The following is a 72089-nucleotide window of genomic DNA, read 5'->3' as shown; positions in this document are numbered from 1 at the left end:
AATGGCTGCCCTATCAAGTTCCACAGGAAAAAACTTATTTATTCCTCAAAACCTCTCATAGATAATAGTCCCAAACTGGCAACAACCCTAATGTCCTTCAACAACAGGACGGAAGAAGAAATTACATTTGATACACAGAATAGAATTCTGTACAGCAGTTGAAAAGAACAAACTTTTCATACACTCAACAGTAAGGAGAGTATTCACAGAGAAAGCGTTGAGTGAATGAAGTCAGACACAAAAGACTACATATTGGATGATTCCACTTATATGAAGATCAAAAAAAAAGCAAAATTAATCTATGATGATGGAAGTCAAAATGATTAATTTATAGAGTATGGAAAATGGTGTGAGGCAGGATGAACACTTTCTGCAGTAATGGGAATGTCTTTTTAAAAATATTTTTTGTTGTTAGCCCTGGTTGGTGTGGCTCAATGGATTGAGTGCCAGCCTAGGAACCAAATGGTTGCCGGTTTGATTCCCAAAGCATATGTCTTGGTTGCGGTCCAGGTCCCTAGTCAGGGGTGTGCAAGAGGCAACCACACATTGATGTTTCTCTCCCTCTTTCTCCCTCCCTTTCCCTCTCTCAAAAAATAAAATCCTAAAAATATATATTTTTTGTTGTATTGTCCATGAGACCTTTTTCCTTTTTGCTCAATCCTTCCATCACCTAACCTCCCCTTCCCCTTAGTTGTCATCCAGCTCTCTATCTGAGAGTCTGTATTTTCCTTGTTAGTTCAGTTTGTTCATTAGATTTCATATATGAGTAAAATCACATGGTATTTATCTTTCTCTGACTGGCTTATTTCACTTAGCATGCTGTTCTCCAGGTACATCCGTACTGTTGCAAAGGGTAAAATTTTATTTTTTATGGCTGAGTAGTATTCCACTGTGTAAATGTCCCATAGTTGTTTTAGCCACTCATATATTGATGGATGCTTGGACTGCTTCTATATCTTGGCAATTGTAAGTAACACTGCAATGAACATAGGGGGTGTTGATGTACTTTCAAATTAGGGTTTTGTGTTCCTTCAGATATATTCCCAGAATTGGGGTTGCTGTGTCAAAAGGCAGAACTATTTTTAATTTTTTGGGGTTTCTCCATACTGCCTTCCACAGTGGCTACACCAGTCTGCATTCCCACCAACCGTGCAAAAGCGTTCCCCTTTCTCCACATCCTCACCAGCACTTGTTGTTTGTTGATTTATTGATGATAGCCATTCTGACAGGTGTGAGATGATATCTCATTGTGCTTTTAATTTACATTTCTCTGATGACTAGTGACATTGAGCATCTTTTCATATGTCTATTGGCCATATGTATGCCCTCTTTAAAGAAATGTCTATTCAGGTCCTTTGCCTATTTTTAAATTGGGTTGTTTTCTTTTTTTTTTTTTTTTTTTTTGGTGTTGAGTTTTGTAAGTTCTTTATAAATTTCAGTATTAAATTTATCAGATGTATCAGCAAATATGTTCTCCTATTCTGGAGGTTGTCTTTTTATTTTGTTGATGATTTCCTTTGCTGTGCAAAACCTTTTTAGTTTGATATAATCCCATTTAGTTTTTTCTTTTGTTTCCTTTGCCTGAAGAGATGTATCCAATAAAATATTGCTATGATCAATGTCTGAGATTTTGCTGCCTGTCTTTTCTTCTAGGATTTTTATGGTTTCAGGTCTAACATTTAAGTCTTTAATCCATTTTGAATTTATTCTTGTGTGTGGTATAAGAAGGTATTCTAGTTTCATTTTCTTCATGTATCTGTCCAATTTTCCCAGCATCATTTATTGAATAAACTGTCTTTAACCCATTGTATATGCTTGCTTCCTCTGTTGAATATTAATTGACTACAAAAGTGTGGGTTTATTTCTGGGCTCTCTATTCTGTTCCATTGATCTGCCTGTTTTCATGCCAACATCAGGCTGTTTTGATTACTATGGTCTTGTATTATAGTTTGATATTAGGTAGCATGATTCCTCCAACTTTATTCTTCTTTCTCAGGATTGCTGTTCCTACATGGGGCCTTTTGTGGTTCCATATACATTTTTGAAATATTTGTTCTAGTTCTGTGAAATACGTCATTGGAACCTTCATAGGAATTGCATTGAATCCATAGATTGCTTTAGATCTATGGGTAGAATGGACATTTTAATTATGTTAATTCATAATATCCAGGAACATGGTATGTGCTTCCACTTATTTGTATCTTCTTCAATTTCTTTCTCAGTGTCTTATAATTTTCAAGGTATAGGTCTTTTACATCCTTATTTAGGTTTTTTCCTAGGTATTTTATTCTTTTTGAAGCAGCTGTAAATAGGATTGTTAATTTCCTTTTCTATTAGTTCATTATTGGCATATAAAAATGCAACTGATTTCTGAATATTTTGTACCCTGCTACTTTGCTGAATTCATTTATCAGTTCTAGTAGTTTCTTTGTGGAATCGTTGGGGTTCTCTATGTATAGTATCATGTCATCTGCAAATAGAGAGAGTTTTACTTCTTCCTTTCTAATTTGGATGCTTTTTCTTTCTTCTTCTTTGGTTGCTGTGACTAGGATTTCCAGTACTATGCTGAATAAGAGAGGTGAAAGTGGACTTCCTTGTCTTATTCATTATATTAAGTGGAATGCTTTTGCCTGTTGAGTATGATGCCTGTTGAGTATGATGCTGATAGTGGTTTTGTCATATATGGCCTTTCTTATGTTTAGATATGTTCCCTCTATTCCCACTTTGCAGAGAGTTTTTATAATAAATTGGTGCTGGATTTTATCAAAAACTTTCTCTGCATCTATTGATATAATCATATGGTTTTTATCTTTCATTTTATGTGGTAAATCACATGTATTGATTTGCAAATCTTGTACCATTCTTGCATTCCCACAATAAATCCCACTTGACCAAGCAATTTAACATTTTTGATTCATTGCTGTGTTCAGTTTGCTAATATTTTGTTGATGATTTTAGCATCTATGTTCATCGGTGATACTGACCTACGATTTTCTTTCTTTATAATGTCTTTATCTGGTTTTGGAATTAGGATAATGCTGGCCTTGTAAAATGAGTTTGGGAGTCTTCCCTCCTTTTGAATTTTATGGAATAGTTTGAGAAGGAGTGGTGTTACTTCTCCCTAGAATGTTTGTGAAATTCACCCGTGAAGCCATCTGGTCCAGGGCTTTTGTTTGTTGGGAGTTCTTTGATTACTGCTCCAGTTTCCTTAGGTGTAATCTATCTATTCAGAGTCTCTGATTCTTCCTGATTTAATTTTGGAAGATTGTATGTTTCTAGAAATTTATCCACTTCGTCCAGGTCGTCCAGTTTGTCGGCATATAATAGTTCATAATATTTTCTTACAATCCTTTGTATTTCTTTGGTGTCAGTTGTTAATTCTCCTCTTTTGTTTCTGATTTTACTTGGGTCCTTTTTCTTTTTTTCTTGATGAGTCTGGTTAAAGGTTTGTCAATCTTGTTTATCTTTTCAAAGAACCAGCTCCTGATTCATTGATCTTTTGTATTGTTTTTAAAGACTTTCATTTATTTCTGCTCTGATCTTAATTATTGCCTTCCTTCTACTCACTTTGGGCTTTGTTTGTTTTCCTTTTCAAGTTCTTTTATGTGTGAAGTTAGATTGTTTATTTGAGCCCTTCCTTCTTTCCTTCCTTCCTTCCTTCCTTCCTTCCTCTCTTTCTTTCTCTCTCTCTCTCTCTTCCTTTTTTCCTTCCTTTCTTTTCTTCTTTCTTTCTTTTCTTCTTTCTTTCTTTCTTTCTTTCTTTCTTTCTTTCTTTCTTTCTTTCTTTCTTTCTTTCTTTCTTTCTTTCTTTCTTTCTTTCTTTCTTCCTTCCTTCCTTCCTTCCTCCTTCCTTCCTTCCTTCCTTCCTTCCTTCCTTCCTTTCCTTCTTTCTTTCTCTTTCTTTCTTTCTCTCTTTCTTTCTTTCTTCTTTCCTGAGAGAGGACTATAATGCTATGAATTTCCCTCTTAGGATTGCTTTCTCAGTGTCCCACAGATTTTGGATTATTGTGTCCTCATTTTCATTTGTTTCAAGGTATCTTTTGATTTCTTCCTTGACCTCGTTGTTGACCCATTCATTGTTTAATAACATGTTATTTGGCTTCCATGTCTTTCTGTGTTTTTCAGTGTTACTCTTGAGAGTGATTTCTAGTTTCATAGCATTGTGGTCAGAGAACATGCTTGATATGATTTCAATCTTCTTAAATTTATTGAGACTTGTTTTGTGTCCTAGCATGTGGTTTATCCTAGAAAACATTCCATGTGCACTTGAAAAGTATGTATATTGTGCTGCTTTGGAGTGAAATGTTCTGAAGATATCAATTAAATCCATTTTATCTACTGTGTCATTTAAGGCTGCTGTCTCCTTGTTGATTTTCTGCCTGGAAGATCTATCCATTGAAGTAATTGGGGTGTTAAAATCCCCAAACATGACTGTATTTTTGTCAATCTCTCCTTTTATGTCCATCAAGATTTGCTTTACATATTTAGGTGCTCCTGTGTTGGGTGTGTAAATGTTTACTAGAGTTATATCCTCTTTTTGGATCGTTTCTTTTATCATTATGTAGTGTCCTTCTTTTCTTTTACTATAGCCTTTGTTTTAAAGTCTATTTTGTCAGATATACGTACTGCTAGCCCACCTTTTTTCTCTATTCCATTTGCATGAAATATCTTTTTCCAACCCTTTCCTTTTAGTCTTCGTGTATCTCTTGATCTGAGATAGGTCTCTTGGAGGCAGCTTATATATGGGTCTTGTCTTCTTATTCATTCAGCTACCCTCTGTCTTTTAGTTGGAACATTTAAGCCATTTACATTTAAGGTGATTATTGATAGATATGTATGGAGTGCCATTTTAGTGTTAGACTCTTTTCCTCTTTTTTTTCTTCTTTCTCTTTTTCTTCTTTTTCTTAAAGCAAGCACTTTAACATTTGTTGCAGTACTGGTTTGGTGTTAACAAACCCCTTTAGCTTTATCTTGTCTGGGAAGCTCCTTATTTCTCCAATTTTAAATGACGGCCTTGCTGGGTGTAGGTTCTTGCTTTTCATCATCATGAATATTTCACACTACTCCCTTCTGACCTAAAATATTTTCGATGAGTAATCATATGACATTCTAATTGGTGCTCCCTTATAGGTAAGAACCTGCTTTTCTCTTGCTTCTTTTAGTATTCTCTCCTTGTCTTTAAGTCTTGTGATTTTAATTATGATGTGTCTTGCTGTAGGCCTCTTTGGGTCCAACTTGTTTGGGACTCTCTGAGCTTCCTGGACTTGTGCGATTTTCTTTTCCTTCACAAGATTAGAGAAGTTTTTGGTCATTATTTCTTCAAATAGATCCTCAACCCCTTGCTCACTCTCTTCTTCTTCTGGTATTCCCACGAGGCAGCTGTTGTTATGCTTCATGTTGTCCAAATGTTTCTTAAGCTTTCTTCATTTTTATTTTTTATTTTTATTTTTTTATTTTTAAATTATGTTTATTCTATTACAGTTGTCTCAATTTTTCCCCTTTTGCCCCCCTTCACCCATTTCAACCCATCCCCCACTACCCCCGCTCCCACAGTCAATTCCCACTCTGTTGTCCATGTCCATGGGTCATTCATACATGTTCTTTGGCTAGTCTCTTCTCCTCCTTTCCACCATTGTCTTCCTTCCCCATCCCCTCTGGTCACTTTCAGTCTGCTCCATGTTTCCGTGCCTGTGGTTTATTTTGTTTGTTACTTTATTTTGTTGAATAGATTCCATTTATAGGTGAGAGCATATGGTATTTGTCTTTCACCGACTGGCTTATTTCACTTAGCATAATATTCTCCAGTTCCATCCATGTTGTCACAAAAGGGAGGAGTTCCTTCTTTCTTTTTTTAAAATGCAGATTGATTTTATTTATTTTTTAAATGTCAAAATCCATTATAAAATATTAAAAAATTTAAATCCATTATAAACTCTCAGCAATTAAAACGACATGATGCCAGCACAGAAATAATCAAGTAGATCAATGAAATAAAATGAGCATTCTGGACACAAACAGATATGTCTGTCTAACAATGTAATATATGATTAAATTGGTATTTCAAATCAATGGGGAAAATAAGGTTTATTCAACAAATAAGGTGCATGGACCACTATTATTTGAAATAAAACAAATATAGAGCCCTATTTCACACATTATACAAGAAATATTGTATAATATTTCTCCAATTTTAAATGACGGCCTTGCTGGGTGTAGGTTCTTGCAAGTTAAAAATCAATACGTAAGATCTAAGGCATTTTAGGAGAAAATGCAAAAAAAAATTTCTTATCCTGAAGTTAAAATATTCAAACCCAGAACCTATAAAGTAAAATATTGACAATATGACTATATTACATATTTAAGATTATACAGTAATATACATATAAAAAACTTAAATGACAAGTAATAGAATAGGAAAGTATTTGCAACACATCTAAAAAAGAGTTAATAGTTGATTTTTCTTTTTAGGGAAAAAATTCTACAAATCTTTAATCAAAAAATAGATAAAGAATACCAAGAAGTCATTTAAAGTAATAGAAATAGGCAAGAAATATACAAAAACAGGTTTAGTTTCAACAAATAATAAAGTAACAAAATATCACATCATTGTCACAATCAGATTAATAAGTATTAAAAATATTGGTAATATCAAGTATTGGTAACTCTGAAAGGAACTGGGTATTCATAGACTCTTTTTCTTCATCTTCTTAAAGCATTCCACTTTAGCATATTTTGCAGGGCTGGTTTGGTGGAGGTGTATTCTTTTAGCCTTCTTTTTTATGGGAAATTCCTTATTTTGCCTTCCATTTTAATCGAGAGCCTGGCTGGGCAGAAGAGTCTTGGTTGCAGGCCTTTGCTTTTCATGACTTGGAATATTTCTTGCCAGTCCCTTCTGGTTTGCAGTGTTTCTGTTGAGAAGTCAGATGCTAGCCATATTGAGGCTCCCTTATATGTTACTACCTCTTTCTCCCTTGCTTGCTTTAGGATTCTCTGTTTGTCTTTAACATTTGCCATTGTAATGATGATGTGTCTTGGAGTGGGCCTCATTGGGTTTCTCTTGAATGGGACCTTCTGTGCTTCCTGGACTTGTGTGACTTTTTCTCTCCTCCAATGAGGGAAGTTTTCCATTATTACTTTTTCAAACAGGTTTTCTATCCCTTCCTCCACCTCTCCTCCTTCTGGTGTCCCTATGATACGGATATTATTATGTTTCAGGTTGTCCTGCATTTCCCTGAATGCCTCTTCATTCTTTTTGAGTCTTTCTTCATTTTCTTGCTCTTTCTGGAAGCTTTTGTCTACCTTGTCCTCCAGCTCGCTGATTTGATCTTCCGCTTCACCTAGACTGCTTTTGATTCCTTCTACTGTGTTCTTCAGTTCAGAAGTTGTATTCTTCATTTCCTCTTGTGTCTTATTGATAGTTCCTATGTCCTTTTACATGCTGATATAGTTTGCAGTAAGTTCCTCTTGGTTTCCCTGTAGTTTTTTTATAATTCTCTCTGAGCTCACTGAGCTCATTAAGCTTCCTTAGAACCATTGTTTTGAACTCAGTATCTGAAAGTTTACTTGCCTCTATTTCATTTAGTTCTCTTTTTGGGGATTCCTCCTTTCCCTTTGACTCAGGGGTGTTTCTTTGTTTTCCCATTATTTGTGAGACTTTTCTTTTTTGCTTCTGCTTCTTAAATCAATCTGTCCTGATTTCCTGACTTTGTGGTGTGAATTTCGATAGTAGGAGACCGCTGTTTTTTCTTTCTGGATCTACATCTGATGATGTCAGATGTTGACCCCATCTGACCTTAAGCAGTCTGTTTGAGACTTCCAGGAATCTACTGTCTGTGGCTGTCTCCTTCAGTGGTTAATCTAGTCACTTAGCACTCAGCAGGCTGGCTTTGGCACCACAGGGTGGGGTGGAGTCCCCCCTTGGGGGGTATTGGATCCTCTCACGCTATTGCTGCTCAGGGGAGTGGTCTCCCTGAGCAAGCTGGCTGCTGCCCTATAGGAGAGGAGTCAGCACCGGGATCCTGCTGGCTACTCTGTTCATTCTCTCCCCAAAGCCTCTGTCTCCAGTCTCTCCTCGTTTCTAGACCATTCTGCGCCCCCCTTAGCCAGAGATCTACTATCTGCAGCTGCCACACTGCACTCAGCAGGCCAGTTTAGAGACACCACAGGGTGGGGCCAAGGCCCTCCTGGGAGTGGGGCTATTGGGTCCTCTCACTGTGTTGCTGCTCAGTGCAGTGGTCTGCCTAAGCAAGATGGCTGCTGTGTGGGGGATGAGTCAGCACTGGGATCCTGCCAGCTCCTCTCTCAGTTCTCTCCTCAAAGCCTCCTTCCCCAGTCTCTCCTCAGGTGTCTCTAGCCCACTCTGCCGCCACCTTTGCTGGAGACCAGGGTAAGTGGCTACAAATAAAAATTTATGCATTGGCCCTTTAAAAGGCTTCACGTCTCCAGCCACCTGTCTTTGGCAGAGAGCAACCCTGTCACTTTTCGCAGCCGGCTGTTATCTGTGTACATTTTGGGCTCTGATGCTGTAGGCTCGAGATCCACACTTATGGTTTAGACCCTGCTCTTTTCAGGGGGGATTCCACTGGCCATTTCAATATCCCTCTGGTGCTGCTACCAGTGGGTGCCCCACCCACCTTCTCAAGTCTCTACCACACTCCTTACCAGTTAGGTTGTGCTAAAGCTGATTCTTCTGTCCATCCAAGGTTCTAAGGCTCCCCTTTCGCTCTTTTTCAGTTGTTTGTTCCAGGTAGTTTCTCCACAACTTAGTTGTAATTCCAGATTGGTCCTGGAGGAGGTGAGTGTGACTTCCACTCACTCCTCTGCCATCTCGCTTTCTCCTAAGTAATTATTCTAACAAGTAACCTTGCTAAGTAGTTCAATTTCAGCCTTGGTTCTCTTTTATTTCCTGGAGAAGTGAATGGAAGTAAAATAAACCACAGGTATGGAAACATGGAGCAGACTGAAAGCAACTAAAGGGGTGGGGAAGGAGGACAATGGTGGAAAGAATGGGAAGGTACTAGACAAAGAAAATGTATGAATGACCCATGGACATGGACAACAGAGTGGGAATTGACTGTGGAGAGTGGGGGGATGAGTGGACAGGGGCAAAGGGTGAATAATTGAGACAACTGTAATAGAAGAAACATGCTTTAAAAATGAAAAGAAAAAGGAAAAAGAATAAAAAGAATAATTACTTAGATTTCTTTTGTGGGTAAAATTTCCTGGGTGGTTAACACATGTCAAAAATTGTACTATGTTCTGGGAATAAAATGATAATGAGACCCAATTAAGTCATGTCAGCTGGCGTTACAACTTCCAAATATTCTCCCCTTCTTGAAACAGAATGTGTGGTTAGAACAACTCTCTTTCCCCTGCCAGCTTATACTTACACACACTCCTACAAAGGTATGCAAACAAACTAGGATACACAAACACCTGAGCACACATATCTTCCCTTACCCACACATGCGTACACATTCATGCTCCATTCACCCCAGCATGCCCTGACATAAATATATATGTGTTTCCTATCTTAGCCTATGGAGAGACTTGCAAACCTCAGACCTAATATGGATCTTATCACATACAGCTAGGATAGCAAACATCTTAAGCTCATTTCTGGAACACTGGATGTCAGAAGCATGTATATTTATCCACCTTTTGTCAAAGTTTGACCCACTGGTCATTCTAAAGGTAAGAGAGGATTTGGTTTGCACGAAATGGTCAGAATCAGTCCAAGGTTTGCAAATTCTAATTTATTGGAGTTTCTTTCAACTCATCTAATTTTGACTAACCCTTGCTTTATGGATAGATAGTGTTCAGTAAGCAAGGTGAAATAATCTCTAGGCTTATAGAGCTCATAGTCCATGGAAGGAGACAAATCCATATACAGATAAAAAGAATATATTCAGGAGACAGGCATCATGGGTCATTGGTTCACTCAACACATATTTAATGGACACTTGCTCTGGTACCAAGTATCAGATAAGTTGTGGTGAACCAAGTATAGGGAAGGATGGGCTATTGCAAGTGATGTCGTGCATGTGTGTTTATTTGAAATATAACACAGACTAAAGATAAAGTGCATAGAGTACAATTATTTTAAGTGTACAGCTTACAAATAATTTGCCTATGTTAGACACTTTATTAACCAGTTTGGGCTGTTATAACAATACCATAAATTGGGAGGCTGTAACAACAGACATTTATTTCTCACAGGTCTGGAGGCTGGGAGACTACGATCAGGGTGCCATTTTTCTTTCTGGTTTACATACAATGTCTTCATGCCGTGTCCTCATATCTTGGAGAGAGTGAGCTCTGGTGTCTCTTCCTCTTCCTATAATAAGGCATAATACTAATCCCATGATAAGGGCCCCACTCTTATGGCCTCATCTAAACCAAATTACCTCCCAAAGGTTCCACTTCCAAATACCATCACATTGGGGATTTGGGCTTCAACATATAAATTGGGGACACAGGATTCAATCTGTAACAGACACCAATGTAATCACCAACTTATCAAGATATAAGACATTGTCATTACTGCAGAGAGTGCTCATGCCATCTCATGCCATATACTATAAGGCCATAGTAATCAAAACAGCCTGGCTGTTGCCTCAGATGAGACAGCTGTAAACAAACCAGCATGTGTTGCCCCCAAAACCAACCAGAGTGACCCAGCAGGGAAGGGGCTACAGGGGGAGGCTGCTGCTTGAGGCAACAGTAAACAGTCAGCATGCACAGTGCTGGCAGCTGAACAGCTTGTGAGCCATCCAGAAGGAACTTTCACTGAGGTTGTGCAGTGCTGAAAAGGTCAAAACACATGTGTATGATGGAGGTCAGCAAGCCACATCAGAGGCCAGACGCTCCACTCTGGGCCAAGACACCTGTGTGCCTGTGCACAACTGGGAAACGTCTGCCCTCTTCCACAAAATGGCAGCTGGAAGAGGGGCAAAGACAACTGTGACAAACATGGCCAATGTTAGCCCATTTGGTTGAATAGATGGATACCCCCACAGCATGTGGGATTTGGGGAGGGAACTTTAAAACAGAACACACACAGAAGCCTCACCCTTCCTTGCCTTGTGCCTCTGGTTGGGGAGCACTCACAAGAGTGCTCGCGGGACCACAAACAATGGGCCCACTTGAGGCTTAAGCCTCACATGGGTAGGAATCAGCTCACAAAGGTGAAGGCCTATGCTAGGATGTGTGCCTTGCTGGGTGCCCACTCTTGGGATTCTGGGTGACACACCACATGGGTCCTAGAGTGCTTCTGTTTCCTTACTCTGAGAACAGTGCACTGAGTCTAGGAACAGAACATGGAGGCATGAGCTTGGAATATTCCTTGACCCCAGAGGCACAGGCAGCCTTGGGTGCTGGGGACCCACAAGTGGAGCTTCCTCTACACGACTGTCTGGATTGATCTGGCAGTGCACCATGGACCCTGAGGGAGAGAAAAAGCTGCTGTGGGACAATGGTAACTCTGGAACCCCCATATGCCCACCCCAAAAAGAAGCCTATAAATGGAGACCCATACGTGTAGATACCATGAACTCCAAAAGGACAGATAAACAATAATAAGAAACTTTAAGACATGGATTCAGTCCTTTTGGGAACATGGAAATTTCTGTGCTTTGTAGGAAAGGTTGGCTTAAAACAGGAATGCTCTCAGCAACACCCCCCCTCCAACAGTGAATACCCTGTTAATAAAAACCTCTTTCCTTCCCCACAAATCTTCATGTGACGATTATACATGTCAGCAAGTGGCCAGACCCCAGGCTGCCCAGTTACAAGAAGAGAGCAAGTAATTGGACACCTATTTGAGGAAAAAATGACAGAAAACTTCTCTAACTTGGTGAATGAAATAAACATACAAGTCCAGGAAGTGCAGAGAGTCCCAAAGAAAATGAACACAAAGAGGCCCACACCAAGACACATCATAATTAAAATGGCAAAGGTTAAAGACAAAGAGAGAATTTTAAAAGCGGCAAGAGAAAAGCAGTCAGTTATCTGCCAGGGAGCCCCCATAAGATTGTCAGCTGATATCTCAAAGGAAAATTTGCAGGCTAGAAGGGATGGGCAAGAACTATTCAAAGTGATGAAAAACAAGGACATACAACCAAGATTACTCAGCAAGCTATCATTTAGAATTGAAGGACAGAAAAAGAGCTTTCCACACAAGAAAAAGCTAAAGGAGTTGACCACCACCAAACCAGTATTTTATGAAATGTTAAAGGGTCTTCTTTAAGAAGAAGATCAAAAATATGAACAATAATGTGGCAATATCTGTTAACAAGTAAATCTAAAAAACAAAATAATCAATCAAGCAGAACAGAAACCGAATCATAGATACAGAGAATGTTTTGATGGGTGTCAGATGGGAGGAGGGGTTGGGTGGATGGGCAAAAAAAGTGAAGGGGTTAAGAAGTACAAGTTGGTAGTTACAGAATAATCATGGGAATATAAAGTACAGCATAGGGAATCAAGTAACCAAAGAACTTATATGCATGACCCACGGACATGTACAATGGTGTGGAGATTATCTAAGGGAGTTGGGGGGGGGGGGGCTGGGTGGAAGGTGGCAAAGGGGGAAAAATTGAGACAACTGCAATAGCATAATCAAGAAAATATAATTTTTTAAAAAATGAAGGGACTGAGATGAGCCAGGACCTGCATATGGGAGAGAGGGTGGTGCCTCCACTGAGTTGGGGTCCTCAAGATTTTTGGGCTCAAAGAATCGTGTGCTGAGGCCAGTGCCGGCAGCCATGGGTTTGAGCATGCATGGAGTGCACTGTGGGGAATGCAGTACCCTTTGCCACTCGGTCCTGTGTGCCTCTCCTCCTTGGAATCGTTGGCCCTACTCCCTCTCTTTCCCGTTCATCTCTGGTGCTTCTCTGGCTGCCCCCGCCCCGCGCCCCCTGTCTTCCCAGTGCTGCACTGTAACCCCCTTCCACCGCTTCACTTCCCATGCTTTGACAAACTGCAACGTTGAAGTGGGGGCAAGGTCATTAGGGAGCAAGGACATCTTACTGTGTGGTGCAGTGCCCAGGCTAGATGGATTAAAGAAACTCAATTTAGGGAAGGCCCTAACCGGTACCTTCCAACGGAGAAGGGAGGGTCTTCGTGAGACAAATAAACCTGGACAAGTGGAATAAGGAAACTGAGACAGAAAGTTAAACTGTCAAGCAGTTTACAGCCATCTGGTAAATTACAAAATCCTATCTTCCCTAACCAAGGACACTTAAAGAGTAAATGGTTTACACTTCTCCCAACCAGAGGGTAAATCACCCTACTCCAGGAGATAGATAACAAAAATCCAATTAGTGTTATTTGTGCCAACCACACTCAAGGACTAATGGAGTCAGGGGATAAATATTATTTTGGCACATCAGCATAAAGCTGTTGAATGTTCTGTTGAGTTCTTCCCCCAAGACCTCCCCTGAACTCCCAGCATTTAAAACCCTCAAGAAGAAGGACACAGACTTCTCTCCCTGTGGGGAGCAAGTGCAAACATTTCCCATGCCCCTCCTCTTCCCTCGAGGCATGTTACATTTGCCTTTTCCTCTCCTAAGCTCCAAGGGCCTTTAAAAAGATTATTTATTATGTGAAGAGAGAGACAGACATTGGTTTGTTCCACTTATTTATGCACTCATTGGTTGATTCTTGTATGTGTCCTGACGGGGACTGAACCTGCAACCTTGGCATGTGGGGATACACTCTAACCAACTGAGCTACCAGTCCAGGGCCCCAAGGGCCTTCTTCGGCTTCTATAACTTATTTCCTGAGCCTACTGCAGCCCAGTTGGCTCACTTCTACTACCTCTATAACTTTTAAAATAAACTTTCTCTTATAACTCGAGTTCTTGGTTCTGAAATCTATCTTCGCTGAACTCAAGAAGAGAGGTCCAATTTCACTGCCTACATTGCTGGTAACACTGGGTGCTGTCCTGCCATCTGGCCAGCTTGGTCAGTTTTTGTTTGTAAACAGATATAGAAAGGCCACGTGACAGTACAACCCCAGACTAAAGTCTCAGCACCCCTTCCAGTGAGTCCTGAGCGAAAGGCAAGGTGATCTTTTCTGGGGTGAAGGTGGTGGGGGAATTTTGCTGCCGGTCGGAAAGGACAGGAGCCCACACCTTCGTTTGGAGTGTCGGCTCGGCGGCCTCAGGCTAACTGCTCAGTAGCCCATCAGCGTGGCCCCAGGAACCAGCCAGGGAGCTAGGGGGCACTGGCCGGGAGCCCAACCCGCCTGCGCCCCCTGATGCTCTGTGCTCTTGGTGGGGCTGAGCGAGGCAGGCAGGGGCCAGAAGAGAAATGCTTGGAAGGAAGCCCGGATGGTATCATCTGCTCCCGTGCAGCGTGCAGCTCCGTCATCCTCCCCGCCGCCCGCTCTAGCTATCTGGTGAACACTCAAAAACAAAGGCGTAAAGCGCTCTTATCTGGCAAACGGCCAGGAGGTCCGCCCGGAGGCGGCTGTTTCTGTCACCCAGGCTATGCGGGAGAGATGGGACTGGGAGCCCCGCGCCAGTGACTGCGAGCCCTTTAGACTCGGTGCCGCAGCGTCCGGAGGTTGTCCCCAAACCAGCGGAACCCAGAGAGGGGGTAGGGCCAGAGGTCTTCGCTCCAGTCACAGAGGGTGCCCTTGTCGACACCCGCGGAGCAGAGAGGTGCCTCCTCTAAGATGTGTGGAGCGGGAGGGCGGCAAGGCTGGTTGGGATTGAAAAGGCCACGGGGATCTCTGACACGAGAAGTCCGCGGCACTCGACAGTAGCACTGGCGTCGAGGGCATTGTCCTTCCAAGTTCCTATACCCACTCAGTGCATGCCGTGTATTTCCCGGCCCACCTCCCCGCCCTAGACAAGCTTCAGGGGAGCCTTCGCCTCCTCACGTCTTTTCTTTGTTATATGTGGTACTGGCGCTTCTAGAGAAAAGTGTATAGTTGCGATTCATGAAAACGTTTTCCGTGCGCTCTCCTGCGGCCAGGGTGCCACGGGTACTGGGAGGTCCAGCCGAGCTGGTGCTTTGCGGAGCCAGCCCCTAGCGCAGGCCCCTTTCCTGCCGCGCGTTTCCTCCCAGAGCCCCGGAGGCTCTGACTCTCTGGAGCCCCATCACTAGCTGAGCTGAACCTGGCCGGCAGGTGTTTGATTTCTGTGCGTTGGTCCTTTTTCCATCTGCACCACAGTTTTCCAAAATCACTGGGAATCTGAGTCGCCGCTATCAGCAGGAGGCCTTGGGTGGCACCAGGCCGTGAGGCGCGCTCACGGGGAGCCCACTCTGTCGAGGGGTTCCCGCCAAGGCCGGAGAGGCTGCTCGGACGGTCGGCTTACAGGGGCAGGGGGCGGTGCCGCCTGCACTCAGCAACAGCACGGTGCGAGCCTCGCCTGCCTCGGTGCCTCCGCGGGACCCTGGCTCCATGGCCCCACGCGCGCCGCACCAGCCTCCCCACCAGGCCCACCATCAGAGAAACAACTGGTGGAGGCCGAGGGCAGGCCACCACCCTGCCGCCATGCCCTCTACGACTTGACTCTGGACTTGGGCCTCCGAGAGCACGTCCTTTCCTGGACACGGGGCTGCCGCAGTGCGTAAAAAGGCCCAAGCAGCCAGTGGGTTGGTGATTCCGGCGATCCGCGCGTGCAGGGAAGTGTAAGGAATATTAAAGGTAGAGATCACCCTCTGGCATCATTCTTCACGGAGTCATGCACATCCAACAAATGCAAAACCAGACATGAAGGAACAGATCAGATGCTGGCTCACTCACTGTCTGGACGCCCACCCCTAAGTACCACCACACAGAGTGGCCGGATTTCCTGAGACATGGAGGGTCAACGCCTTTTATCTTGAATAACCCTCGCAAGCCTTTTTTGACATTAGAAATTTCCAACTCGGTGACACCCTGTGTGGCAGAAACTCACTTATTCCGTGAAAGGGTGGGGTTGGGCTCCAGAACACCTGCGAGTTTACAAACCAGAGCCTGACAATGTAACTTCGCCCCTCCCCTTCGCAGCCCTCCCCTTCCTCCTGACCCTTTCAAAGAGCCTGGGGGTGGCACTGTTTTGCCCCCTGAGGCAAGAGAACTGTGGAGGCTGCTGTGCTCTCCCCAGCAGCGCCTCCCCAGCTCAGTACCCTGCTCCACCCCCATCCCTCCACCTCCCACCCCCCATCCCCCACCCCTGGGCTGGAAGCAGACCACGGCTCCTGAAACTCGTGGTGCGACTGTTTGGGCGGCGGAGGGGCGAGTGGAATTGGCAACTTTGTGCACCTTGCACCTGGCTGCGGCTGGAAATCCCCCACCTGCAAATGACACCAAGGAACCCCGCCAATGCCTCCTGTGTATTCTGACAACCTTTGGAAGGCAGAATAAGACATACTGGCAGAAGGGAGGAGAAGATGCAGGCCAGTGAATTTGGAGGTGCTGCATTGGATATATTTTATTTTTTTTTATGGTTTTGATGCCAGTGCACTTCTTATTGCCCCCCAAAAAGCTACCAAAAGTAATAGATTGTTTTTCTAAAACTCAGCAAGGACCAGCAGAAGGACTGCTCTCCTTTCCAATGACCAGCTACACACTATACTCCATTTTTCAAATTTTCAGTCCGTTGTAAATGCCTTTTATGCATCAAATTACAGTTCACTCCAGGTTTTCATGGTTTACATTTATGGTTTTAAACACGTCACTCAGCCAGCCACACCTTTGCCCTCACGGAAGTGGCCATCCCTGGGCTACACTCATGCTGTTAAGACCTTGGTCCCTTCGCAGCAGTCCCAAATCCCATTTCGGCGTTCAGACACGGCAGGGAGGTAGTTCACAAGATGGGGGTGGTTGGCATGGGGGATGAGCATGAGTTTTAATAAGACAACAATACCTCTTCCTTTCAAATTTGCTCTAGTCAGTAATTTCTAATGAAAACCATTCTTGGTTTTTAAAAAAGATTTTATTCATTTTCAGAGAGAGGGGAAAGGAGGGAGAAAGAAAGGGAGAGAAACACTGCTGTGTGAGAGATACATCAGTTACCTCTCACAGGCCCCCAACTGGGGACCTGGCCTGCAGCGCATGCATGTGCCCTGACAACAAATTGACATGGTATCTTTCGGTCCACAGGCCAGTGCTCAATACACTGAGCCCCCTGCTCAGTGTAAGAGCCTCTCCCTGCTGCCATCTAGGTTGGTGGGGGAGTCTCCCCCGCCCCCGTGCTCCCAACAGACTGTGTACTGTTGGTAACACTCTGGCAGCTGCCAATCTGTTCTCTGTATCTATGAGTCTGTTTCTATTTTGTTTGTTAGATTCCACATATAAGTGAAATCATATGGTACATATCTTTCTCTGACTGGCTTATTTCACTTAGCATAAAACTCTTTAGGTCCATCCACGCTGTTGCAAAAGGTAATGTTTCCTTCTTTTTTATGGCCAAGTAGTACTTCATTGTGGAAATGTACCACTGCTTTTTTATCCCCTCATCTACCGACGGGCAATTGGGTGGCTTCCAAATCTGAGCTATTGTAAATAATGCTTCAATGAGTATAGGGGTGCATGTATTTTTAGAATCGGTTTCAGTTTTCTTTGACTGTATTCCCAGAAGTGGCATTGCTGGGTCATAAGGCAGTTTCTTTTTTAATTATTTGAAGAAACACCATACTGTTTTTCACAGTGGCTGCACCAGTGTGTGTTCCTACCAATAGTGCACAGGGGTTTCCTTTTCTCCACAACCTCATTAACATTTGTTGTTTGTTGGTTAATTGATGGTAGCCATTCTGACAGGTGTGAGGTATCTTACTGTGATTTTAATTTGCATTTCTCTGATGATTAGCAATTTTGAGCAATTTTCATATGTCTATGGCCATCTGTAGGTGCTCTTTGGGGAAGTGTCCTCTCAGGTCCTTTGCTCATTTTTAAAAATTGGGTTGATTGATTGTTTGATTTTGAATTGTATAAGTTCTTTTTAAATTTTGGATATTAACCCATTTTCAGATGTATCATTGGTGAATATATTCTCCCATTCATTTGGTGTATTGTCTTTTTATTTTGTCGATGGTTTCTTTTGCTGTACAAAAACTTTTTAGTTTGATATAGTTCCATTTGTTTATTTTTTTCTTTCATTTTCCTTGCCCAAAGAGATATATCGGGAAAAAAACATTGCTTCAAGAAATGTCTGAGATTTTACTGCCTATGTTTTCTTGTAGGACTTTTTCTTCTACAATTTTTATGGTTTTGAGTCTCACATTTAAGTATTTAATCCATTTTGAGTTTATTTTGTGTATGGTGTAACAAGGTGGTCTGATTTCATTTTTTTGCACATATCTGTCCAATTTTCCCAACACCATTTACTGAATAGACTCTCCTTATCCCATTGTATTTTCTTGCCTGCTTTGTCAAATATTAATTAACCATCAAGGTGTGGGTTTATTGCTGGGCTCTCTATTCTGTTTCATTGATCTATGTGTCTGTTTTTATACCAGTACCATGCTGTTTTGATTACTATGACCCTGTAGTATAGTTTGATAACAACATGATTCCTTCATCTTTGTTCTTCTTTTTGAAGATTGCTGTAGCTATTTGGGGTCTTTTGTGGTTCCCTATAGATTTTTGGACTATATCTTACAATTCTGTGAAATATGCCATTGGTATGTTGACAGGAATTGTGTTGAATCTGTAAGTTGCTTTGGATAGTATGGACATTTTAATGATGTTAATTCTTCTTATCAATGAATCCAGTATATGCTTCCTCTTATTTGTAGATTCTTTGATTTCTTTGAATTATAAAACAATTTCAGTGTCTTATGATTTTCTGAGTACAGGTCTTTTATATACTAGGTTAAATTTACTCCTAGGTGGTTTGTTTTTTTTAATTTAATTGTAAATACGATTGTTCTCTTAGTTTCCATTTCTGACGGTTCATTATTGGTTTATATAAATGCAAGTGATTTTTGGATATTCGTTTTGTATCCTGTTACTTCACTGAATTCATTTATCAGTTCTAATGTGTGTGTGTGTGTGTGTGTGTGTGTGTAATCTTTAGGGTTCATCTGCAAATTGTGACTGCTTTTTACTTCTTCCTTTTCAATTTGTATACTTTTTTATTTCTTATTCTTGTCTGATTGCTGTAGCTAAGACTTCCAGTACTATGTTGAATAAGAGTAGTGAAAGTGGATATCCTTGTCTTGTTCCCAGTCTCAACAGAAACACTATTAGCTTTGCTCATTGAGTATGATTGACAAGGGGTCCCAGCCCCATAGCAGCCCCCCATCCTAGAGTTACAGTGCCATGAAGAAAAGTTCTTATAATTTCTGACTGTGAAAACTATCAAGGATTGGACTGAGTGAAACAGAGGGCTTCTGGAGTCCCAGGTGTTCCCATGGATGGACTTACTTGCTGAGAGACTCACTTGCTCTGAGCTCCAGTGCTGGACAGCAGCTCGGAAGGTACCAGGGTCACGTGGGGAGGACATGAATCATCTGACTTTAGGGTCAAGGCTAGAGGGGCAGCTTTCTGCCAGACAGAAGTGTTGGCAGAGGCCATTGTTCTTTGCTTAGCCCTCCCTCTGCAGGTTCAAGCAAGTATCTACCATAGCTGAATCTCCATCAACGTGGTTAACACTGTTTTCCCTACTCTGGTAATTCCCTGACCCCTACTACCCAACTTTTGAGCCCATCCAAGCATCCTTCAGTGGCTTTTCCTTACAACCGCCTGACTTGGCTCATACACTGGACATTTCTAAAATCTCTTGAAGGTTTACAAACTCCAAATGAACAGAGTCTGATCACATGCCTCTATCTCTTGTTAAGTGGTCCCAATTCCAGCACTAGGGGCAACCACCCTTCACCTCTCAGCCTCTCCCAGGTACCTACCAAATCCAGGACAAGAGGCAAACATCTATAGACCACTTTGTAGCTCATACCAGGTGGTCCTAGGCAGGGCAGAGGCAGAAACTGACCTTGGTCTGCACCTTTCAAGAGGGTCTGAAACCAAAGCACCCAGCAGCCAGCTTCAGACCACACTAGAGCACCACCTAACCACCTTCACAAATGACACGCTCAAAAGGTAGACTCAACAGGCACCAGAGCCTTGCTAAAATGAATCCTGCTACATAGGCTCAGCCCCTACACAACAGCTCCTCTACTATAGTCACGGCCAGTACTCACAACTAGTCAGCCTTAGGGTGAGTCCCTCCAAATAGCAATCAAGGCTCAAATACAACAGGAGAGTACAAACATCTCAAACAGGGGACATACCTGGAGTACCCTGCTTAGGTGACCATGGAGATTGCACCACTGAATGCCACGGGTCATAAGGCCACTCTACCAAGACTGGGAGAAGGTACAGCTCTACTAATGCATAGAAACAAGCACAGGGAAGCAGCCAAAATGGGGAGACAAAGAAACATGCCCCAAGTGAAAGAACAGGAGAAATCTCCTGAAAAAGAACTAAATAAAATGGAGGAAAGCAATCTACCTGATACAGAGTTCAAAGAAAATTTCCCTGGCTGATGTGGGACAGTGGATTGAGTGCTGGCCTGTGAACCAAACAGCCGCCAGTTCAATTCCCAGTCAGAGCACATGCCTGGGTTGTGGGCCAGGTCCCCAGTTGGAGGTGCATGAGATGCAACCACACATTGATGTTTCTTTCCCTCTCTTTCTCCCTCACTTCCCCTCTCTCTGAAAATAAATAAAATCTAAAAACAAACAAACAAAAACTATGGTGCCCTGGTTGAGTAGCTCAGTTGGTTAGAGAGTTGTCCAGATACACTAACATTGCTGGTTCAATCCTGGGCCAGAGCACATCCAAGAATCAACCAATCAATGCATAAATAAGTGGAAAAACAAATCAATGTTTCTCTCTCTCTCAAAATCAATAAATTAAAAAAAAAAACCCAATGGTTTTAAGGATGCTCAAGGAACCTCATGAGAACTTCAATAGCATAAAAAAAGGACATACAAATCATAAAAAAGAGCCAGTCTGAAATGAAGAATACTTTAGAGGGTATATACAGTAGATAAGATGAAGCAGAGATTCAAATCAGCTATTTGGAAGACAAGGTAGGAGAAAACATTCAATCAGACAGCAAAAAGAAAAATGTAATCCAAAAAATGAGAATAGTTTAAGGAGCCTCTCAAACAACATCAAGCATACCAACATTCACATCATAGGGGTTTCAGAAGGAGAAGAGAGAGAGCAAGGAATTGAAAAATCTACTTGAAGTAACAATAACAGAAATCTACCTTATCCTGGTGAAGGAAATAGACATATAAGCCCAGGAAGTGCAGAGAATCCCAAACAAGATGAATGCAAAGAGGCCCACACCATGACACATCATGATTAAAATGGCAAAGTTTATAGACAAAGAGAGAATCTTAAAAGCAGCAAGAGCAAAGCTGTTATATAGTTACCTACCAGAGAGCTCACATAAGACTGTCAGCTGACTTCTCAACAGAAACTTTGCAGGCCCAAAGGGCCTTTAAAGTGATGAAAAGCAAGGGACTGCATTCAAGATTGCTCTTCCCAGCAAGGCTATTATTTAGAATTGAAAAACAGATAAAGAACTTCCCACAGATTCTGATGGCAGAGGAGTTAGAGGGATGAGGCCATGCTAGCCTCCTCCCAGGACCAATCTGGCATTTTAACTAAATTGTGGAGAAGTCATCCAAAATAAACTACTGAACAATAGCAGGAGAGAAGCCTTATAATGATGGGCAGACAGAAGAAACAGCTTCACGACAACATAACTGGTATGGAGTAAACCTATAATTATCCAAAACTGAATCAAGAAGAAGCAGAAAACCTCAATAGACCAATGACACTTACTGAAATTGAAACAGTAATCAAAAAACTCCAGCACACAAAAGCCCTGGACCAGACAGCTTCACAGGCGAATTTTACCAAACATTTAGGGAAGAGCTAACTCCTATCCTTCTCAACTATTCCAAAAAATTCAAGAAGAGGGAAGACTCCCAAACTCTTTTGATGAGGCCAGTATTATCCTAATTCCAAAACCAGGTAAAGACACAACAAAGAGAGAAAATTATAGGCCAATATCGCTGGTGAGCATAGATGCTAAAATCCTCAAGAAAATATTGGCAAACCAGATCCAGCAGTACATTAAACACATCATACACCACAATCAAGTGAGATTCATCCCAGGGATGCAAAGATGTTACAATATTCACAAATCAATCAACGTAATACACCGCATAAACAAAAGAAAAGACAAAAATCACATGATTATACCAATAACCACTGAAAGAGCATTTGATAAAGGACAGTACCCATTAATGATAAAAATGCTCAGCAAAGTGGGAGTAGAGGGAGCACACCTCAACGTAATAAAGGCCATATACAAGAAACCTAGAGCCAACATCATACTCAATGGGCAAAAACTAACAGCTTTTCCACTAAGATCAGGAACAAGACAAGGAGGTCCACTTTCACCACTACTAGTCAACATAGTATTGGCAGTCCTGGCTACAGTGACCAGACAAGGAAAAAAAAAAACCATCCAAATTGGAAAGGAGGAAGTAAAACTGTCATTATTTGCAGACAACGTGATGGTTTACATAGAAAATCCTATAGGCTCCACCAAAAAACTACTTGACCTAATAGGTGAATTTGGCAAAATAGCAGGATACAAAGTCAATATTCAGAAATTGAAGGCATTTTTTGTATACTAACAATGAAACATCAGAGACAGAAATCAGGAAAAAGAATCCCATTTGCTATAGCAACAAGAAAAATAAAGTACTTAGAAATAAACCTTACCAAGGGGGCAAAAGACCTGTACTCAGAAAACTACACAACACTGAATAAAGAAATTAAGGAAGACACAAATAAAAGAAAGCGTATACTGTATTCATGGACTGAAAGAATTAACATCATCAAAATGTTCGTGCTACCCAAAGCAATTTATATATTCAATGCAATCCTTATTAAAATACCAATGATGTATTTCACAGATATAGAACAAATGTTTCAAAAATTTATATGGAACCATAAATGACCCCGAATAGCTGCCGCAATTTTGAGAAAGAACAAAGTAGGAGGGATCACAATACCTGACATCAAGCTATATTACAAGGTCACTGTAATCAAGACAGTCTGGTACCGGCATAAGAACAGACATATAGATCAATGGAACAGAATAGAGAGCCCAGAAATAAACCTATGTCTCTATGGTCAATTAATATTTGACAAAGGGAGCAGAAGCATAAAATGGAGTAAAAATAGCCTCTTCAACAAATGGTGGTGGGAGATCTGGAATAGTACATGCAAAAAAATGATATTAGACCACCAAATTATGCTGTACACCAGAATTAACTCACAATAGATAAAAGGCTTAAACATAAGCTGTGATATCATCAGTCCTAGAGGAAAACATATGCAGTAAAATTTCAGATATCCCACACAGCAACATTTTCATTGATATACCCTCTAGGGTAAGGGAAATAAAGGAAAGGATAAACAAATGGGACTACATCAAACTAAAAAGCTTTGGCACAGCTAAAGAAAACATCAGCAAAGTGAAAAGGGAACCAACCGTATGGGAAAATATATTTGCCAACGATACCTCAGACAAGGGTCTGCTCTACAAAATACATAAAGAAGTCATTGGACTCCACTGCAGGAAGAGAAACAACCCAATTAAAAAATGGACAAAGGAGCTGAACAGACACTTCTCCAAGGAGGACCTACAGAGGGCCCAGAGACATATGAAGGGATACTCAGCATCACTAGCCTTCAGAGAAATGCAAATTAAAACCACAATGAGATACCATTTCACACCAGTCAGGATGGTCATCAGAAACAAATCAACAAATAACAAGGGCTGGAGAGGTTGTAGAGAAAAGGGAACCCTAGTGCACTATTGGTGGGAATGCAGACTGGTGCAGGCACTGTGGAAAAGAGTTTGGAATTTCCTCAAAAAGCTCAAAATGGAACTGTCTTTTGACCCAGAAATTCCACTGTTGAGATTATACCCTAAGAATCCCAAATCACCAATTCAAAAGAACCTATGAACACAATTTACAATAGTCAAGCACTGGAAGCAGCCTAAGTGCCCATCAATAAATGAGTGGATCAAAAAACTGTGGTACATTTACACAATGGAAAACTCCGCAGCAGAAAGAAAGAAAGAGCTACTATCCTTTGCGACAGTGTGGATGAAACTGGAGGGCATTATACTAAGTGAAATAAGCCAGGGGGTGAAAGACAAATACCATATGATCTCACCTATAAGTGAAACCTAATCAACAAAACAAACAGTCAAGAAGAATATAACCAGCAATGCTGAAAGAAAAAACAAACCAACAGTAATGAGAGGGGAGGACGGAGGGTGGTAATGGGGAAAAGAAGGGGAAGAGTCAACTCAAGGAACATGTGTAAAGGACCCACGGAGAAAGCCACAGGACCTGGTTCATAAGGTCCATAAGGACAGGACCTGGTTCAAATCCAAATACTTCCAATTTCCACTCTGCCTTGGAAAATTACTTAACTTCAAATTCCTTGCCTGCGACATGCAGGCAGTACAGGTTCATCCCTCAGTGGACTTATATACAGATTCCACAAGATAATACATATAAAATATGCAGCTGGTCTAACTTTATTATTATCCCCATTATCATTATCATCATTTTTACTATTAATGTATGTGCAGTTCCCTGACTGGAAACCTGCGGTCATTTAATGATTGTTGGTAAGTTATTGTTTTCATATTGTCATTTATGTCCCCATTTAATTGCATAGGGCCTTGTACATAGTAGGTGATCAATAAATACTTGTTTAATCAATGAAGGCACTGGAACCAGAGTTCTCAGATTTTCATCCTGGCTCTACCATGATGTAATCTGGGCAAGTTATTTAACTTCTTTATGCCTGTCACTGTATCTATTAAAAGTCTTGTACTCACTAGGTTGTGAGGTTAAATGAGCTGACACATAGTAAGGGCTCCCCGAATATTAGCTGTCATCAAAATCAATATTCTTAGTTGGGACTGTATTGTCACAGATGATACCAGCAGTGCCTCCTGGTGCCCACACAGTGTAAGTGCAATGCGCACACCAACTACCCTCTGGGAAGGTTCCCCGCCCAAGCTTCCAGTGCCCCCACACAGACCGGATGAGCTCCCTCTCCCTTGCACCTCTCCTCGAATCGGGTCTGGGCTGCTCACCACAGCTGACGAGTCCACTGCTGGATGTTCGGCCAGGGCGTTTTCCACCTCTGATGGCCCTATGTGGTACCTGTGGGGCCAAAGTTTCCTGCTGTGATTCTGAGTTAGAAGGGCTGGAATAACCCAGGCCCTTCAATCTCATGTTTGGGAGGGTCACAGCTTCCTCTGGTACAGAGGGCAACTGTCAGGAGAGCTGGAGGACTGTGCAAAGGCTGTGTAGTGGGACCAAAATATGAAGACCTGGGCAATGAGGAGCGTTCCTCTCCTCACTGCCTCAGCTGAGGGGTGTGTGGGTGGGGGTGGAAAGCAGGAGGATTCCTTACACTCTTGGGAGACTCAAACTTTGTCTTAAACATTTAGGGATATTCTGCCTCTTAGGCCCAGTACATCAGCATTTCATTTAGAAATTTAAAAAGTAAAATAAACTTTATTTTGCTGATGTATCCAAGAGAAGTGGTTACTTATGTCATTTTCCACCCCTAAATCACATAAGCATTTGGGACAACAGATTAGGAGCCAGGCTACCTCAGGTCAAATTGGGCTCCACCCTACACTATCTTGGAAACTTTCAGCAACTTATTTCACTGGTCAGTGTCTCAGTTTTCTCATCTGTAAAATGGGCATAATAATAGCATCTACTGGGGTTTACAAAAGACTAAGGAGAGTACTTTCACAAAGTAAGTACTCCATAAAGGTTAGCTACTATTTCTATTATTTTTGTTGTTTTTGTGACATGTGGTACGTGCCCATGAGCGGAGCATAGAGAATAATTTCTCCCAACCAACAGGGACCAATAGGGGCCAAAATAAGGTTTCCTGCCCCATTCCTATCCCCCATCTTTAAATTGCATGATGTGTTATGGTGGTTATACTTCTAGTCCTTCTTGAACTTTATTTTGATGCTGGGAGAGATGTACAGATACCCTGGGCCAGGGCTCCATAGACATGGCTCTATTCAGGAATAGGATAAGAGTCCCATCACCAATGTATGGAGGAATGGCAAGGCAAGCTAAACCCCACAAGGCATGTAAAGTGATACCTCCAGGCTCCAGGTCAGCCACACCTACCCAGAGGTATTGATGATGTCATCAGTCCTCCCTAAGAACCAGATGTAGCCCTCTTTATCAATAGTTGCTCTGTCCCCAGTGTTGTAAAAGTCCCCACACTCTGTTTCAGCTGTCTTCACTGGGTCATTCTGCAAAGAAGATAGCACTCTTGTTGAAGGCAGTGAGTTTACAGTTGTGCTGCAACCTGGGGCTCAGATCTGGGTTAACATACTGCTTCTCACTCTAGTAGGCACTTCTGTAGCTTTTGCAATCTGAGTCCATTTTCTTTACGTGCAAACATTCAATGCATGCTACTGGTCAATTAGTGCACAAAATACACTGACAATTGATACCAATATAATACAGTAGCTGAAAAGATGGGAGGTGTCAATAAACATTTGCTGAATAAATTTTCTTTCCCAAGTACTATCTTATCTCGTCCTCCAAGAAAGTCTATGGGGCTGGTATTTTTAAAATTAAATTTTTAAGATAATTGTAGATTTTCATGCAGTTATAAAAATAATAGAGAGATTCTGTGTACCCTTTATCCTGTTCCCCTAATGGTTTCATCTTGCAAAAGTCTAGTTCGATATCACAACCAGGATACTGACATTGCTACAAACCACTAATCTCACTCAGATCTCCCCAGTTTTTTACCTGTACTCATGTGTGTGTGTGTGAGTGTATTTACTACTGTGCAATTTTATCAAATGTGTAGGTTCAGGTATCAGCCGCCTCAGTCAGTCCCATCATCACCAGGATCTCTCCTGTCGCTCTTGTATATCCGCACCCACCTCCCTCCTCTTCCCTCTCCCACCTGCCTCCATATCCCTCACCCCTTCGTAGTAACTAATCGTTTCTCCAGTTTTATAATTCTGTCATTTTAAGAGTGATACTTAAGTGGAATCATACAGCATGTAGCCTTTTGCAAGTGGCTCTTTCTTTTTTCACTCAGTATAATTCTCCAGAGATTAATCCAGGCGGTTGTGTCCATCAATATGTTGATGCTATTTATTGCTGAACAGTATCTTAGGTAAGTGATGAACCACAGTTTAACTATTCACCCACAGAAGGGCATCTGGCTGTTTCTAGTTTTTAGCTGTGATGAATAAAGCTTCTATGAACGTCTGTGCACAGGCTTTGTGTGAGCTTGACATTTTCATAGCTTATTTAACAGAAGAAGAAACTGATGTTCAAAGAGGCACAGTAATTTGCTTTAAGTTGTTTGGTGGAAGGATTGGTATATGAACCACTAAGCAATGTGTTGGGATCACCCTCCTTATAGAACATGAAATGATTTTACAAGGTTCCAGGAAAAAACATTTTTAAAAAACATTGAATCACAAGATCTAGCCAAGATGGAGTTGTAGGCAGAGACACTTCACTTCCTTGCACAACTAAAAGAAGGATAACAACCCATTTAAAAACAAGAGACAACCAGAACTGCCAGAAATCAAACTGCATGGAGGTTCAACAACCAAGGACCGTTCATCCAGACTGGTAGGGGGGGTGGGTATGGGGTAGGAGTGGGCAGAGAGGACATGTGGCAAGGCAGCAGCTGGTGGATGGTCCCACATTCACAGTCTGATAAGCCAGGAGGAACAACACAGGAATGAGACAGACCACAATATCCAGGGTTTCAGCGCAGGGAAACTAAAGACTCAAAACCCCTGGCTGTAAAAATCTGTGGGGGTTGTGGTGGGAGGAGAAACTCCCAGTCTCACAGGAGAGTCCATTGGACAGGCCCACGGGATCCTAGAATTTACACAAACCTGCCACCCAGAAATCAGCAAGAGAAGGGCCCAACTCACTTGGGGGTAGCAGGGGAAGTGATGAAAAGTGGGACAAGAGCCAAGCAAATGGCTTTGTTCCCTCTCTGACCACCTGCCCACAGATAGCACAGCAAAGAGAGTTGCCCCACCCTGGCAAATACCTAAGGGTCCACCCCTTACAACATAACAGGTGCACCAAGATAAAGAAATATGGCCCAAAATGAAAGAACAGATCAAAACTCCAGAAAAAGAACTAAGTGATGAGGAAATATCCAACCTATCTGATGCAGAGTTCAAAACACTGGTAATCAGGATGCTCATAGAATTGACTGAGCTCCATCACAAAATGAAGGCTATACAAAGTGAAATAAAGGAAAATGTACAGGGAACCAACAGTAAAGGGAAGGAAACCAGGACTCAAATCAATGATTTGGAACAAAAGGAAGAAATAAACATCCAACCAGAACAGAATGAGGAAATAAGAACTCAAAAAAATGAGGAGAGGCTTAGGGACAACTTTAAACACTCCAACATCTGAATCATAGGAGTGCCAGAAGGAAAAGAAGAGCAAGAAATTGAAAACTTATTTGAACAAATAATGAAAGAGAACTTCCCCAGTCTGGTGATGGAAACAGCCTTCCAGGAAGTCCAGGAACCCCAGAGAGTCCCAAAAAATGGGACCCAAGGAGGAACACACCAGGTCACATCATAATTAAGTTACCTAAGATTAAAGATAAGGAGAGAATCTTAAAAGCAGCAAGAGGAAAAGAGACAGTTACCTACAAAAGAGTTCCCATAAGACTATCAGCTGATTTCTCAAAAGAAATCTTACAGGCAAGACGGGGCTGGAAAGAAATATTCAAAGTTATGAAAGGCAAGGACCTACATCTAAGATTCCTCTATCCAGCCAAGCTATTATTAGAATGGAAGGGCAGATAAAGTGCTTCCCAGATAAGGTCAAGTTAAAGGAGTTCATTACCAAACCCTTATTATATGAAATGTTAAAGGGACTTATCTAAGAAATAGAAAAAGATAAAAAACTATGAACAGTAAAATGACAACAAACGTACAACTATCAACAACTGAACCTAAGAAACATAAACAAAAACTAAGCAAACAACTAGAATAGGAACAGAATCACAGAAATGGAGATCACATGGAAGGTTATCAGTAGAGATGGGGAGGGGGAGTACAGGGGAAAGGTGCAGGGAAGAAGAAGCATAATTGGTAGGCACAAAATAGACAGGGGGAGGCTAAGAGTAGTATAGGAGGTGGAGAAACCAAAGAACTTGTGTGTACAACCCACAGACATGAACTAAGCAGGGGGAATACTGAAGAGTAGGAGAAGAGGTGAGAAAAAAAATTGGGACAACTGTAATAGCATAATCAATAAAGTATACTTTAAAGAAAACGTTGAATCACATTCCTTTTTGTTTATCAATAAGACTCTTCGTCATGTTTTTATAAGCTCTGGAACTACCAAGATGAAGCTAAGTTTCAAGATCAGAGCTTTTGGCAGGAGTGGGATTTAGCTAGAATTTAGGAAAATCATTTTGTTTGTAGTATAGTTATGGTTATAACTGCCTTCTGTTTTTGGCAAATGAAACTGTTTTCCACTTGCAATATCAGACCAACTTGTTCTTTCTTTTTTTAATAAACCAAATGTTTTAAAATAAAATAATAGTTACTGTGTACATCTGTCTAACTTGTCTGGGGACACCTGGAGGACTGAAGCAAAGCACTCATTTCACAGAAGTCAGAATACAGGTGGGAAAAGCAGCAGGCACTGCTCGTAGAGGCTACCAGGGAGGTTGCAAAATTAAGATGCCTGAGGCAAGAGATTATGGGTGGATATCCACAATGGACCGTCAGGGTCTGGAGAAGCTGGGGTAAAATTTCGAGTCGGGGTGAGGGAATTTGGGGATTCACGACAGCCTCGTAACACGGGGTAGTCTAGAAAGCCATGCACATGTCTGGGCAAGATGCACGCTCAGAAGAGCCCTGAGAAGACCTTAAGCTTTCATGTCAGGCTGGTGACCTCTAGACTCAGAGCAAGCCCAGCTGAATGGTGACGAGGGCCCCAGCACAGAGCCATCTACACAGTGGTTGTCCTCCTCTCCTTTTTTTGGTTGTTGATGTTTTAATTTTCATTCATATTGTTTGAGTTCCTGTCAAAACATTTGCTGAACATGAACTAAAGGATCAGAAGTTCAATGATCACACAAGACAAACAATAGTCTTTGCAAAACAAAAAACAAAAAAACCCTGGAAGTCTCAAAGCAAAGGACTACTATGACTATGGCTTTCAACAGTCAAAAAAAAAAAGCAAAAATAAAATAAAATAAAATAAAATAAAAACCCCACCAGCAATCCCAACCCTTAAGGATGTGGGAAAATCTGGGTCCAGAGTTATCAAATTATAATAGTGAAAGGTCCAGTTTTTAACTAAAAAAGTCACAGAACATACAAAGAAAACAGGAAACATTGCTCATTCAAAGAAATAAATTTAATTAACAGATAAGCAAAAAAAGTCAACAAAGAACTAAATGAAAGCAGTAAAATTATATGTGAACATCGCTTATCGGCCTTTTGCCTAAGATCAAATGTAGTATCTGTTCTTATCAGGGAATGGTGCACCAAGGAAAAAAATTATGTATGATATCAAACAAAATTAATACAAAATTAAGAAAACCATTCTATTAACTGTAGCATCAAGGAGAATAAGTACTAAGAATAAATTTAGTGAGGAAAGTGAAAGGGTTGTACACTGAAAACTGAAACTCATTGCTTAAAGAAATGAAAGAAGACAAATAAATACAAAGGCCTCCCATTCTCATTGATTGAAGACTTAATATTATTAAGATGTCAATACTACCCAAAGCTATCTACAATTTCAATGCAATACCTATGAAAATCTCAGTGGTGTGTTTTGCAGAAATAGAAAAACCTCTCCTAAGATTCATGTAAAATCTAAAGGGATCCCAAATAGTCAAAACAATCTTTTAAAAGAAGAAGAAAGTTCAAGAATTTACATTCTTGATTTCAAAATTTACTACAAAGCCACAGTAATAAAAACTGCCCTAGCTGGCATGGCTCAGCGGATTGAGTGCCGGCCTGCAAACCAAAGGGTCACCGGTTAGATTCCCAGCGAAGAGCACACGCCTGGGTTGCAAGCCAGGTCCCCAGCAGAGAGCGCTCAAGATGCAACCACACATTGATGTTTCTTCTCTTTCCCTCTCTTTCTCCCTCCGTTCCCCTCTCTAAAAATAAATAAATAAAATATTTTTAAAAAATAAAATAAAATAAAAGCAGCATAGTACTGTCATAAAAGCAGCCATATAGACAACTGGAATAAGAATAGCAAGCCCAGAAAGAAACCCTCAGGTATATCTTCAATTGATTTAAGACAAAGGTGCCAAGATCATTCAGTGGGAGAGAATGGTCTCTTCAACTGATGATACTGGTACACGTGGATGTCCATGTATTTTTGCCTTATACCATATACAAAAATTAACTCAAAATGGATCCAAAAATGAGATATAAGAACTGAGCTGATAAAATGCTTAGAACACAACACAGAGGAAAATCTTCATAACTTTGAATTTGGCAATGATTTATTAAATATAGTACCAAAAGTACACAAAACAAGAGAAAAACATTGATTAAATATTCTTTATATAAATTTTTATATACACAAAGTTTTTATATAAATGTATACATTATATGTATATGTATTTATATAAATATATATAAAGTTTTTAAATTTATATATATAAATTTTAAAACTTCATACACCAAAGGATACTATGAAGAGAATGAAAAGACAGCTCACATGGGAGAAAATATTTGTAAAGCATATATCTAATAAGAAGTTAATATTCAAAATAAAGAACTCTTACAACTCATTAACAAAACAAACAACCCAATTAAAAATGGCAAAAGGAGCCCTAACTGGGTGGCTCAGTTAGTTGAAGCATTATCCCATATACCAAAAGGTTATGGGTTTGATCCCCAGTCAGAGCACATACTTAGATTGTGGGTTTGATCCTCAGTCAAGGCACATATGGCAGGCAACTGATCTATGTTTCTCTCTCTCTCCCCCCTGCCCCACCCCCTATCTCCCCCCTTCATCTCTCTAAAATTAATGTATATATCCCCAGGTGACACTTTTTTTTAAAAAAGGACAAAAGGAACTTCCAGTCAAGATGGTAGTGTAGGTAAATGCTGTACTCACATTCTCCCACAACCACATCGATATTACAACTAAACTACAGAACAACCATCATTCAGAATGCCTGGAATCTAGCTGAACAAAAGTCCTATAACTAAGGATGTAAAGAAGCCACACTGAGAGTAGCAGGAGGGGTGGAGAGGCAAAACAGGATGGTCCCACACCCACATGTGGTAGTTAAAAATCAGGAGGGATATTTCAGCTTTGAAAATCCCCTCATGAGGAGTGACAGGTCCCAGCCCCACACCAGCACCCTACACCTCATCCCTTGGCAAGAGTTCCAGTGCCAGGAAGAGAAGTCCCCGTAACTTCTGGCTGTAAAAACCAGTGGTGATAGAGACTGAAGGAGACAGAGAGCTTCTGGTGTTGTCTTAAAGGACCCATCCATGGACTTACTTGGATTTGCTCACTCTGAGCTCCATTGCTGGGTCAGCAGCTGGAAAGGCACCACGGACACACAAGGAGGAAATGAATTGACTGGCTTCAGGGCAAAGACTAGAGGAGAAGTTTTATCCCCATACTGAAATGCTGGTAGAGTCTATTGCTCTTTTGCTGAACTCTCTTTTGCCTCCCCACAGAGCCATATCTGAGTCTCAATCAACCTGGCTAACATGATTCACCCTGCCCTGGCGATTCTCTGAGACCTCTCCCCACCCTAACTATGGGCCCACCCAAGCCACTTCCAGTAACTTTTCAATACAATGTCTTGGCTCATACTTTGAACTTTCCTAAAATCTCTCAAAAGTTCATAAACCCTAAAGAAGCAGCATCTGGCTTCTGCATACAGTGTACCTCTTGCTAAGTGGCCCCAGGCATGGCACTAGTGGCAGCTAGCCTTAGTTCACAGCTTGGCCTCTCCTGGGCACCTCCAAGCCCCCCACTTTGTGGGCAGGGCACAGGCAACTGCTGACCTTGGCCAAACTCCTAGGAGGCCCAGAGTCAGTGCAACTGTGGACAGCCTCAGACCACACAGAAGCAAAACCAACAACCTCAAAAAGCAAACTACTCAAGGGACAGACTCATCAGGCATCAGAGCTCCTCTGGAGCAAGTCTTGCTTCCTAAGGTTGGCCCTTTCACAGCAGCTCCTCCACTGCAGATGAGACCAGTCCTCACAGACATAACCCATGTAGGGGATGAACCTGGAGGACTCAGCTCAGGTACTGTGGAGACTGTGCCACTGGGCCCCACCAAACATCTATGACAGAAGACCACTCTGCTAAGACTGGGAGACATAGAAGTTCTACCTAATACATAGGGGGGAAAAATGCAGGGAGGCAGCCAAAATGAGGATACAAGGAAACGTGGCCCAAATGAAAGAAAAGAACAAAAGTCCAGAGAAAGAACAAAACAAAATTAAGACAAACAATCTACCAGATGAAGAATTCAGAATATTGGTTATAAGGATACTAAATGATATCAGTGAGAACTTTAACAAAAAGATAAGAAACATAAAAATGAAGATAGAATACATGGAAAAGAACCGGTCATAAATGGAGAATACAATAACTGAAATGAAGAATATATTACAGGGAATCAACAGTAGAATAGATGAAGCCTAGGATCAAATCAGTGTTCTGGAATATAAGGAAGTAGAAAACACCCAATCAGAACAGCAGAAAGAAAAAAGAATTTTAAAAAATGAGGGTAGTTTAAGGAGTCTCTAGGATGATTTCAAGCCAAGATTTGCATGGAATTGAAAACCTATTTGAGAAAGTGGAGAGAGCAAGGAATTGAAAACCTATTTGAGAAAATAATGACAGAAAACTTGCATAACCTGGGGAAGGAAATAGACATACAAGCCCAGGGAGCACAGAGAATCCCAAACAAAATGAACCCAAAGAGGCCCACATCAAGATACATAATAATTAAAATGGCAAAAGTTAAAAACAAAGAGAGAATCTTAGCAGCAAGAGAAAATGAGTTAGCTACCTACCAGTGAGCTCCCATAAGACTGTCAGCTGATTTCTTAACAGAAACTTTGAGGCCAGAAAGGATCGGCATAAAGTATTTAAAGTGATGAAAAGAAAGGACTTACAACCAAGACTACTGTACCCAGCAAAGCTGTCATAGACTCGAAAGACAGATAAAGAGCTTCCCAGACAAGAAAAAGCCAAAGGGGTTCATTACCACCAAACCAGTATTACAAAAAATGTTAAAGGTTCTTCTTTAAAAAGATTTTTTAAAAGGTTAAAAAATATAAATAATAAGATGGCAATAACTACATATCTGTCAACAATTATTGTAAATGCCAATGGCTTAAGTGCTCCAATAAAAAGACATATGGAGGCTGAATGGATAACAGAACAGGACCATTATATATGCTGTCTACAAGAGATTCACCTCAGATTAAAAGACATACACAGTCTGAAAAGTAAAGGGATGGAAAAAGATATTTCATAAAAATGGAAAGAGACAAACAAAAATCTGGGATAGCAATACTTATACCAAAGAAAATAGACTTTAAAACAAGTCTACATAACAGAAGACAAAGAAGGACCAAGTAATTCCACCTCTGAGTATTTATTTGAAGGAACCCAAGAGACTAAGTTGAAAAGACACGTGCACCCCTATGTTCACTGCAGCACTATTTACAATTACCAAGATATGGATGCAATCTGTCTCTGTCAACAGATGAAAGGAAGTTTGATCAGTAGCGAGAGTGGAGAATGGACTCCAGAGAGCCCTGAGTAGCCCCACCATCACTTCCGGTCTAGTTACCTTCACACCCACGGAGGAGCCACAGCTGCTGCAACATGCTCCAGTCACCATCACCACGACCGTGAACAGTGAGGCCGAGGCCCAGCAGCCATCTGCCACTTTGACCCCACCTCACCCTGCCACCCCCATGCCACCCCCACCCTCAGTGCTGCAGATAACAAGCCTGGCACCACAGGGAGCAGGCAGCCTGGGCAGCCTCACATTGATGGCACATCGATGGCACCTAAAAGTGAGGCAAGAAGGTCATTGCAAAGAAGGTTTTAGTAACAGTAAAATGGTTCAGTGTAAGAAACAGGTATGGTTTCATCAATAGGAATGACGCCAAGGAAGATGTATTTGTCCACCAGACTGCCGTAAAGAATAACTCCAGGAAGTACCTTCACAGTGTAGGAGATGGAGAGACTGTGGAGCCTGTTGATGTTGAAAGACAAAAGGTTACAAAGGTAGCAAATGTTATAGGCCCTGGTGGAATTCCAGTGCAAGGCAGTAAATATACAGAAGACTAACCATTATAGATGCTATCCACATCACAAGGGCTTCAACACAATTACCAGCAGAATCACCAGAATAGTGAGAGTGGGGAAAAGAATGAGGAATCAGAGAGTGCTCCCGAAGGTGAGGCCCAACAGCACTGACCCTACATCAGACAACGATTCCCACCTTACTACCTTACTACAGGCAGAAGCCTTATGGGCATCAATCACAGTATTCCAACCCTCCTGTATAGGGAGAAGTGATGGAGGGTGTTGACAACCAGGGTGCAGGAGAACAAAGTAGATCAGTGAGATAGAATATGTGTCAGGGCTATAGGCCACAATTCTGTAGGGGCCCTCCTCAGCACAGAAAGCCTAGAGAGGACAGCAATGAAGAAGATAAAAGAAATAAAGGAGGTGAGACCCAAAGTCAGCAACCACCTCATCAGCACTGATACTGCTGCAACTTCAGTTACCAAGACTTCTAGAAATCCCTAAGCCATAAGATGGCAAAGAAACAAAAGCAGCTGAGAAGTCCTTTGCTCTGGAGGCTAAGCAAGGCAGGGCTGAGTAGATGCCAGCTTCCCATCCCATCTCTACCACCGTCTTGTTTAGTCATCCAACAAGAAAAAAATATTTTGGCAGTTCCTCGAATTTTTAAATATATAATTACTGTATGATTCTGCAATTCCAATTCCAGGTATATACCCCCAAAAAGTGAAAGCAGAAACTTGAACACATACTTGCACATCAATGTTCATAACAGAATTATTCACAATAGCCAAAAGGTGAAAACAATTCAAATGTCTATCAAGAGATTAACGGATAAACAAAATGTGAGATATGTATATAAATACATATACATATACATATTTATACATATATATGGAATATTATTCAGCCTTAATAGATATGACATTTTGTTACATGCCACAACAGAGATGAACTTTGAAGACATTGTGTTAAGTAAAACAGCCAGACACCAAGGGCAAATGTATGATTCTACTTAATTGAGGTACCTAAAATACACAAATTCTTGCAGAAAAAAAGTATATGAAAGACTAAAAAAGTTGGGGAGGTGGAGAATAGGTGGTTAGTGTTTAATGAGAACAGACTTTCTGTTTAGGATGGCAAACACTTTCTGCACGTGGATAGTTATGATGATTGCATAATATTGTGAATTTACTCATTGCCACAAAACTGTATGCCCCAAAATGGTGAAAAGCGTGAATTTTATGTTATATATATTTTACCTCAATAAAAGACAAGAAAGGGGAGAGGGGAAAGCAAACAGATCTCAATGGAGGAGAGACAGCATATTGTCATGAGAACATATGAAATGACAGAGCATGTGTGGGCATATGTGAGGACATCTTTGCAAAATAAGTGTCATGTCCAGTAAAATTAAATGTCATTGCATTTTTGCAAGATAAATGTCACACCCAGTAAAATTAAGTGTCATTGCAATTCAATTTAACCAACATCGCTATGGTTGATTCCAATCATTATTATTTTTTAGAAGCCCCCCCAAAAGATTCTAAAGTGTAGGCAGGCTTGAGAACCTGCAGGTCTATATACATGCTATCTGATTTCTCTTTTTTCCCAAGCTTAAAACTGTGCTCCTGAGAATTAAGGTTAAGGTCTCCCTGTTTACTTTTGGATGATTGTATCACAAGAGGAGCAGCACCCCCTGAAGGCCAGAGTGATGACAACAGTGACACCCTATGATGGCGTTCTTTTGGAGAAAGGAGATGGAGTTTGAGATCAATTTCAGGTCTGTTCACCCTTCCATGGACAATCCTAGCAGCTGGAAATTCCTTCTTTACTGACCTCCAATACCCTGGGAGGGCTACAGGTTGTCTGGCCAAGAGTTTCAGCAGGTTTCCTTATAGCCTATCAGTTTTCTGTAATCCCTGGATTTCTCATTTAGGTTTTAGGACCCAGAAAGACATGGGTTTGAATCTTAGGCCTGCCAATTATTTGACATGGGGAACACACATAACTCTTTCAGTCTACAGGTTTGGTTTTGTTTTTTTCTCTGTAAAGTGGGGATAGGACAGTGCCCTAGAGGCTCAGTGGTTAATAGATTTGTTCACACCCTCTTGGTAAGTTGGATGGTAGGGTTTGAACACTGACAAAGCCTGCATCTATTTTTTAAAAATTTGTTTATAAGCCAGATTTAATTTTATACTCAAGATTTCGCATGTCAAGCATTGCCACTAAAAAAGTACTATTTGACAATGAAATATCAGAATCAGAAATGGGGGGTGGGGTGGGAATCCCATTTCTATAGCAACAAGAAAAATAAAGTACCTGGAATAAACTTAACCAAGGATGTAAAAGACCTGTACTCAGAAAACTACAGAACACTGAATAAAGAAATTAAAGAAAACACAGATAAATGGAAACATATACTGTGTTCATGGATTGGAAGAATTAACATCATCAAAATGTCCACGCTACCCAAAGCCATTTATAGATTCAATGCAAACCTTATTAAAATACCAATTACATATTTCAGAGATACGCGACAAATATTTCAAAAATTTATATGGAACCATAAATGACCCCAGATAGCTGCAGCAATTTTGAGAAAGAAGAACAAAGTAGGAGGGATCGCAATACCTGACATCAAACTATATTACAAGGTCACTGTAATCAAGACAGTCTGGTACCAGCATAAGACAGACACATAGATCAATGGAACAGAATAGACAGCCCAGAAATAAACCTATGTCTCTATGGTCAATTAATATTTGACAAAGGGAGCAGAAGCATAAAATGGAGTAAAAATAGCCTCTTCAACAAATGGTGCTGGGAGATCTGGAATAGTACATGCAAAAAAATGAAATTTGACCATCAAATTACACCATACACAAAAATAAACTCCAGATGGATAAAAGACTTACATATAAGTCGTGACACCATAAAAGTCCTAGAGGAAAACATAGGCAGGAAACTCTCAGATATTCCATGCAGAAATAGTTTCACTGACATGTCCCCTAGAGCAAGGAACATAAAGGAAAGGATAAACAAATGGGGCTTCATCAAAATAAGAAGCTTCTGCATGGCTAAAGAAAACATGAGCTAAATGAGAAGGGAACCAACTGTATGGGAAAATATGTTTGCTAACAATACCTTGGACAAGGGTTTGATCTCCGAAATATATAAAGAACTCACAAGATTACACTCCAGGAAGACAAAAATCCAATTAAAAAATGGGCAAAGGACCTGAACAGACACTTCTCCAGGAGGACATACACAGGGCCCAGAGACATATGAAAGGATACTCAGCATCACTAGCCTTCAGAGAAATGCAAATTAAAACCACAATGAGATACCACTTCACACTGGTAAGAATGGCCATCATAAACAAATCAACAAATGACAAGTGCTGGCGAGGTTGTGGAGAAAAGGGAACCCTAGTAAATTGTTGGTGGGAAGGCAGACTGGTGCAGCCACTGTGGAAAATAGTTTGGAATTTCCTCAAAAAGCTCAAAATGGAACTGTCTTTTGACCCAGCAATTCCACTGTTGAGATTATACCCTAAGAATCCCAAAACAACAATCCAAAAAAACCTATGAACCCCAGTGTTCCTAGCAGCACAGTTTACAATAGCCAAGTATTGGAAGCAACTTAAGTGCCCATCAATAAATGAGTGGATCAAAAAACTGTGGTACATTTACGCAGTGGAATACTACACAGCAGAAAAAAAGAAGGAACTCCTATCCTTTGTGACAACATGGAGAGAACTGGAGAGCATTATACTAAGTGAAATAAGCCAGGGGGTGAAAGACAAATACCATATGAGCTCACCTATAAGTGGAACCTAATCAACAAAACAAACAAGCAAGAAAAATATAACCAGCAACATTGAAAGAAAAAAACAAACCGACAGTAACGAGAGAGAAAGAGGGAGGATGGTAATGGGGAAAAGAAGGGGAAGGGCCAGGTCAAGGAATATGTATAAAGGACCCATGGACAAAGCCAAAGTGGGGAAAGATTGAGGGTGGGTGGTGGGGATGGGTGGGCAGAGGAAGGAAGTGCCAGGGAACATGGTGTCTCAATGGAGACAAATGTATTTGAACAATTAAAAAAAAAAAAGACAGTAAAATAAAAAAAGCCAACATTGTTTGACGTCTTTGCTCACGCTCTTTCCCAATTCTGAAAAGTTGAGCTATTTGAGGATATGCTATTCTTAGGACAGATTTTGATCTGATATGTTTAATTACAATGAGAAGGAATATAGGGATACAAAAGTACAAGATTTATTAGGGCTTTACCCTAAACTTCATTCCTTCTATCTTACAATCTCTGGGTATGGATGTAGTTATGCATACTACTTTGAGCCACTTGCCTCAAGGTTGACAATGTCATTTGTCTAAAGAGTCAAGAGCATTAGTTTCATATAATGGAAGATGTCCAAGTTAGACTGCCTAAAATTTATGGCCAAAGTTGTTGGGAGACTAGAGTGGAATGACCTCTGTCTTTTCTTTTTTTATTATTATTTTTAAATATATTTCATTGATTATATTATTACGGTTGTCCCAATTTTTCCCCTTTTGCCCCTATCCACCCAGTACCCCTATTCCCTACAGCAATCCCTCCTTAGTTCATGTCCATGGGTCATGCATAAAGGTCCTTTGGCCTTTCCATTTCCTATACTATTCCTAACACCACCTCCACCACCACCACCCCGTCTATTTATGCTTCTAAGTCCCTGCACCTTTGCCCCTATTCTCCCCCTTCTCCTTCCCAGCTGACAACCCTCCAAGTGATCTCTCTGTATCTATGGTTCCGTTCCTGTTCTTGTTGTTTGCTTGATTTGTTTTTTTTAGGTTCAGTTATTAGTTGTGAATTTGTTGCCATTTTAGTGTTCATAGTTTTGATCTTCTTTTTCTTAAATTGGTCCCTTTCACATTTTGGATAATAATGGCTTGGTAATGATGAACTCCTTTAGCTTGACCTTGTCTGGGAAGCACTTTATCTGTCCTTCCATTCTAAATGATAGCTTTGCTGGAAAGAGTAATCTAGGTTGAAGATCCTTGCTTTTCATAACTTTGAATATTTTTTGCCAGTCCCTTCTAGCCTTCAATGTTTCTTTTGAGAAATCACCTAACAGTATCTTGAGAACTCCTTTGTAGGTAACTCTATTTTTCTCTTGCTGCTTTTAAGATTCTCTCTTTATCTTTAACTTTTGGCATTTTAACTATGATGTGTCTTGGTGTGGTCTTATTTGGGTCCAACTTGTTTGGGACTCTGTGCTTCCTGGACTTACATGTCTATTTATTTCACAAAATTAGAGAAGTTTTCTTTCTACTGAAACATTTTTCAAATATGTTTTCAATGTCTTGCTCTTCCTCTTCTCCTTCTGGCATCTCTATGACTCAGATCTTGGCACGTTTGGAGATGTCCCACAGGCTTCTTAGTCTATCCTCATTTCTTAACATATTTTATTAATTATGCTATTACAGTTGTCCTGATTTTTCTCCCTTTGCCCCCTTCCACTCAGCACCCCCTACTTCCTCAGGCCATCCCCACATCATTGTTCTTATCCATGGGTCATGCATGTAAGTTCTTTGGCTACTCCATTTCCTATGCTGTACTTTACATCCCCATGGCTATTCTGTAACTACCTATTTGTACTTCTTAATTACCTCACTTCTTCACCCATTTCCCCACCACCCCCTCCCATCTGAAAACCATTAAAACCCTCTGTATGCATGATTCTATCTCTGTTTTTGATGGGGTTTTTTAACATTCTTTTTTTTTTCTTGCTGTTCTGATTGAATGCTTTTTTATTCCTTATGTTCCAAATCATTAATTTGATTATTGGCTTCATCTCCTCCACTGTTGGTTTCCTGTAGATTTTTCTTTATCTCACTTAATGTAACCTTCATTTCTTCCTGGGTCTTTTTTATGCTGTTGCCTTACTGAATGAGTTCTTTGAGCATCCTGATCACCAGTGTTTGAACTCTGCATATGATAGGTTTGTTACCTCCATTTTGTTTAATTCTTTTTCTGGAGTTTTGTTCTATTCTTTCAATTGGACCCTATTTCTTTGTCTCCTCAATTTGGCAGCCTCCCTGTGTCTGTTTCTGTGTATTAGGTAGAGATGCTTTGACTCCCTGCCTTTGTTGTGTGGCCTATTGTAGAAAGGCACCTGTATATTGTGTGAGGTGGAGCCTTAGGAGATTGCCGGGGGTGGGAAGTAACCCGTTTCACTGCTTTGTGGCTCTGCATGGGGGGAGGTCTTGGAGAAGGGACAGTGCTGCTGCCTGGCTTCTGGAGGTTTTTCTTGGAGGAAGCTCTCACTCTGTGAGAGCACTCACCCTGTTTCCAGCTGTATGCCACTTGTGCCTTTCCAGCTGTTGCCCTGGTGCTGAATCCCAGAGAGGATGGGTCTGTGTAAGTCCTAAGTCTGTGCTGTCCCTTTAAGAGGAGTCTTCTGATAATCCAGCAGTTTCTTCTGCTGCCCCAACTCCCACTGGCCATTACAGCCAAGAGTTATGGGAATTTATCTCCTTGGTACTAGAACCCTGCAGTGCTGGGTGGTCTGGTTTGGGGCTGGGATCCCTCACTCCCAAGGTATCCCTCCCAATTTTTGTCCACTATATGTGAATGTGGGACTGCCCGTTCTACCATGTCTCCATGCTACTCAGTGGCTCCGTTCCTCTCCACTCCTCTTCACATCTCCACTTCTCCTACCTACCTGGATAACTGTGGCATCTTTAAATCCTTAGTTGTCGGACTTCCATACAGCTCAATTTTCTGATGGCTCTGGGTGATATTTGTTTTGTAGTCTAGCTCTAATTTCTTTTTGCATTGTGTGAGGATATGAAGCATGTTTACTTATGCCTCCATCTTGGTCAGAAACCCAAAGCCTGCATTATTAACCACAGGAGGTCACTGGCCCCCAGGTGCTGGGAAACACCCTGTCTGGTTTCAGGAATGGTATCCCCGCCAACAGGCAAGAGGGCCCCAAGGTTGGAGCTAATCAAGTAGGCCTTGGGAAAACAGGCCACTGAGGAGGCAAACCTGTTTCACCCTGCTCTCCCCTTACATTACCCTGCTTGGCCCTGAAGGATGGCTGGTTAGTCAATGATGTGTAAGACTCCTTGATGGAAGGGTAACTTAAGACAGGCACAGCCGCAATAGGCATCAGGGAAAATACTTGGGGGACACGGAGAAAGGACAAAAAAACCCTCACCACTTGGCTTTGATATGGCCAGGGTCTTCCATGCAAGGACAAGGGGATATTCTGTTGTTTCATTCTATCTGAAAGAAGTCTCCTTATTTCCTGGCTGCCTTGCCATCCCCCCACCTGGCTCGGGTTGAAACGATACTGGAGACAGCCCTAACCTGGGTCTGGCAGTTCCTGGGGAAATCAGGCCTAGATGTAAATTCCTTGAAGCATGCTTTGGTTTTCCCTCAAAAGTTATGATAATCAGCTCGTGCTGGGAAGGAAATTTACATTATTCACAGACCCTGACCCTGAACCCCTTGGTGCTCTTATGTTTATGCTCTCATGTTTACTCGTCTCCTCTCAGACCCATGTAAATCAGTGTGTCCCTGCCATTTGTTTTCTTCAAAACATCTATTCTCTGTGAACATTAACATACTGATATAATGAGATCACCTGTACATTCTTATTACCTAGCCCCATTGATAACCCTTTCAATAAAAGCCTTTGGAAATAGGGGCTTGGGGCCTTCTCTGCTAAAGGGAAGAGCCACCCCCTCTCCTGGCAGGCAGAGAAGTTTCTGGAACGATTTATTATTTCCTCCCATCTGTGACAACTCTGGGATGGGCTCTGCGGGATCAGAGTCCAAGCTCTCTCCTCAGCTGGCCCTCAGACAATGACCCTTAGATCCAGAGTCTGGAGTCCCTCTCTCCTAAGTTAGATGATTCTGAAGCCAGGCTTCTTTCTCCCCAATCAGTGCCAGATGGGTTAGGACAGGAAAGGATGTAAGAACACACTGTGAGCTTTGCGATTAATTAGGATAGGCTTCATTGAAATGGAGCAAATAAATGGAGATATGAAGAAGTCTCAGCATATAGAATTGAGTCCACTCCCTTATCACTACCGGGATTCTCAGGCCAGAGAGGGGCAGATGGAGTGTCCTTACCTCATGGCACATGAACAGGCCAATGGGCTTGGTGGGCTTGATCCTGATGCCAATGTTGCCTTCGGTGTTGGGTGGCTGGATGTTGCCCTTGTCATCGATGATCTGGAGCAAGAGGTCTGTGAATCTCACCCTGCAGTTCTCCCCAAAACTCCTGCCCCACTCAAACACTGCCTACTTTATTCATGTGACACCAGTGAGGATTATTGGGGAGGATCCCTATCAGAAAATGGAATAAAACTGTCAAGCCTTTGAAATCAGCATATCATGGGTCTATTTGTTTCATGATATATGGACATCACGAATGTGTCTTCAAGCTAGAAAATATGGACCAGGAAAAGTTAAAAGCACCAGGTGGTGGACAGAGCTGCCAGTGCTCTTCCCAGTTAATGTTTGCCATGCACTGTGTGCGAGGCCTCTGGCTGTCATGGAGAGCTGCATGGATGCCCACAATACCGAAACTGCTCCAGGAAATCAGGGGAAAACTAGGAGGAGAGGAAGAAGGACAGCTGGGGCAGGGGGCATGGCTGCTTCTGCTGCCTGGTATCACACAAGTGTCCAGTCCCAGCTGAGCCCTCAATGCTCCCTGACCATCCCTTTAGGACCAGGCCTGGATGTCAAAGGGTGGGATGTTTTCCCCCATGGAACCGGGCTTAAGCTTCATTCCCCGGAGAGTGCCACAACTTAGTCCCTTTGCATAAAAGAAAGAGAACACTGGTTGTCAAAGGGTCCAGGCTGATCACAAAGCAGCAAGAATCATACACAGCATCCCTGCTCACAGATGTCATCTGATGCTTCTCATAGAGCCCTGTGGGAAGCTAGAAGTTCGGGAGTATAGGCTCAAGGCATTGACCCAGCTCTTGACCAGACATTCACTGTGCCCAACACTGCTAGGCCAGTCCTGGCTACTGGGGCTACAGGGTCCAGTTGGGGAGGCCAAGAAAGAAACAAAGGTACTCCAGTGTCGTGGGTTTGATCTCCGGTCAGGACACATACAAGAATCCATCAATGAAAGCAAAAATGAGTAGAACAACAAAGCGATGTTTCTCTCTCTCCTTTCCTCTCTCTCTAAAATTTTTTTTTAATCAAAGGCCTGATCTCAGGGCTGTGGGCTTGCGTTATGGGTAGTGTAGTGACCACTGTATGCCAGGTGTGTGTCCATTTGGTAGGGGAAGGTCATGAGTCCATATGACAAATATTTACTCAGGACTGTTAAACAGTAATAAGAAGCCTGCCTCAACTGCTTCTCAGGGCTGTGTTGAAATTACTTAGATTGTTCCTCTTGCTACCACTGCTCTATTCCCATCTGACCTCCTGATGTACCTATGCCTCCGTCATGGTTCTCTGGAATACCATTCTTTCTAAAGCTAACTGCTTTACAGTCAGACAAACCAGAGTTTGAATCTTGACCAGCGAATGCCCTTTGATCTCCTCTGTTAAAGAGGGACAATTATGGCACACCCTGCTCAGAGGGCTTGTGAGTGTTGGAAACTGCTCGGTGCCCACACACACCAAGTGAGTTCAAGTAGCTGCTTAGGTCAGCCAGCTGAAACCCAGGCCCCACGAGAAGTCAGCTGGGAGGCCCTTCTTCTGTAGTATTTTCCTCACATTTCTATTTTCACCAATAGGGTATTATACTGATGTTTGTGTGCCTGTTTCCCTCGGTAGATAACAAGCACCCTGAGGACAGAGATGGTCCATTTGTCTTTGTACTCCTGACACCTGGCACACTACCTCTCTACATCCAGTGAGGACCACAGTGCCTGCAATGTGGACATGTGCAGGGCTGGGCACTGTGGCTGGAGCTTTACACACTTCCTTTCATTCCCCTTGTCACAACCCGCAATACCAACATTCTACTTCCCATTTTGGAGGTAGGGAAGTTGAGCTTCTAGAAGGTTCCATGGTATGCCAATGGTCTTAAAGCCTGTCATTGGCAATGCTGAGACTGGAACTGAGGCCTGAGCTCCTGGGATAGGAAGATCTTCCCTCTGCCACATTGCTGCTCACACTTCAGGCACGTGGAAAATGTTCACAGGTGAGTGAGTAGCTTTGAAAGTGCTTTGAGAAATAAAGCACCGTGCAAGGATAAGGGGATATTCTGTTGTTTCAAATAGTTGATGCATAGGGACTGGGGTTATGGGTGTAGTGTGTGGTTCTCCTTGTCCAAAAATAAACTGTGAGCTACGCAAGTGTAGGCCTAGAGTCTTAACATTTCTCAGTCTTAGAAGGAGACCACTTAACTGATTTAAATAAATTGTTTTGGGGGGAAAAGTCAAACAAATATATGAACTAGGACTAAAACAGATATTTTGCTACAGGTCCTGAGATGGCAGCCTATTCTGTCAGCTAAAAGGATGATGGGGAAGCTGGGGAAAGAGGCACTGTCCAGCATCAAAAATGGATTGAGAATGCGTTGGAAGAGAGGTAGCCCCTCAGACTATCACTGATGAAGTCCTTGAGGTTCCAGACAGGCATGATATTCTGAATTCCCTGCCCACCTGCCTGCTAAGGGACACGGTGTGTGTGTGTGTGTGTGTGTGTGTGTGTGTGTGTGTGTGTGTAAGAGAGAGAGATGTCTCTGCTCCCTCCTCCACTCCTGTTAGTGCCCCACAATCAAACCTGTGTGCTGCCATCATAGACACCCAGACATGAACTCTTGGGGCCAGCTCCTGCCTGGTCCTGTGGTTGCTACTCAAGGAGGGATGGTGACATGGGCAGGACTTGCAGGTGGGGGCCTCCACGTTGCAGGTAGTCACCCCCATTTCTATTGCCCCTCCCACAGACTTCCTGATCACAGTGACATAGCATCATGTCCTTAGACATTTTTATGTTTTCATTCAATAGTTTTCAGCACATTGGTGTCTTGACAAGTCAATGAGCTGTATGTGAGTTGTCTTCCTGCAAAATGAATTGGGGAAAATTAGCCTAGAACTCTGGAGCCTCCCATCTGCTTGCTGTGTGCACAGTAGAGCCTTTGCCCACACTCGTGGTACGATTCAGCTCATCAGTTGGGCTCGGTGGCTCAACACATCCTGACTTGCCCAGAGGGGACCACCTACTTACCGTTTCTGACTGTCTGTAGGCCTCATGGATCAGAAGTCCTGTCTCTTGTCTCCACTTCTCTTGCTCCTCAGGCAGCAGGGGCTCCCCACCAGAACAGCAGTGCTCCAGGGTGGGGAACCTGAGGCTAGGGGGAGACAAGGTGTCAACAGAGCTTCTGATCAGGGCCTGGATGCTCTGACCTAGGCCCAGGAGCTAAGAGCTCACAGCATTATCATCTGGATCATTCATCCTTCTGCTTTCTTACTTGCCTCTCAGGTGGAAGCCAATTACTGTCAGTCCCTATTAACTCTTCTTCAGGCAGGGGGTGGTGTGGTGATGAGGCTAATGGGTTCAGTCAGGGATCAAATTAAATTTAGACATTGATGTAACAAAAGGGTAAAAACATGTTTATCAGACCCCCTCTGAGGGAAGCAATTTATGTGGTAAGAGAGACATTTTTATAAACTGTAAAGTGGTAGAGGATAGGACTCCAAGGACGTGCTGGGATGGTAATCAGACTACTTCCTGCCTTCTATGGAGAGTGGGTTATGTGAACTGAGTGGAGAATGCAAGTTAGGGGTTGGAAATAAATTGCTCAGGACATCAAGGAAGATTGGCTGAGTGTTGGAAAAGAGAACAGGGGTCACAGGTAACAGCCCTGAGAGAAGGGATTTTGGAAGTAACAGAAAAGTCTGCTGTGAATGTGTACTATGGTAGGTATATTGTGTACTGTACTAGGTACATTGTGTGTTGTAGATCTTCTCCTCCATTTTCCCCATAAATAATATGAAAACAATCCTAAAATCATGATGGATTCCCTGAAGGAAATGGGGAGAAGTGACTGAAGTCTGAGTACCAGTGGGCAAAGAGCAGAGTCGGGCCAGCTCTTGGGGATGAGGGAAGTTGCAGGCACCTGGTTCACCTCTCCATCCTGTCACCCTCTCCTGGTACTCACAGAGTCAGGAGTGATGGACAGGAGCTGGCTTTGTTAAAGGTGTTTTCCTCATTCATCTGGAGCTTTCTCCAAAGGAGATAAAGTGAGTAGAGTCTCCAGTGGAGTCATTAGTTATGCCCTGCCATATTTTTACTGGATTTGGACAAAATTTATTATCTAGGAATGTTGCAAAATGTGGCTGTCATATGAGCTTTGAAATACAGATAGAGACAGAATCCAGCCAGATGGAGGCTTCGTGAATAAAGTCAAGTTGTATTTCAGAGTTAGCTTTGTAAGGGTAGTTATTGAACTCCTTGATATTTTAACTCTATGTCTAATACTTGTTAGCTCTGATTTTTGAAGCAGCCATTTCCATTTTAAAGTCTCTAAAATATACACATATACCCATTAGGTTCAAAAACAAGATTGCAATTTAGCTAAAAATTAATCTACAAACATGGAGAAATGTAAAAATAAAACTATAGTACAATAACAGTATGCATCCATCAGACCATCAGATTGGCAAAAATTAAAAACTTTGACAAGAACAAATATTGCCAAAGATGTGGAACAATGGAAATGCTTCTAACCTGTTAGTGAGAGCATAAATTCACTCAATACTTTGGAAAATAGTGTGGTAAGATGCAGTGTGAGTGTGACCTAGCAATTACTTTCCTAGAAAAATGCTACATAAATGTGTGGTTATATGCACTAAGGAAAATCTGCAAGAATTTAATGCAGGATTAATCATTCATAGCCCTCAAATAAAAACTACTCAAATGTCCCTCTTGACTATTGTGGCTCAGTTGGTTGGGTGTTGTCCCACAAAGTGAAAAGTCACCAGTTCAATTCCCAGTAAGGGCACATGCCTGGGTTGCAGGTTCGGTGGCTGGTCAGAGTGTGTACAAGAAGCAACCAGTCTAAGTTTCTGTCTCACATCAATGTTTCTCATCCTCTCTTTCTCCTTTCTTTTTGTTAAGTAGGATAGATAGTAAAGTAAGGCAGTGAGGAGAAGGGAGATATGTTTCACCTACTAACCCAGCAGTCCTGCCTGGTTCAATAAGGTTGCCAGGTATTCCAAACACCATAAGAAACCATAATAGCATAGAAGGAAGGGAGTCCTTGGAGAATCATTCACTATACAGAGGTCGCAGAAAAGTAGTGAGTGATGGGGTATTTGAAGAATGTCTACAAAGTGAGGAGAGAAAAATATTTATTTTTATAGTTAAGATTTTTTAAATTGACCAATTATTAGAATTTTAATTCTGATCTCCCCTCTAGGAGAGCCCATTTATGAATTTGTTAATTCCTCCAGTCAACGTATATTGAATATGAATGTGTTTATAGACTGAGAGAGTAGAGTTGATGAAAAGTGAGAGACTGATAATACAGAAGAGAAGATGTATGGGATTAAAGATGAGTAGAGCGGGTCTCCAATAGAAGGGCCTGGGAAAGAACAGGACCCACAGTGGTGTGAGAAGGGCCTCCCACTTTAAAAAGCAGAGAGGCAGGTCAGATGAAGCAAAGCAACGCTGTGGTGAGTGGAGATACAAACAAGCGTTTTCATGTGCAGGGAAATAATTTGAAGGGGTTGATGCAGGCAACTTCAGTTGTCACCATGATATACGCACAGCAACAACAGTAACTGCTACCAGTTACTGAGTGTTTTTAGGTACAGGCCACAGGGCTAAGCACTTTACACACTTTACCTGTATCATCTCAATATTCCCAACATTTTTATGAGGTAGTAACTATTAAAACTCCCATCTTACAGATGAGGAGACTAAGGCTCAGAGAGGTAATTAGACCACTAATAAATGTGCAATGTGTGAGAAGAAACTAGGACCACCATATTCCAGGGGTACCACTTTTAAACACTTCATTAATTCACACACACACACACACACACACACACACACACACACACACAGAGCAGCAGCAGCAGCAGCTGCCTGGCTCTGGAGGAGCCATGAGACCTGAGCTTGTTCTGGTTGCTTTAATTTCTCAAAATGTTTATTTCAGGTGATTCTGATACAATGACTGATCCAGCACCTCACAGTTTGAGAAACCCAGAACCTGGGTTATATTAACTAATGGGCTTCTTTGTTACATAAACTATTTTTCAACAGGGTCCAGCTTTTGAGGTTGAAATGTGAGTTTTTCTGGGAGTCTGTTGATACTGAAATATTAGCCATCTTACCTGTACAATGACCTTAGGGTCAAACTGGGACAGATGATGGATAAAGATTGTAGCCCCTGCCGTCCATGGTTCCAACGAGGACCCAAAGGTAAACAGAATCCAGCCTGGATCTGATAGGCACCAGGAGACATCATGTGTCTTCAGCTGCAGGAATTTCCTGCTAACTCCAAAATACAGTGGCCTCAGCTTTGTAACCATGGGAGGACATGATCAAGGGCTGGGGGATTTGGTTCTCAGAGAGTGCCCCCCCTCCATTCATGTGGTTTGTGGGGGGCTCCAGACTCACTCCCACCCCAGGTCCCAAAGGTATGCCAAATCGTGTTTCCTCATCACATGCAACTTCAACTGGTTCAATCATAATGATCCTTAAAGCTGGGAATATTGGATGAAATCTGTTGCTCTTTTCCTGGATTTGAATCTGTTACTAGTATAGTCTTGGGCAATGTTGGTAGCCATTGGTGGATCATAAAGAATGAACGTTTCTGAGAATAGCATCAAAACATAACAGAAACATCTGGTAGCTGGAGAGAAGAAAACTCAAATCCAGAGGCTATTCAGCTATGTCTGAAGCATTTCTCTACCCTATTCTTACTGCTTCTGAGGGACCTCTACGTGCATAACTCCTTGAGGAAAACAACTCTCCCATTAGCCAGCTTTGGCTTCAAGGAGCCTTTCTCTTAGTTGGGAGGGGCCTGGAGAGCCATTCACACTCCCTCATTAGGTCTCTCTTAGGGCTGTGGCACACCCACTGGAAATTACTAACTAGGGGAACCTTTGTTCTGAGCTTTGGACCCAATTATCCATGGAGTATCTGATTTGGAATCTCTCTTGCCTCCCTGGACTAATTCTTCTCCAGTGTTCTCTGTATTTCAGTGAATACAACTACTGTCCAAGCCTGAAACCTGGAAGTCCACCTTGGCTCTCCCGCTCCTATCTTCCACATCTAGCCAGCACACCCTGCCCTTTCTGTCTCCTAAAATCTCAAACGTGTTAACTTCCTTCATGCCCTCAGCACCTTTTCTAAGCCACCACCATCTGGCACCTAACTTACTCTAAGACCCTCTAATTGGTCTTTCTCAATCTGTTTATTTCAACCCATTCTCCATCTCCTCCCTTGGAAAGATCCAGCGATCTTTTCAAAATACAAATCTGATCAGGTCTCTTCCTTTCAAAAACCTTTCAGTATCTTCCTATTGTTTTCTCAATAAACTCCAATCTCTACACCAAAGCCCGTGCAACCCTGTATAATCTGGGCCCCATTCACTTTCTCAGCTCTGCCTGTTTGGAGCTTCCCTCACCTGGCACTCCGAGCAGCAGTTCTTCTCAAATCCCTGTAGTTATGAATGCTAAATTTATGTCTTTGTGCCTTTGCCTGTATTATTCTGACTAAACAGAAAACCCTCCCTTTCCACTCCCATTCCTCCAGGGGTCTCCTGTTCAAGTGCTATTGTTGGCACAGATACCCAGTGTCTACAAGGCACCTCCTCTGCCCTCTGGTCTAGTTGACAAGATAGAAAATGTATAGAACTTGCTCTTGTCTGGATGTTACTAATTAGGGGAGGAGGAGGTAAGAAGGAGAAGAGGTTTGGTTTAAAATTGACTACATGATTAACCCAAGGCAGTAGCTTCAGCCTCTACAATTATTTATTTTAGGTTAAACACAGTGGTCTGATTCCAGGTATTACTTCTCCTGACAGCTCATGTTGGGGAAACTCCAAGTCTGATTGGCTCATAATGAGGGAGAAAAGAGGACCTGTTACCTCTGCTCACAGTGCTAGAACATTCTGTCTTCCCCCCACCAAATCCTGGAACCAGTGAAAAAGACAAAATGGCTTGTCATTTGTGTGGCTTGCAGAATGCCTGCTGCCTCCACCCACATTTCCTCCACACCTTCTGTAAAGGTGCTCAGGCAAGACCTCCTTTGCCATTTGAAGGGTTCTGTCAACAAACACTTAGGAGTCCAGGCCTTTGGACTCCTAAGTGGTCTGAACCAAAGAGAGCAGGAGGGAGAAGCAGGATGGACCCAGTTCTATTTAGAACACCCTTACACACACACACACACACACACACACACACACACACACACACACACACACAAAACCCCTGCCACAAATTGTGACCCAGCCTCTCGGTTGGTGACTTCTTTCCTACCATGCGGGCAAGGCGGATCGTAAGGCAAGCCCATGGCTGTGTTTCACCATCTTGGGGAGGCGTGTGGTCCCACTGGTAAAGAAGATTATCACTGGGGCCGTGGTCTTTGACTTAATACAGGTGTGATCTGGGGATGCTGATCTGCAAAGGGATTCAATGGAAAAGGAGAGAAGTCATGGTTCTTGGATCCAAACCTCAAAGTAAGCAAAAGAAGCAACATGAGGCTCAAGGTCAGAAAACTGGCATTTTGTTTTTGTTTTTGTTTTTAATTTTAGAAAGAGAGGAAGGGAAAGGGAAAGAGAGAAACATCTATTTGTTGTTCCACTTATTTATGCATTCCTTGGTTGATTCTTGTACGTGTTCTGATCGGGGTCAAACCCACAACTTTGATGTATCCACACAAAGTTCTAATCAACTGAGTATCTGTCCAGAGCAGAAAATTGGGGTTTTGCAACACTGAAGGAAAAATTCAGAGGCATCAAACAAGAGTATATGGTGATTCAGGTAAGAGGGTTGACATTTTTTCATTTAAAAAATGAAGAAAACACAGCAGATTATGTTTTAATTTAACAAACACTGAAATAGAACTTACTTTGTTTCAGAAAATGCTCTAAATCAGGGGTTCCCAACACCAGGTCACAGACTGTTAGGAACCAGGCTGCACAGCAGGAGGTGAGCAGCAGGCGAGCAGGCTGAAGCTTCATCTGTATATACAGCCGCTCCCCACTCGTTAGGCATTACCGCCTGAGCTCTGCCTTCAGTCAGATCAGCAGGTGGCATTAGATTCTCAAAGGAGCGCAAACCCTACTTTGAGCTGCGTGCTTGTGAGGGATCTAGGTGCTGCTCCTTCTGAGAATCAAATGCCTGATGACTTGAGGTGGAGGGGGGGCGGTGATGCTAGCCCGGGGAGCGGCTGCCAATGCAGATTGTCATTAGCAGAAAGGTTTGACTGCACAGAGACCGTAATAAGTCAATTGCTTGCAGACTCGTATCAAAACCCTATCAGTGAAAGACAAGTGACAATTAAGCTGCATCTGGTGGCAGGCTATAAAGCCACCCCCACCCCCAACTGTGGAAAAATTGTCTTGCACAAAACCTGTCCCTGGTATCAAAAAGGTTGGGGACTGCTGCTCTAAATGATATACAAATAAGAACTCATTCAATCTTCAGAGCAATCCTAAGAAGTGAGAATGCCCACTTTGTCTTGGCCCCTTTGCAAATGATGAAACAGGGACCCAGAGAGGTTAGGTAACTTGCCTGAATACATACAGCCAACAAGTGGCAGAGCCAGTGTTCAAACCTAGGTTGATCCATAGAATGTACTCTTAATCACACTGCTGAGCTTGTTTTTCACACAAGGTAAATTTACAGAAATTTAACACTGTAATCTTGGTGATGAGAGGTAGGGAAAGAAAGGGAAGGAGAGTGAGAAATATACGTGTACATCTGCCCTGGTGTAAGCTTGAGACCGCAGATGAAACCTGCAGTTCCCTCAGTCAGTCTTGGTCCTTGGGAGCTTCTAGACTTCAGGGTCTCCTGGGCCTATGATGACTGGCAGTGTCAGCTTCCTACGGTGTTCAAATAAACTACTGGCAGAAAATCCAAATGCTGGAGGAAACACTGGCTCTTGCTGAGAAGTGCTACCTTCCTGGCTCTGGGCAATTTAAGGGATTTTTAAACAGTATTGTTTATTTAATCTTTTTAAATTTAATTATCCAAGTTTTTAAAAACCTGTTTTTCAAGTTATAAGAGAAAGTTTATGTAGAAAGTTACAGACATAGCAGAAGTGAGCCAGCTAGCTGCATAGGCCCAGGAAACAAGCTATAGAGGCAGAAGAAGGGCCCTCGGAACTTAGGAGAAAGACGAAGGTAACACACCTGGGGGGAAGGGGACCGGAAAGACACAGGTGTGCTCCCGAGAGGGAGAGCGCTAACCCTCTGACCTTAGAATCTAGCATAAGATATGACTTTGCTGTAGTGTTTACCTTTTGAGGTTGAGGTAACTTTTTATTTTAAAATGGAAGGGTTACTTTAAGAGGACAGACCCAGTGAAAATTCTATAATGTTATAAACCAGTATAACCTCAATGAAATAAAAAAGTGAGAGAGAAAGAAAATAAACACAGCATGGTTTGTGTTGCAGATGGATAAATGGGGTTCTATGGAACTAACCTCACAGGGTGATGGTCCTAAATTCCTGACTGCGCAGGTCACAGTGAGTCATATCACTTCTTCAGTAAAAGGTTTTAAACCAGCCCAGTCCATTATTCTTGTGCATCTCAGTTAACACACCCTTGAAATACGGAAAATAATACCCCCTGAAGGGGGTATTAACCCTCAAGACAGCATATAATCTTAACTCTCCTGTACCTTGCTTGCTCCCACCTCCCTGTACTCTTTAAATTCCCTCCTTAATTTCAAATGCATAGAAGAAGCTGCAAAACTGACACTCTGCAGCATTTGAGATCTTGCTCCCTGACATATGTGATCAGTTTGGCTCATAAAAACTCTTATAAAACTTCTATACAGGTTTGGATGTTTCCTGCATCAACAGTGTGTGTGATACAAAAAATGCCTGAAGGTTTACAGAATGAGTTTTGGAGGTGGGATCTTTTTGACCTCCGACACGTCCCTAACTTTTCTTGCAAGGTGTCCCTAATGGCACCTGCAAGAGGTTTGCTCCCAGAACTCCCTGCCAGCCACAGCCTCAATTTTTCTTGCAAGTTTTACCTTAAAATTTCATTTTTAATCTCTCATTCAACTTATTCATATATGTGTTTATATAAATATAATATTTTAGATTTCCCACACCTACAAGAAGTTTGAAACACAGTAATCTTCTGACTTTCCCCATCTCCTTTGCACAGTCTCAAGGGTGACTATACTTTAGTGAGAGAATCATAGAAGTGTAATGTCCTTATATTACATATAAAGCGGATTTGGCTAAGAGAGGGAAAGTAACTAGTCCAGGGTCACACAATGAGTCAGTGACATAGCCGGGAAGAGTTTTCTGAAGTCAGACCTGGTGAGTCTCCTACCACCAGCTGTTTGTCCACCAGTGCTGGGGAGTAGATGGCCTTCTTCCACCATTCCTCAGGGAGCAAGCGCATTTATCAGACTGGAAACTCACTTAATCAGGGGCCGTAAGTCCAGCCACCCTTTACAGCTGTGATTAGAGACCAGGAGCTTGATCTTCAGCACGGGACGCTTGGAAGCCACAGAGTCCACTTCTGGGGCAAGTCCACCCCTTGGCATCAGACATGGTTAGTCGATAGAGAATGTCATTGGCCTTCATCTGGACTGTCCTTGGCAAGAAGATAATCCCTGGGGATGAGAAAGGAGATATTTGTTCCATTTTCTGTTTCACAGCCAGGACTTCAGGCCTGGTTTATCTGCATAGAAATCCCCTAACCTCTTGTTATGCAGACCAGCAGCATCAGCACCACCTAGGATATGAAATCCCAGCCCCATCCCAACCCTACGGAATGAAAATCTGCATTTCAATGAGCTCTCCAATTGATTCCCATGCACAGTAAAATTTGAAAATGTTGCCCTAGACTTTTCTACTCAAGGTGGATGCAGCCAGTAGATAGGTGGACCCTACTTTGCACAAATTTACATGGGATCTGAGAATATAGATGCAATTAGGGCAATGTCTCTGACATCAGGACTAGCTGCATTCCTGCCCCTACTTTTCTCCTCCCACTTCCTTCTGTCAGTCCCGGTGTCATTGTGAATCTTCCCTCTTTTCTTCATTCTTCTATCTAAATGTAAATGCATTGTCCCTTGAACTTTCCTACCTTCCCTTCTTTCCTCTATCACCAACAATTAGTTCAAGCCTTTGTGTGCACCTATTAGATTCTAATTTCTCCACCAGATGTCTTGCCCTGAATCTTCCATATTATTTCCTGCTAAGTTCCACAGAGCATCGACTTACCTCCTTCACATTTCTTGTCTTCACTAACACCTGTGCCCTCTCCAGGAAAATATCACACTCCCCATTCTGACACTGAAGATGGCACTCACTCTCCACCTTTCTCTCCCACAACTTTATTTTCTATTTCAAAAAGGCCATTCTTCACAAAGGCTACTCCTGACTCGAAGGCTTTGTATATGCTCTGCCTATTCTTGGAATTTCCTTCTTTTGCTTCTACTCCTTTTTAATAGTGCTTATCCCAGAGGGCTCAGCTCATGTCTTAAGATTTCTCATGGGCCATCTCTTAGCTCTTCAGATAACATGGATTCTTTATATTCCCTCTGCTGTTGCTGTTAACTTTTTTAAATAAATTATTTATTTATTTTTAGATAGGGGAAGAGAGGGAGAAAGAGGGAGAGAAACATCAATGGAGAGAAACATCAACTGGTTGCCTTCTGCACAACCCCAACCAGATCTGGCCGGCAACCCAGGCATGTGCCCTGATCAGAAATTGAACCAGTGACCCTTAGGTTCGTAGGCAGATGCTCAACCCACTAAGCCACACCAGCAAGAGCTGTTGCTGTTCATTTTTGATTCCATGTGACCTTGATGGATTGACCGACTATTTTATTTGTGCATGTGTGGGAGAGAGAAAGTATATAACCAAGAGCATGAACAGATTGTTGTGTGAACCTCCAGCAACAAATGCTTCAACTGAAGTGATTCAAAAAAGAATCCATGGGTCCCATACTGATTCTACATTAGATAGATAGATCTCTACAGAAGAATGCTGATAAATGTAGACGGGGTGATATAAACTAAAATCCTCATATAAAACCACCATAATAAGATTCAATTCAGTCAAGAACCATCAGTGGATACTCAAACTACAGGGTGAAAGACAGTAGGAGAACAGGATATTCACTCAGTCTCATAAGTATTACACCACAGACTACTACTTACTAATTATGAAGGGGAAAGATGCCTTTACAAAGATAACTATCACCTTTCTATTGAGATAAGACAGTATCACTGATGAAAGTACCAAAAACTTTATATACCCCCTAATGTGATGCACTGAAAAAGACACAACCCTGTCTTCTCAGTACTCCTGCTAAAAACATTTAACATGAATATAATCCTAAAACAAGAGTCAGAAATACAAATTTGTATGGATCTTCCACAAAGCAACTGGCTTAGACACCTCAAAAATGTCACTGTCATGCAGAAAAGGCTAGGGAACCATTCTAGATTAAATAAGACCGAGAAGACATGACAAGTAAATGCAATGCATGATCCTCAGTTGGATTTTGGACTTAAAGAAATGGCTTTCGAGGACATTATTAAGACAATTGAGGAATTTTGACTATGGATATATATCAGGTCACTGTATTGTATCAATATCAGACTTCTTGTGTGATAAGTCTCTTGTGGTTATGTGAAGGAAATGTCTGGGATCCAGCGTCTATAGGTATTTATAGGTGTCACTCAGTGGGTGGGCTCAAATATGGCTTCAGGTTAACAATTGATGAATCTTAAAAAGTAATAATGTCTGAGACTGTGCAAGAGAAAGGGGTGTGTGTGTGTGTGTGTGTGTGTGTGTGTGTGTGAAAGAGAACTATGGCATTGCCTTTGAGCATATGTGAGTGTGAGACAGAGAGTGAGTGAGAAGGAGTAAAAAAATATTTGAAGGAGTCTGAGAAAAAGACTGTGAACAAGAAAGAATGAAGGGGAAGAGAAAGTACCTAATATTCCAGGACCAATTGGCTCTGGGACATTCCTCATGGCCCAGTGGTCTCTAGAGGTCTCTTTGAGTCACTGACCTGTTCGGATGCAGCCCAGGGCCACCGGCCACCACTCAGGCACTCAGGCAGAATCAAGGCTGGCCGTTCTCCCTGCTGCGGGTTACAGGTCTGTGGGAAGGCATGGCTACACGACAGGTTAAGTCTGTCACCTCTCTGAAACTCCACTTCACTTCTTCTCCTTTGTCATTCACCCACCACAGGGCTGGGTTTGGGCCTAGTTTGCCTTCCAGGTGAAGATCACATAGCACGTGTTACTTCCTGCTTCAAAGGAAAAGGGCACTTTTTTCCTCAATCCACTGTCATCGTCACATTCCACTGTGAACATAGCTCAGGGACTATGACCCCATTTTAAATCACTTAAAGTGCCAAGGGAAGTCAGGGGTGGGATGTGATCCAGCCAGCTTCTTCTGGTTTGCTGTAGCCACCTCCTGTTAAATCATGTAAAACTGTAACGGGGCACAGTCAGGCCCCCCCCCCCACCCCTCACAAAGTGTATTTGTAATGGGGTCCGGAGATTAGGGTGTCCAAGAAAAATATATTCTCCCCACCCCAGGGCAGGCTGCCATGGGGGATGGGAGCCTTGAGCAGAGCCATTGAGAGTCATTTTGTGTGTCAATAACATAATAGCTTCATTCCTCATTTGCAAAGAGGGTTATTTTGCATATCACCAAAGCTAATCAGAAAGGTTTAAAAGACTATATACGGAATGTAACTGGGAGAGAGGGAGGAGAGACAGGGGCCCGCAGGAGAGACAAAGGGACACAGACTCCGGAGAACAGTGTGAAGACCACGCAGGAAGAAAGAGGGGAGAAAGGACTCTTGCCAGTGGGCCAGGAGAAAGTGCCACATGGTTATGGATTAAGAGCTGGAGATCGCGGCGACGCAGCAGATGGTGCCGAGACACGCGAGAGGTCTGCCTAGCTGAGCCCCGGACTTCTGTTCCTTTTTTCTTCTGAAGGACGGTACCCCTGACTGGCCTGACTGGCCTGACTGGCCTGACTGGGCAAAGGGGGGAAGGCAGGATGGTGTGTGTGCTGGTGATTGTTTCGAAGGGATTTTGAGGTTTAAGGGTGACATTTAGCCATTAATCAAATCTGTATAACTTTTGAATAAATAGTTCCTTTGCTTTTCACCAAACTCTGCCATTCAGAGCCATCATTCCAAGGGCGGCGGGCAAAGGACCCACAACCCAGGGGTCCCAGGGAAGGAGGGTGTCGTTTCGGTAATAACTATCTGGGCACCACCCTCCTCCGCCCCGCCGCCACGGGTCCTTTTGTTCGGTAACAAAACCATGAATTGCCTTAAGATTTTAAGACTTAAAGCCCCATTCCCCCTTGTGTCTGCTTTAGTACTATACAGACAGTGGGTTCCTCCTTGTGCCTCAGTTTTCTCATCTATGAAGTGGGAACAGTAATATTACATAGAAGGTAGTCAAGTCTAACTGAATTATTTAAATGAGTAAAGTGTATATAACAGTGCCTGCCACAAGTGGGTACTCAATAAATACTCCTATTATTACAATTGTTACACAATAAAAGAGGCTGATTTAGGTTCTGAATATTTGGGGGAATTTATTTTTAAAATTAAGTTACCTCTAAAGGTGAAAATCACAAGCAGCAGACTGGGAAGCTCTAGGTCCCCCATTCCTTCAGAGAAACATCAAGTAAACAACAGGCTAAAATAGCTTTTTGGGAGCTCTTGAAACAGTCAAGAATTTGCAGCAACCAACAAATACCCAAATAATTAAAGCCATACTCTGAACAGGAGGACATTTTGTGATGTTTTTGCTCATTTTTGCACCACCCCTTCTCTGACGTGGTGCTGCATGGTTGGGAGAAAGTCCCCCAACTCCCAGTCCCTCCTTTGGACAGAAGGAAAAGAGTGAAACTTGTTTGCAACTCTCAATGGGAGTAAGATGTCCCTAGAAAGGAATGAGGTTTTCATATGCAATTAAAGTTACATTGTTATTAGTTAAAAATAGATTGTTTTCACTTTAAGATATTGTATGTAATATATACAATATACAATATACACAGAAGGAAATTAGAAGAAAATAAAAATGTCACTCCAAAAAAAAAAAAATCAACTAAACACAAAAGAAAGATGTAAACAGAGCAAATGAGGGACGAAATAAAAGCTATGACATCAAGAAAACAACTAACAAAATGGCAATAGTAAGTCCTTTCCTATCAGTTATTATTTTAAATGTAAGTGAACTAAATTCCCCAATCAAAAGACAGAGATTGGCAGAATGAATTAAAAAAAAAAAGTCCAACTATGTTTTTCTACAAAATTATAGAATATAATAAAACCAATAAAAATTCAGATTCTTTGCAATAAAATGTTAACAAGGTAGTATCAATTTATAAAACCAAAACCATAGTTATATTATGATCCAAATTTAATAATAATTATCCACTTAGGGGATGGCGGAGGAGGATAGTTGTGGAAAGAAGGACAAGGAACTAGTCAAAGAACATGTATGAATGACCCATGGACATGGACAACAATGGAGATTGACTGGGAGCTGGGCGGGTGGGCTGTGTGGAGGAGAGCAAGGGGGGATGGGGAGTGGCGGGAAATGGGACAACTGTAATAGAATAACAAAAAAAAATAAAATAAGTAAACAAAAATAATTATTCACTTGTTAATTCAATATTACTAAGTTCTTGATTTCTTAGGCACTGTTCTTAGACCAAAAGGATACAATGGTAAACAAGACACATATATACACACATATGTAAATGGCTTTAAATATTTATGGCCAATTTTCATTTTCTCATTTAAATCACCTGTCTTATATCCCCTGAGTTTTCTAGAATGAGCATGACTTTTTTTTTAAATACCTTTTTAATTCCCCAAATAAAACATGTTCAGAGGAAAGAGTCAGGCAATGCAGAAACATGAGCAGAAAAGGTTCTTATAAGCAACAGAGTTCCTTCAGACTTCTTATCACAGTTTTACTCCCTGAACATTAGCACTGAAAATGGTTTAGTGTATATTTTTCCAGCAATTTTTTTCCCACAGATACACAAACATGATCCTACTACTTTTGACACAGATGACTGGAACAAAAGAGTGTATCTCCCCTGAGATAAGATTAATTTATGTGCATATACATATGTCTTTATGTCTATAAAAAAATCAGTGCTATGAAAAAACTTCTTGCACAACAGATTAAAGAATTTTAACAAGTATTTATGATAAGTAGTGCACTGCTTATATAAGGAGAGTATAGTATGTAATATTTCTGTAGGAGTTTTAAAAATAATGGAAAAGCTGGCATAGCAAGGTAGAAAACAATTGTTGCTCAGAATTCAGATAGTATTTTAAGCCTTAATTCTTGCACCATGAAGAAGACATCACTCAAGTGCTTATGGATTTTTGTTCTAAGAATTAATCTGATAATATGATATTGACATATAGCTGTTTTTGAGAAGGTAAAACAATCCTTAAACTGGATTTGAAATTTAAAGTTGTAGGAGGTAAGATATGAAGCCATCTCATGGTGCAAAAGGTCTTTATCAGATTTTTGATCAGGGGAGTAATTAAGGTCAATTCATAGTCTGAGGGAAGAGATGGTTTGGCATCATCAGACTGTGAACCAGGTTAAATAATGGATTTCAGAATTAGACAGCCTGGACCCACACAAATCCTCCATCTTTACTGATTAGGTATGGAATTTCTGTAGGTTATTTAAAACTCTTGGAACCTCAGTTTTCTCATCTGGGAAATGCAAATAATAGTGCCCATCTAATCAGACCATTAAATGCAAAGTGCTTGACATAGCATATAAAGAATGTTCTTCATAACCAAAAGCTCTATTTTCCTTGGAGTTATTATGAGAATTCAGAGAAAGGAAAAAGAAAGAGGTAGGAGAAAGCTCCCATGAAAGGCATATAAACCTTGAATATTCACATATGAATGCATGTTCATAGGAAACTGAAAAATTCTGCCAATTCCCTGACTCCATCACAGGTGAATTCTCTCTTTGTACAAAGATAATGTTGGGTAACTTTTCACATTGTGAACATCATCAGCTGACACTTAGTAGCTGGAATACCACCCATTGCCTACCCAACACCTGGTGTCATCACTGCTCCTCTTTTGGTCTATTGCGAGGGGCGGGGAACCAAGCCCTTGGGTTTTCCTGAAAAGCCATGTTTTTCAGGGACTACAGGGACTGGTTTCTCTGGACATGCTCAAATGCCACACCCAAGTCAGTAGTTGATAGGGAGGATTCAGCTGGACTTGCTGTCCTCATAGGAAGATTGATGACATGACTAAGCTCTGTGTCAGATGCTTACATGCACAATCAGGTAGTCTGTCCCTTCCCTCTGGGTTTAGCCTGAGGTTAGATCCAAGTTTGATGTGATGAATTCCAGTTAGACTTACAGTCCCATTAGTTGAAGGTCACAATTCAGATTAGTAGCAACTTGCTGACCTTGTGATTATATCTTTGCAGTTGGTCACAAGTATTTGACTGTGTACCAGATACTTTTACCTCCTACCTTCTTTCTTAAATGAGATTATCCCCATTTCATAGATAAAACCACTGAGGCTCGGAGAAGTGAAGAAGTGGCCAGGCTGAGAATAGAACCCAAAACATAAGCTTTTCCCATGACACTGGTGAGCTAAGACAGAAGCTGTATTTGTTCTGTGGCCTTCAGCCTGCTAGGAGCACAATAAGCCAGGGAGGCCACTCCTGTCCTCACCCACCCCCATCCCCCCAACACAGGTGCCTCCTCACCTTTTCCGTTTGAGTCCAGTAGTCTAGTACATCTCTTGCAAAATTAAATTCCTCTGGTGTATCATAGTCATTCCACCTCAGGGCTCGAGTTGCTGATAAAGATTGGTAGCACAAGGAGCGAGGAGCAGGGTGGAAGACATGGTAGGATTTGAAGGGACCCCAAAGGACCCAGAACCTCATCAACCACTGCATTGGGAGCAGTCTTCAGGAAGCAGGCATGGAATTCTCAGGTCGCCACCTGCCTTGGGAAGAGACGGCTAATAAGTTGGTCATGGAGCAGGACTTCCCCCCTGAGATGAAGGCACATTTCTGGTTAATGGCTAGAGCTTTGTTTCAGCTGACCAGTATTTGGAAGGCACAACTTATTGACTTAGGATTTAGGATTTCCCTTCCCAGCTCAGTAACCACAAGGTAGAGAATTATGGGGAGGGATTATGGCTACTAGCTGAGGTTGGTGCACGTTCCTGAGGGTCTTCTTCTCTTTCACTCTCTGGGATTAAAGCTCAGTCGTCAGCCATGTGACCAGTCCCTTTGTGGTAGAAACTCACCATTTGACAGTCTTATACTCCATGCTAGCCTTGCTCTGGAGACCTCTCTTCCTGCTGAACCCAGCTGTGTAGTTATCATGAAAGCTGTTATATTTTTACATGGTTCCAGCCCCTGCCCATGTTGATTGGTCTAGGGTTGAGCAATCATTCCTTACAATTTTTTAATCCAGACCTGGCTATTTATAATTCCTCTCCCAAATTTGTGTGTGTGCGCGAGCATGTGTGTGCGCTTGTTACCAAAGAGTGTAAAGGCAGTCTCTCTGATGGAAGGCATGAAGTGCATCTGAGGAACTGTCATGTGAGGATAACTGCTCTGCATGAGAGGAGAAAACTGATGTGCAAAGATGTAGAACTAAAGGGCAGAGAGTTCCTCAGAGGCATTTGTGCTGCTGGTGCATATTGTTCCTAAAGCTCATCTGCATCTCTACCTCTCTTGTTAATATTCTGCTCTGGGTTCTGCGAGTCAACAATTTTTCCTGCCTGAGATTATGTTTCAGTCACTTGAGACTATAAGGATATTGCCAAATATGCACCACCACACTCAGGTCAGATGAGGCTGATATCATAGCACCTTCCCTATTGGACTGGGGCCCGGCCTCAGGGTTTTCCCCAGGACAGCTTTCCGGGCAGCTATTACCAATAATCCATCAGACTTGACCCGTGAAACTTCTTTGCCACTCCAGATCCCAACAAGTGTGCCCACAAAATAGGAGCAAAACCCTCATTTATTAGGGTCCTTCTTGAAGTTTGAATGTAAAAATTGGCTTAAGCTAGAATTATCTTTCCATCAGGATGTTGACTATGAGGAAGATGCGTCACAAACAGCTTTGAGGTTCAAGCAGTTTATTACTGCAAACAGTTAAGTTTCTTGTCCCTCAGTTTCAGCAATAAAATAATACTGTTTGACAAGAGACCCATAGAACAGACGAATAAAACTTGACTTAATTTATTTTCAGGCCATTTTGACCACTAATAACCTAACCTCAATTAATTTTGATGCTGTCCTCAGAACCCTGCTTCACATTCCCAGTAGGAAAGCCACAGCTGAATACAAAATTGGCTTCTGTCGACAGAAGCAAGGATAGAAATACAAAAAAAAAAAAAAAAAATCACCACTTGAGTTTGCTTGTCAGCATGCGTCTTTAGGCCACATAAACTACAATATGTCCCTTCCTTTTTAGTGCCTGTCAATCAACAGTGCCATCTATTGTTTGGCCAGAGAATCATTGGGAAAGAAAGGTCCTGAGATATCAGCTGGTCCAAATCTGGCCTTCAGATGTATATCCTTTGTCCCTTAGTCTTTGAAGGAAAAATTATCTGCTTCATTCAAGTGGGCTGTTCTCCAACTTTTCAGGGTTCCCACCACTCCTTATTTTGTCACCGCTCCCTGCTTCTCCACTTACTGCACCTGTTCAGCTTCTGTGGACATTTAAGCTTAAAACCCTGATCCAGGCCAACATCCCAAGAGAGGTGGGAATTTCTCCAAAGTTGCAAGGCAAGTTTATTAGCTGAACTGATTCTAGAAGCCTCCCCTCCCTGCTATTATTTCCTCCACAGGCAAGAACTGGTTTAGAGCAGCAATACCAGACTCTCCCTGGCCAGGTGGTTTAGTTGGTTGGAACATCATCTCATACACCACAAGGTTGTGGTTTCAATTCCCAGTCAGGGCACATACCTAGGTTCTGGGTTTGATGCCCAGTCAGGGCATGTACAGGAGGCAACCAATCAATGTTTCTCACATCAATGTTTCTCTCTCTCTTTCCCCTTCCCTCATCATTAAACATATCCTTGGGGGTCTATTTTTAGACCCAGGTGTGTAAATGACCCAGCTTCCTTTCAAAGGGCAGTTCAAACAACCCCTCAATAAGTGGCTGAAGACCAAAACCAAAGTGAGAGGAATAACAAGGAAATTAATTAAGCCTTTATTATGGGCTAAACTGTATCCCCTCAAAATCTATTCGTTCAAGTCCTATCCCCCAGTACTTCAGAATGAGACTGTATTTGGAGGAAGAATTTTAAAGAGGTAATTAAGTTAAACTGAGGTCATTAGATGGACCATAATCCAATATGTTGTCCTTATGAGAAGAGATTAGCACACAGACACACACACACAGAGAATGTTATGTGAACACAAAGACAGCCAAGAGGCTAAACCTCAGGAGAGACGAACCCTGCTGACACTTTGATCTCAGACTTCTTGCCTCCAGCACTGTGAGAAAATAAATTTCTGATGTTTAAGCCCCCCAGTTTGTGGTATTTTGTTCTGGCAACCCAAGAAGACTAATACACTTCTTTTAATCAAATCAAAAAGAAATTACTTCAGCACTATCTTATAAATGTGTTTGAAATTCTAATTTAATCTTCATCATATGGGTGTGCCAAACACCACAAGCTCCCAACTTGTGGTAGCTGAGGGCATGCCCTTAGGAGCCAAACAAATTCCCTTCTTCCCTTCTATCTCTGTCTCTCTCTCTTCCCTTCTTGTTCTCCCGCCTCCTCCAAGGATAATTTGTTGATTTTAGATCAAGGATGGGGGACAGGGAGACAGAGAGAGAAAGGAACATCGATGTGAGATAGAAACATTGATTGGTTGCCTCCCGTACCCACCCCAGCTGGGGATCGAGCCTGAGAACTTTGGTGTACAACGCTCCAACCAACTTAGCCACGTGGCCAGGGCATAGGCAAGTTTTTTAACCTCTCTCTAAACTGTGGATATATTGGCAACATCTGTTTCCTAATGTGGTAGTGAATAAATAAGAGACATCCTGTATAAAGTACAAAAGCACAGACTCAGCACAGATGAGTACTCCAGATATGGGAGCTAAACACTCTCTCTGGGGAAACTCTCATTGAATAATTAAGCTTCAAAAAAAAGAAATGGCTGCTTGATATTTGCAATTAGAATCTAATGAAAAGGGACAGGGATAAACTCCTGAACATGAGCACCCACAATGTCCAACTTCTGCATTAATAAGTTAAGAACCTAATTTCACTGTGTGTTAAGAAGACTAAAAGTCAGAGATACCTATACTTAAATGTCTATCTTTATCTACATGTATATCTGTCTTTATAAGTATAATTTCTATATCTATAATTATGCCAATATCTACTGTCATTATCTGTATCTATCATATCTGTAACTACATCTATATCTGGATCTATAATTGTTTGTATATGTATATGTATACCTATTCCTCATAATCACTGACACATTGGCACTCAACAAAATGTTATATTTTCCCTTTTTGTCATAGTTCAGAAAACTAAAAGATGGAAATAGGGAAGAGAAAATTCAGTGTGGCTACAGAATGTCTGAATTACAGATAAATATATTTTTCATTCATTAAATATTTACTATGCCACATATGGTTTTAGATACCATCAGAGATTAATTAGACTGCAAGAGTTCCTACCCTCTTGGAATTTATAGTCCAAGGCAGAGGTTTTCAACCACAGTGCCATGGCACACCAGTATGCTGCAAGAGGTACACCGTGTACCACAAGAATTTTTAAAACATGCAATATCCCTGGCCAGGTAGCTCATTTGATTACAGCATCATCTTGATACCCCAAGGATGGGAGTTTGATCCCCAGTCAGAGCACATACAAGAATCAACTAATGAATGCCTCAATAAATGAAATAACAAATCGAGGTTTCTCTCTCTCTTTCTTTCTCTTTCTCTCTCTCTCTCTCATGTTCAATATCAATAAATAAACATTTTTTAAAACATGCAATAGCTGACTTTTGAGTCAGGAGCACTGACCTCTTTTCCCTCAGATTGTCAAATAAAAAAATGACAACAGACACCCTGGCCAGTGTGGCTCAATTGGTTGGAGTGTCGTCCCATAACCAAAAGATTGTGGGATCTATTCCTGCTCTGGGTACATATGGGAGGCAACCAATTGATGCTTCTCTCTCGCATCAATATTACTCTCCCTTCCTCTCTCTCTAAAAGCAATGAAAAAAAAATGTCCTTGAGTAAGGATTTTTTAAAAATAAAAAAATGATGACAACAGCCAACACAACAATAGCTTTCCAGTGTGAATGAGTCAAAATTATACGGGTTTTTTTTTTGGTCAGATCAGCAAAAATACATTTTTTGGTGTGCCACAGAATCTTAGTAATTAGTTTATATGTGCCATCAGATGAAAAAGATTAAGAATCGCAGTTCTAAGGGTACTCTACAAAATAGTTTTAAAGATTTTATTTATTTATTTGTAGAGAGAGGGAAAGGGAGGGAGAAAGAGAAAGAAACATCAATGTGTGGTTGCCTTTCTTGCACCCCCTACTGGGGGCCTGGTCCACAACCCAGGCATATGTCCTGACTGGGAACAGAATCGGCGACCCTTTGGTTCTCAGGCTGGCACTCAATCCACTGAGCCACACCAGCCACGGCTAAAATAGTTTTAAAGAACAATCTTTTGGAATGCTATAGAGTGCATTTTGAAGTCAGGTTGGCATTGTGGCTTTGGGAGGTGGCTCAGCTCACTGGTATATGCGCAGGTCCACAGTTCCTTGAACAGTTCCTGAGACAGAGCTCTGATTTCACTACACTTTGGCCTGAAAAAAAAAGCTATTTATTTTATAAAACAATAGACTTCTTATTTTATAAAACAACAGAGTCACCGGAGATCAATTTTGCCTCCATTGAGTATTAGGTGAGTGATTTTGGCCACTATTTGCATCTCTGAACTTGAGGGTACAATAATAAAACCTACTGTCCAGCTTCCCACAGGTTTAGTAAGGTAATCTACAAAAGTCACTTTGCCAGCACTGTGTCTAATAAAGATAAGGACTCAATAAATGTTGAAGTGCCCTGTAACACTCACCCCCCCGCCCCCAGTTAGACATTACAATTAAAAAAAAAAATGAAAGCCATGCCCTTTATGTAATGTGAACCCACTACTGAAGAGTGGAGTCTCCTTTCAAATATTCACCTGCTGGGCCTTTTTTTACTCCCCTCTGCACCCTCCACTCATGGAGAGCTGTCTAACATTAAATTGATCACCTGCTATGTGCCAGCCACTGTGCTAGGCATAGCATGTGCACATTCCCATTTCCTCCCCTACCCAATATCACCACCTTCATTCTGCAGTTAAGTATCAGAGAGGTTAAGAAACTTGCTGAAGGTCAGCCAACTTGCCAGAAATTGAAATTGGGTTTTCAGATTTTAAGTTCAGGGCTCTGTATATACCTACTGCCCCCAGACACACACGCATGCAAGCACACACACAAAAAAGCTGTCATTCACCTCTCATCTGCCTCCGTCTTACCTGGGACTGGGGACTTAGCTGGGCCAGGTCTTCAACTGGTATGAAGAAGGGAACTTCGCACGTTTAGTTCTCTCTACTCAGCAGTAGAAACTGAATGTGCCCGTAACTGAACTTAGCTCTTGCCAGACAGGGTGAAGTACTTGGCAGGAATCAACTCAGGAGGAAGAAGACATTCAGGTGGGATGGGGTAGAGAGCAATCACAGGGCTTCACAGAGAGAAACAGGTTAGAAAAACAAACTATATGAAGTCACCACCAGTTCTTGTGGAATGACCTGCAGTGTGAATGAACAAATTAAATTGACTGGACCACTTCCTCTGTTCTTTGTGGCTAACTTGCTCCCCTTGCCCAGCCCTGTACCTCCAATGTTTTCATTTAAACAAGAGCCAAATGGTAGTGTGCCTAGTAAATATTTAAAGCCAGTGCTCTGCAGGCAGAAATATTTGAGTTTAAGTCCCAGGTCTGCCATTTACCATTTCTTTGACCTTTGCTGACCTCCTTTCTCTATGCTTCAGGTTCCTTATTCATAAAATGGGGATGACGATAGTGACACCTATCTCCTGTGGTTGTTTTGTTGTTGTTTGGATAAGATGAAATAATTTGTGAAAGCATATAGCACAGTGCTGGGCATAATCAAAATTGGCTATTTTTATTAATTTAAGATTCTAAGTGAAATCCTACTTAGGATTGTATACTAGCAAAATGAAGGGCCTTTGGAATCCTAACGTCCTGAGCTTAAATCCTGGTTCAGCCATTTATAAGAAGGCCCATGTGCGAGCCATTTGCCTATTCTAATCTTGGTCTTCTTTGTCTGAAAAATGGAAGCATGGGGGTTGTTAATAAATTTGTCCCATGGGATCTCTGAAAGGACTGCAGGATGTAATGCCTGTAAAGTGCCTGGCCAGGCATGCGGACGCTGAGGTGATACTGAGGTTGCCTTGACTAAGCCTGGCTTGTCACAAGTAGTGACTCGAACTGTCAGTTTTATACTAGAGCCATTTGGGGGGTGTTGTTGAGTGATAGAGGAATCTCCAGTATTCCGACACAATTCCCCCGGTACATTTTGCCCCCCAACCTCCACTGAACCAGGGAGAGGGATCCCATCATTCAAACTCACCACCAAAGGTTACTGGAAACACTGAGAATGTCCCTGCCATGGCTGGGGGTGGGGGGAGTCCTGGGTTCTGAGAGGTTGGTCTTACTTCGCCTGATTGATTCATTCATGATGAGCTTTCAGTTCAGGACAGACTTTTATTTTATGGAGAGGAGTAAGTGAGAAGGCAGGGCTAGCTGACTGGCCACAGAAAGCTAAAAGTTCAACACCAGAAGTATCAAAGTACCAAAAAACTCTGTTATCCCAGCAGGAGAAGCAGTCACTTTTGGGAAGAGAGTGGGGACAGGAAGAAAAGACCATAGGATACTCTCTGGATCTCAGTGGATCTCCTGTGTGGAATTGGAACATCAGAGTTGGGGTCAAGAAGACAGGCTCAGGGACCAGGAAACCAGCGTTTCAGTCTAGCTTTTGCCAGTTGCCAGTTCTGTGACATTGAGAAGATTTCTAATCCCTTCGTGCCTCAGTTTTCTTACCTCTAGCAAAGGGTATGTGGTAGAGATAGTAGAACTCTCTGACGAGTTTACATATACTTTTCTTTCATTGCCAGGCTCCCCTTATAGTTAGAATGAAGCTACTGAATTGCGTTCTGGTCAGTGAACCCCAGTTGAAAGTGACACATGCCACTCCTGATCTAAGGCTTTTCAGGGCAGGTATAAGTTCTCTATACTCTCTTTCCCTGACTCAGTAGTCCTGGAAACCATGTATGGAAATGCTAACATCAAAATATGACAGAGACTCTATCACCCTAGTTCTCTGAGTGACTGTGTAGCCAAGTCTCCTGTCAACCTGAATATTTTATACCCATTACCCGCCTTAACTTTATAACAAACCTATGGTGCATTCATTCATTCAATAGATATTTAATGGGAACTCTTTAGGTATGGATATGGCTTTGAATATGTCAGACAAGGTTACTGCTCTCAAGGGGTTTATAGTCCCATGATAGGGAGGCAGAAGTGTACACACAAAAAATCAATTAAATTGACAGGAGAATTTCAAATAGTAATAGGTACCCAGAAGCAAATAAAACAAGATAATTTAACAGTGTTACTGGGTGTGGTAATAAGGATATCCTTTCTTAGGAAGTGACACTTTGAGACCTGAAAGAGGAGAAGGAGCCAGCCATGCAAAGGCCATGGGTAAAGCATTCCAGGCAAGAGGTGCATCAAGTACAAAGGCTGGAGGCTGAACACTTCAAGGAATAGATCAAGGCTGGTGTGGCAGATTATTGAGTGAGGGATGATGAGGCTGGCATCAGAGACACAGGCAGGAGACAGACCGCAAAGGAGAACTATTTTGGCCATAAGGAGTTTGGTGTCTGTTTGAAGTGCAATGGGGAGTTCTGAGAGGATTTTTGTGGAGGATGGTGAAGGCTAACTTCAAAAGCCTCCAGGTTAAGCACTTGGCAAGGCCACACTCGACCATTTGTATCTGCAAGGCAGAGCAAGGTGGCATCTGAGGTGGAGCGGGGGAGGGGGAGTTGAGAAGGGAGTAGATAACCACAAACTTCCACCTTTCCCACAGGGTTCCCGTAAGTCTGCACAACTCCCTTGAGCTTTATCTAAACAACACCGATAAAATAAACGCAGAGACTGTGGTCATTGTCATTGTCTCTCCATCAGAGGACAATGTTCCACCTGGCCCCCGCTTTCCTCTAAACTGTCTTGTGTTGTGTGTTTGTGTTGTGTTGGCCTTTCTCAATCTCCCGCCGCTCCCACTCAGGGACCACCACTCTGCATGGGTCACGGCAGATTTTAAGAGAAAGGAGACATGATTCAAGATTAAATAAGTAACTAATTTTCTTGGTTACTTAACTTTGAAAGAAAATAGTATGGGAAAATAGACAATTCAGGAACGAAATGATCCAATTTGGATTTGAGAGAGCTCACTGGCAGCGCTGTGGCCAAGGGCTGTTGAAGGGCAAGCACCGCTGTGGGGCTGCAGCGAGGAGGCTTCTTTGATGGCCTAAGCTTTGATGGTGGCTTGGGTGAGCTTGACACAAGACAACAGAAGTGGGCAGATGTGGGGTGACACTTTGAGATACCATTTGAAGGACTTACTGATGGTTTTGATAGAGTAAATGAAGAAAGAAAGGAATTAAAGATGACCCTCAGGCCTTTGGGTTCTGCAATGACAATATAGTAGGTCATGTTTTCCCTCTGTAGAAGCATGCTGAAGAAATTTTCTAACAGGTCCAAAGGCTATAGAAAGCAGGAAGAGTACTTGAGACCTGGTTTCTTTTTAAGGTCGTCTGCCTTGCTCAAGTCTCCCAACAATATTCTATGTCTATCATGCCTGCCACATTTCTCCGTATCTGATTTCTGGCTTCTTCCACCAAAGGAGTAGATAGGAGTTGCTCAACTGAGAAACTGGGTACTGGACGGGAGGGACTCCCACTCCCTTTACATCACCTTGTCAACCCTACCTGCTGTGGGAGGGGGAAAAAAATTCTTCCGCTCTGGACTTTAGAACCCTATAAAATCTCAATGTGGTTATACCTTTGGCCAAGGCATAAGAATGCATCAATGCCTTCTCCAATCATTTCAGATCCAACATTGCATGGACTTGTGTCCTGTGAAGGAGAGCCATTTGAATTAATGTTTGAAAGACACTCACAATGGCTTAGCGTATGGACATGTGGAAAGCACTTTTCAAACGGCAGCTGTTATTGTGGGGTTTTTCTTAATTTTTTAATTGATTAGAGAGAGACAGAAAAAGAGAGAGAAATAATGATTTGTTGTTCCACTTATTTATGTATTCATTGGTTGCTTCTTGTGTGTGCCCTGACTGGAGACTGGACCCACAACATTAGTGTATTGAGACAACATTCTGGCCAACT

General features: G+C 42.0%; 1 protein-coding gene and 1 pseudogene across 1 annotated transcript; one reads left to right on the top strand and one right to left on the bottom strand.

Annotated features, from left to right (window-relative positions):
- Nucleotides 1-14540: 14540 nt before the first annotated feature.
- Nucleotides 14541-62507, bottom strand: LOC129078111 (acyl-coenzyme A synthetase ACSM1, mitochondrial-like). The gene is given in 16 exon segments (XM_054582790.1): nucleotides 14541-14674; nucleotides 25096-25220; nucleotides 26217-26344; nucleotides 43520-43621; nucleotides 44127-44207; nucleotides 46583-46733; nucleotides 48634-48683; nucleotides 49696-49855; nucleotides 51847-51987; nucleotides 54975-55088; nucleotides 55090-55168; nucleotides 57584-57628; nucleotides 57631-57687; nucleotides 57690-57788; nucleotides 58810-58813; nucleotides 62316-62507. Coding segments are annotated over 16 exon segments (1662 nt in total).
- On the top strand, nucleotides 33296-35964 carry LOC129078098 (Y-box-binding protein 1-like; annotated as a pseudogene).
- Nucleotides 62508-72089: the final 9582 nt, after the last annotated feature.

The sequence above is a fragment of the Pteronotus mesoamericanus genome, unplaced genomic scaffold, assembly GCF_021234165.1.
Source record: "Pteronotus mesoamericanus isolate MK-2021 breed Mesoamerican mustached bat unplaced genomic scaffold, CSHL_Meso_final contig_72, whole genome shotgun sequence".
NCBI lineage: Eukaryota > Metazoa > Chordata > Mammalia > Chiroptera > Mormoopidae > Pteronotus > Pteronotus mesoamericanus.
Note: the sequence above shows the minus strand (reverse complement) of the source record. Positions and strands in the feature narration are given on the sequence as shown.